We start from the raw sequence: 72,089 nt of genomic DNA on the forward strand, positions 1-72,089 counted from the left end.
TAGTTTCTGGGGACTTAATTAATTAATTGTGTTAATGAAAATTTCCATTTCATTCCTTGTTGTTGTTCTATGCAGTCAGATTGCGTAATAATACTAGTCAGGGCCAACCGTTTACGAGACTTCGTAATCGGACAGACAGCTATTAAATCAAAAAATTAAAATTATTTGCATGTTATTTTAATTAAGCCCCCATGCAGTGTCGCTTCGGCTCTTGGGCGGCAGCCTCAGTGTCAGGGAGAGCGAGGAGTTGAAGGTGTGGTGTCACCGCCAGACACCACACTTGCTAGGTGGTAGCCTTTAAATCGGCCGCGGTCCGCTAGTATACGTCGGACCCGCGTGTCGCCACTATCAGTGATTGCAGACCGAGCGCCGCCACACGGCAGGTCTAGAGAGACTTCCTAGCACTCGCCCCAGTTGTACAGCCGACTTTGCTAGCGATGGTTCACTGACAAATTACGCTCTCATTTGCCGAGACGATAGTTAGCATAGCCTTCAGCTACGTCATTTGCTACGACCTAGCAAGGCGCCATTATCAATTGCTATTTATCTTGTGATGCATGTACCGTCAGGCCGGCCGAAGTGGCCGTGCGGTTAAAGGCGCTGCAGTCTGGAACCGCAAGACCGCTACGGTCGCAGGTTCGAATCCTGCCTCGGGCATGGATGTTTGTGATGTCCTTAGGTTAGTTAGGTTTAACTAGTTCTAAGTTCTAGGGGACTAATGACCTCAGCAGTTGAGTCCCATAGTGCTCAGAGCCATTTGAAGCATGTACCGTCAGACCGATGTTCACCAATTATGGATTAAAGTTAAGTATTCCAACAGCTACGTACTTTATTTGCTAGACTCAAATGCTTTAACTGTTCCAGACCTCACGCCAGCCTGCGTGAGCTTAAACGCGTGCCTTTCGGCTACCCTCACTGTGGATTGGCTGTCTTGCCAGTCCACAACAGAAGGTGGGCAGCCTTCCGGGCCGGAGGATGGCGGTGCGCGACCGGCGTTCAGAATCAGCTTCTTTCTTTGTCTTGGCCCGCATGCTATTACCTGTTTGGGGACAAGTGGTCGGTTAAGCGGCTGCATGCCTTTCGAGCGCTTTCGTGAACTGCTAATGTGACCCGTTCTTGATGGCTTGCTTGTATCGCCGAATGCATGACTTCGGTAGTTAAACCTTGTGGCCGTTTCTTCTGTGGGCCTTTGTGCCGCCTCATAATCGAGTTCGCTCCGGCCTTCTTTGCTCTGAGTGAGCTTACTGCTTCGTTAGTAGTTTACTGTGTAATTTTGCTGTTGTATCATTAATGTGTAATTAATATTTGTAAAGGGTTTTTGTGGACAGCCTAGCTTCAGGGTGTGTTGTGCAAGGGCAAGCTCATCTATCAGATTGGATTAAATACCTAGTTTAAACTGTTCTTTTGGTACTTTTAAAAAGCTACCTTTTTAAAATTTTGTATTTATAACAAGTTTGTTTGTGTGGCCTTCCTCCGCAGCAAGCATATAAATACTTGTTTTGCAAATCAAACTACCTTTTCCTGCTGCTAGTTACTTTATTTATCCCATACGCGTTTCGCCATCTCCTGTTCTAAGGCATCATCAGTAGGCTCTATAAGGATACAGTTTTGTTAGTTATAAATTATCAAACAGTTCACTTCGCGATGTGAATATATGGCAGTGATAAAAGTGGTAGTGTGACCTCCAGACCAGATGTGAGGAAACGCAGATCAGCAAATCGTAAGTACTTCTTTTTTACAAAAAATCGCGAAGTGAACCGTTTCATAATCCACACTCCTGGAAATGGAAAAAAGAACACATTGACACCGGTGTGTCAGACCCACCATACTTGCTCCGGACACTGCGAGAGGGCTGTACAAGCAATGATCACACGCACGGCACAGCGGACACACCAGGAACCGCGGTGTTGGCCGTCGAATGGCGCTAGCTGCGCAGCATTCGTGCACCGCCGCCGTCAGTGTCAGCCAGTTTGCCGTGGCATACGGAGCTCCATCGCAGTCTTTAACACTGGTAGCATGCCGCGACAGCGTGGACGTGAACCGTATGTGCAGTTGACGGACTTTGAGCGAGGGCGTATAGTGGGCATGCGGGAGGCCGGGTGGACTTACCGCCGAATTGCTCAACACGTGGGGCGTCAGGTCTCCACAGTACATCGATGTAGTCGCCAGTGGTCGGCGGAAGGTGCACGTGCCCGTCGACCTGGGACCGGACCGCAGCGACGCACGGATGCACGCCAAGACCGTAGGATCCTACGCAGTGCCGTAGGGGACCGCACCGCCACTTCCCAGCAAATTAGGGACACTGTTGCTCATGGGGTATCGGCGAGGACCATTCGCAACCGTCTCCATGAAGCTGGGCTACGGTCCCGCACACCGTTAGGCCGTCTTCCGCTCACGCCCCAACATCGTGCAGCCCGCCTCCAGTGGTGTCGCGACAGGCGTGAATGAAGGGACGAATGGAGACGTGTCGTCTTCAGCGATGACAGTCGCTTCTGCCTTGGTGCCAATGATGGTCGTATGCGTGTTTGGCGCCGCGCAGGTGAGCGCCACAATCAGGACTGCATACGACCGAGGCACACAGGGCCAACACCCGGCATCATGGTGTGGGGAGCGATCTCCTACACTGGCCGTACACCACTGGTGATCGTCGAGGGGACACTGAATAGTGCACGGTACATCCAAACCGTCATCGAACCCATCGTTCTACCATTTCTAGACCGGCAAGGGAACTTGCTGTTCCAACAGGACAATGCACGTCCGCAGGTATCCCGTGCCACCCAACGTGCTCTAGAAGGTGTAAGTCAACTACCCTGGCCAGCAAGATCTCCGGATCTGTCCCCCATTGAGCATGTTTGGGACTGGATGAAGCGTCGTCTCACGCGGTCTGCACGTCCAGCACGAACGCTGGTCCAACTGAGGCGCCAGGTGGAAATGGCATGGCAAGCCGTTCCACAGGACTACATCCAGCATCTCTACGATCGTCTCCCTGGGAGAATAGCAGCCTGCATTGCTGCGAAAGGTGGATATACACTGTACTAGTGCCGACATTGTGCATGCTCTGTTGCCTGTGTCTATGTGCCTGTGGTTCTGTCAGTGTGATCATGTGATGTATCTGACCCCAGGAATGTGTCAATAAAGTTTCCCCTTCCTGGGTCAATGAATTCACGGTGTTCTTATTTCAATTTCCAGGAGTGTATAAGTAACAAAACTGTATCCTTATAGAGCCTACTGATGATGCCTTAGAACAGGAGAAGGCGAAACGCGTATGGGATAAATAATGTAACTAGCAGCAGGAAAAGGCAGTTTGATTTGCAAACAAATATTTTGTATTTATTGTCGTTATTACCTGTTTTCATTTAAATTTGTTACTGAACTATGTTTTAGATGCTCTGGAGCGCACATGCTATGCGCATTTGTTCATGTGTCAATAAGGTTACTGTACTTGTATTATTACCGAGGGAGGTGGCGCAGTGCTTAGCACACTGGATACGCATTCTGGAGGACAACGGTACAAAACCGCGTCCGGCCATCCTGCTTTAGGTTTTCCCTGATTTCCCTAAATCGCTTCAGGCAAACGCCGTGATGGTTCCTTTGACAGGGCATGGCCAACTTCCTTCCTCATGCTTCCCTAATCCGATGGGGCCGATGACCGCGCTGTTTGATCTCTTTCCTCAAATCAACATACCAACTTGTGTTAGTTAACGTAAGTTCGACCCTTTGGAATTTCTGTCCACGCCGCTGTCCCTCCAGTTTTCTGTTTAATTATTCATACTCGAGTTCAGTACCTTCAGGCACATCTTTATGTAAATTTAATAAGGTGATTACGGCTGTTTATAAAATTGTTTATTTCCCTATACAAGTTCTGGTAATTTGATGGTGCTAGCGGTTGGAGAGAAGTAGTCAGAGCTCTTTTATTGGTTAATTGGGTCGCACCCTCCGATTTCTGAATATCGATACTTTTGGGTCAAGCGGAGTCACTTATGTACCTTTGACATTTACATTTATTCTTCAGAAGGAACTCATTGTGGCTTCCTGTCTTGTGACTGTGCTGGCCGTTGTGTGAGGCAGGTGCCGGGAGAGAACGGTAGTGAAGTGCAACGCCTGTCGACTCGCTGTGGCGGCATGGCGGCGCGTCTTATAGTCGCTGGTGTGGCTGTTTGATCCCATCCTCCATTCCTGTGTCGTGGCCAGTTCTCCACCGAGATATCTAAGACGGGTGTCTTACCTTACTCCAGCCTAAATTGGGGTTAGTTAAATTATTTTGGGGTGCAACTCTTATTTCAGTTAATTCGGGGTGGGGAGTGCTTCTTTGAGCAATTCTGTAAATGTCAGCAGAGCAAAACGTTTTTAATGGAGATTGTTTTATGCTCATGTTACTAAAAGATTATTATTTTATTTAGATTGTGATTGTTCTTTTAATGTGCCCCTGTCGTGTACCTGTTCTGGGGACTTATCCATTTATTGTTAACGAAGTTTGTAAGGGCATTGTACTCGCCTATTGACAAAAGCATTGAGTACTTCAATTGCTGCTAAACAATAAATTTTCTTAAATCTATTCGCTAGTCCTGTTCTCCTGTTCTGGCTGTTCTTCATGTATACCTATATTACCCTGTAGCAACTTTTATTCAACGTTTTTATGATTCTTTAAAGGTTGCTTGTTTACGTTAAAGCAAGCTTGTAGATATGTGTAAGTTGTCGTATCTAGGTATTTAAATTTAATTAAATGTAATATATTAATATAAATTATATATATATATATATATATATATATATATATATATATATATATATATATATATATATATATTCAAATTATCCAAATCGAGATAAATTAATTACAAATAACCAAAATAATACATAAACAAATTTTAAAAAAAATTTTTAATTTGTATATTAAATATAACTGTTAACATTCTAGTAATTCGTAATAAATGGAATTAGTGTTGTTGAAGGACTGGATGATATCAAATTGGGGCCCAGTCCTTTTATGTTTACCTGGTCTTCTTTTGGTTCCTTATGCTGGGGCATTCTAACTTTGTTCTCGATCTTCCACTCTGTTTCCTCTTGGTTCTTCTACATATTGTATATTACTAGTCTTTCCCTACAAATTACCACTATCATTCTCAGAATTTGATCATCTTCCACCATTTTACGTCGTTGAACGCTTTTTCCAGGTCGACAAATCGAAGGAACGTGTCTTGACTTCTCAAAAAATGGTTCAAATGGCTCTGAGCACTATGGGACTTAACATCTGTGGTCATCAGTCCCCTAGAACTTAGAAATACTTAAACCTAACTAACCTAAGGACATCACACACATCCATGCCCGAGGCAGGATTCGAACCTGCGACCGTAGCAGTCGCGCGGTTCCGGACTGAGCGCCTAGAACCGCGAGACCACCGCGGCCGGCTCTTGACTTTTCTTTAGTCTTGCATGCATTACCAACCGCAACGTCACAACTGTCTCTCTCCTGCCTTTAACCATCCTAAGGCCAAACTGATCGCCATCTAACACATCCCCAATTTTCTTTTCCATTCTTCTGTATATTATTGGTTCAAATGGCTCTGAGCACTATGGGACTCAACTGCTGAGGTCATTAGTCCCCTAGAACTTAGAACTAGTTAAACCTAACTAACCTAAGGACATCACAAACATCCATGCCCGAGGCAGGATTCGAACCTGCGACCGTAGCGGTCCTGCGGTTCCAGACTGCAGCGCCTTTAACCGCACGGCCACTTCGGCCGGCCTTGTATATTATTCTTGTCAGCAGTTTGGAATCATGAGCTGTTAGACTGACCGTGCGATAATTATCGCACTTATCAGCTTTTGCTATCTTCGGAATTCTGTGGATGATGTTGTTGATATTTTCCCGAATGTCAGATCGTGTACAGCCAGACTCATACATTCTACACACCAACCAGAATAGTCGTTTTGTTGCCACTTGCTCCAGTGATTTTAGATACTCTGTATGTTACTTGTCTCCTTCACCTTTTTTGATTTTAAGTCTCCAATAGCTATTTTAAATTCTGACTCTAATACTGGATCCTCTATCTCTTCTTCGATCACTTCACCAGACCTCACTCTCATATAGCCCCTCAACATACTGTTTCCACCTATCTGCTCTCTCCTCTACATTTAGCAGTGGTATTGATATTGCACTCTTAATGTTACCACCCTTGCTATTAATTTCGCCGAAGGTTGTTTCGACTTTTCTACATGCTGAGTCCTTGCGACAATCATTTCGTTTTCGATTTTCTCATATATTTCAGGCAGCCATTTCGCCTCAGCTACCCTGCACTTCCTGTTTATTTCATTCCTAAGCGACATGTATCTTAGTATTCCTGAATGCCCCTGAACATTTTTCTGCTTCCTGCTTTCATCGCTCAACTTCTTCTGTTACCTGCGGTCTCTTCACTGTTAACTTCTTTGTATCTATGTTTTTCCTTCCAGCTCCTGTGATTGCGCTTTTTAGAAATATCCATTCCTTTTCAACTGAACTGCCTTATGACAGCCTTACAGAACTTCAACTGTCTCTCTTCATTCCTTAGTACTTCCGTATCCCACTTCTTTGCGCATTGATTCTTCCTGAACATTCTCTTAAACTTCAGACTGCTCTTCATCATTTCGAAATTGCGATCAGATTCGGTATCTGCTGCTGGATACGCCTTACAATCCAGTATCAGATTTCGGGATCTCTGCCTGACCACGATGTAATCTAACTGAAATTTTCCCATACCTTCCGGTCCTCTCCAAGTACACCTCTTCCTCTTGTGGTTCTTGTCAGAGTATTCGCCAGTACTCGCTGAAATTTATTGCAGAACTCAATTACCCTCTCCTCTTTCATTCCTAGTACCGAGTCTATATTCTCCCTTACCCCTTGATTCTACTCCTTCTCCTTCAACCGCATTTCAATCCCTCGTTATTATTAAATTTTCATCTTCCTTTGTGTACTGAATTATCCGTTCAGCATCCTCATATACTTTCTCTCTCTTTCTCTTCATCTTCGGGTTGCGACACCCAGATGTATACCGGAACTCTCGTTGACGGTGTTGATTGCTGACGTTTCTGATGAGAACAACCATATTACAGTTCTGTTCACAGTAACTCATTCTCTGCCCTATCTTCCTATTCATAACGAATCCTACTTCCCTTATACCGTTTTCTGCTGCTGCTGATATTACTCTGTACTCATCTGAGCAGGAATCCTTGTCGTCTTTCCATTTAATTTCACTCACTCCCCCTATTTCTTGATTAAGCCCTAGCCATCGTAATGGAAGCCAAACAAGGAGCGGAGCACAAAGAGTCTTTGACAAAGTGAAAAATACGTGACAGTTTGGAGACCTGATGAACACGATGTGAACCAAATCAGCGTGTGGGGCCTGTGGAAAGGGCCTTTTCTAGAAGGCATTGGAAAGCCGCCTGATGGTTTTGTAGGAGCGCTTGTCATGTAGAGCCCGTTACCCAGTTGTCATCAAGGTAGTTGACGCATCATGGAGTGTCCTAAATCAACTGTTGAAAATATAGTTGGTAAATATGCGGCACAGATGAGATTCCAAAATGCAAGAAATACCTCGAAGCCTGTGTCCTGCGGCAACTGCAGGTATATGTTGCGCACGTTTTTGCATAAAAATTATGAGACCTCTGAAAGTTTCGACAACAACTCCTCAGGCTGCGGTGCTGGATACAAATCCGTGATACATTGCACGTTGAATGAATGTTTAAGATAACCACAAAGACAAACGGCACCGTTTGGTTTGTGACTCACCACCAAAGGCGTGGCCCCCCGACCCGACGAAATAGGAAAAACGGCGCCGACGTCCTACCTGCAACTTGACGTTAGTCTTGTCGGACGTGGAGAAGGGAATGGGGTGGGTTCTACAGACTGTAGACACCGCCGACAGCTCAGGAGAGGCACGTGTCTGCTCGACCTAAGGCGTTCTTCGTTAGCTGAGCGTATGACCTTAGTAAGGAGTCCAGATCCTGAAAGAAGACTGAGTGATATACTAAATGTACTTTGTCAACTATCTGGAAGCCAAAATCCGAAAAGGTGTCTAACCCAAAAGTATTTTGCGCGAATGGTGAATTTACCCCTAAGAATGTAAGTTGCCACTTCATATTCTTATAACATACAGAGATGCAGAATTGCTCCTTCAGAGGAATACTCTATTTGCTATAAGCCACAGCTTGAGATTGTGATCACTGCAATGCAGGGCAGCCCGAAGGCCCAACTACTGCTCATGTGTCTACCTGAAACTCTGTCGGTTTCCTATCAACTGTCGACGACATCAGAATATGCTGGAGTGATGCCTTTGGGGTCCATGCCCAAAGAAGACACTCTGGCTTCCAATGACATCCTCCACCGATTGTCACCAACTGTTGTGTCGGATCCCAAAAAATGGTTCCAATGGCTCTGAGCACTATGGGACTTAACTTCTGAGGTCATCAGCCCCCCAGAACGTAGAACTACTTAAACCTAACCAACCTAAGGACATCACACAAACATCCATGCCCGAGGCAGGATTCGAAGCTGCGACCGTAGCGGTCGCGCGGTTCCAGACCGTAGCGCCTAGAACCGCTCGGTCACTCCGGCCGGCTTCGGATCCCACATATGGCCTATACATGAAGGCAATCGTGTCAGAACTGCACCAAAAGACAATCTGGACAGGACTGCTCGACTGCCCAATGAGCGAAAACAGGTGTGGAAGGAAAGCAACACCCAGAACATGGGGGACGTTGTGACTGAGGATTTTGATGCTTCGGTTGACACTTACCCACTGAGCATGATTTGAGTGGAGGGCAGTGTGGAAACGTTACTGGACTGGGATCGTCAGTGACGCCAGCGTAAGTGGTTCAGCGGAAGACAAGGCCACCTGGCTCACCCCATGGTGGCCTGGGAGATGTTTATCACATTTGTTTATTTTTTCCGTCCTCTAGTTGTCGGAAAGCACAGTGCGTGCAATACTTCATGGACCCTAGCTGTGCAGACGGCGTGGAAGTGGATGGGACAACAGAAATGGTGGGGGGTTCCCTTGCAGGTGGGACAACTTCGGGGGGAAAATGTGTTCTGCAGCTTAAGTCTTCACACAAATGATTATACTGCAAGAGTTGTACAGCTAGCGAGTCTGCAAACGATCATATTACCAGCTTATGCCAATGTGACAAATAATTCTACAAGTGAACTTTTTATTACATAAAAGCACAAGGGGTAGAGGCTTATACAGAAAATCGAAGGCGCTACTTATTTTCTTTCCTTGTTGCCATATTAAAAATTTCATATCACTAATATGCTCATGCAGTTGCAACTGTGACAAAATCGTGAAGCAGCCTGCTCGTAATCAATCATGGTACCACACGTCAGTTCCACCTACTGGAATATAACAGTTGGCAATGGATCTGAAAGTTTCCATTCGACACTGATAGCGATCACAGGGGTTTGGGCGGATCCAATGGCTGTTGCCACTGAACCACACCTCCAGTAGCTCTGTACTTCGAGCGCCCTCTGCCGCAGCAACATAGGAGGGCCGGCGGCAGAAAGACGACCTGCTCGAACTTGGAGCCACTATGCTGCGACACCTTGGTTCGTGTTTGGGACAGTCCGATTCCTCCTTATTGACACTGTGATGGCTGCACTCTAATTCTTTCTGCACCATTTGTCATGAGTCTTCGTAAGCTTAGAGAAATCCATGTTCAGTAAATCTTCTGTTTGTTGTGTTATCTTGTTCGCTACTTACTTCTGGTCCTGTCTAGGTTTCCTATGATGACAATTGCCACACCAGTCTGTAGCCACCTCTCCTTACCGTTTTTATGGTGTCGTATATAACAACAGTTGAGGACAAGTAACGTTAATACCTCATGAAATGTTCGTGCTTGATATACCTAAATTAAAAATGTGATTCCTTCATTTACGTTGTTACGAACTTATACTAATTGACATTTGATCAGCTTTCGAAGGTCCTTCAAACAATTACATCATTTCACTGAAAAAATCTGTAGTCACCCATACATGTTGGTAGATAAGAAAGTTTGGCAAGTTAACAATGTGTCAAAGTACTCGGCGCTTTGAATGCTATCATTTGCCAAAAAATCGTACTGGTATCTCGAACGGTTTCTGAGATATCAATCTGCTTGTGAGATATGATAGACAGTGTGAATATTACAGATTCACTATATCGTTTGCAAAAACCATCAGAACTGCACAACATACAACCAAGTTCGTTGAGACTGGAGAGAGACACATATTTCGTCCCAATTTTATAGACGAATTCAGTATGTTAGCTCTATTTATTATGCAGAAATATCAGATCCAGCGTGCACCAAACGGAAACGCCAAGTGATCCCTATTTTGCCATGCGAGCTATTCGAATTTCACAAGGTACCTTACTAAACTTGGAAATATCACAATAACAGTGACTGTTAACAAAATGAAAGGCAGTTACTTATGAGGCTGACGAATGATACTTTAAGATGTGTGCGTGTCACGTTTTTTTTTGACCAAACAGATTATTAAAATCGTTTGAGAACGCTTGCAGTGTAGCTGGCGGTTGCACGCCTTCATTCTGACAGTGGAGGTGAGGGTGTCAGAGAACGTGTCGTTCGTAACGGACAAAGGTCACAATTCAGTAAAGCAACAGGCAAATGAGGTGGCCGCCCCAACGTAATGTTGCGCGAGCTCTATGCCCCTTGCCACTGCCGTAAGGTCAGCAGTCTCAACGACTTGGGCTAGAGAAGAGTCAAACAAGGCCAGTGTCCTAGTTTGGACCACTGGGTCAAGTGTTACGTCCGTAATTAGCGAATCTGCATACGAGGTAACACATTGGGGACACTCAGAACGGCGCTTTCACTACAGACCTTGCAGATAGGCGATCCACGCTGCATATGACTCCCCGAGGTGCTCGTAGTGCTGGTTAAACTGCAAGTGCGCCCCCACGACATGGGACTGATGACCAAAACAACATGTGAGCAACCAACAAAATTTATCAGTGTTAAGGTTCATACATTCAGTCATATGATCCTGCACAAATGGCCAATAACAAGGGAGCTATGAACTGTGATCGACGATGTGCCTTACTTGGCAAAGCGGCAATAAACTGCGCAGGTAATTCTCCGAAGATTCCGTAGCGTCGTCTAAACCGGCAAATGGCGTCGTGGGCGCCGTGGGAAAAAGCTTCTCAGCTGGCGCCAGATAAGAAGTCGGAGCGGCATGAGCACGCAGCAATTCCGCGTATTGTTCGAGCAGTTCCTGCACCTGCTCCTTCTGCTGCTTTCGTTGCTGCTCCTAAAGGCACAACTGCTCCTTCCAGCCGGATCCATGGTCGCCATGAAGTAACACTGCGAAAAAAGGAGGGACTGAAGCTCAACGTGCTGTCACTCTGCAGGGAAGAAGAGAGACCGAACACCGAGCAGAGGCGAAGCTCGGCAATATCTACAAACCCGACCTGCGAGAACGACTGTCACTAGGACGCGGAAAACAAGGCCCTGTGTGAGACGAGGGTCTGCTCCGCGACAGCTGAAAGCGGGGTAAGGGGCCTGTCACCGCCGACATGTAAATACCTGACTACCTGACTCATTGGCTCTGCCCATGCCACGCTTTGCGTGCACCCAACGCCAGAGCCTTCTCCACTACTCCGCTTCAGTAACCTCGTCAGCTCATCCGAATCCATCTGGATGTCCGGCGGTGGAGGTACTATGAACTGTTGGCCAGCCTACCTCCGTCTCCTCTGCTGTTTTCCTGAATTCCTGGGTCGTCATGACGCACTCTATTGATCCAATATATGCTGAGCTTGGTCATTATGGATATCTAGTGTGAAAATGGGAACTAGACTGAGGTTTAGACAGATCAAAGTATCTTCTACCATGCATCACGACAGTTTCAACGTATAGTTCATTAATATCCAAGATTCTTCCCCTTCTGGTATAGACTATCCCTAATAGTCTGAAAGTCTCATCTTTCTGGAATGTAATACTCGCTTGTACCAACTGAACGCACACTACATATTCCCTGTTGGAAACGTTGTCCTGAGTCGATTTGGATGCCCAGCTCGTACAAGCTTCCTTGGTACTAAAGTGAGAAGACCAGGTTCCTGATGTATGGTTAGTCTGACTACGTCGTTGCAATTATGAAACGTTGCGCCAGGGTTACAAGCATTGTGTGTAACAGAGGGAACGAAAGTCAAATACCATGCCTCGTCTCTTTCTTTTTGAAGATCGAAGACTTTCGTCGCCGGGTGTTCTTCTTTCATTTGTCTTCTTATTTCTTTTGCCTCCTCCGCCGCTGGCATCTCTTCTGTCTTCTCTGCAGTGTAGCACACGTTTGGTTCTTCTGCTACTGGCACGATAGACGCCAACGTTACATATTCTTAACGCGTGGAGTAACTTCCACCAGTATCTCTCAAACATATTACAAGGTGTACAACTTTGCTTCCGCAGTTTGCCGATAGGTGGCGACAACGATAAATAGCGGTCGAAAGAAACAGATCGCATACGTCCGGCAGTTAGCTTGGACCTCGGTCAACATGACCTCATTCAAACATTAGTCGATTTGTGTCTGCATCATATAGTTGTTGTTGATTGAAAATGTCAGTTTTCGAGCCTAGTTCTCGTCATTTGCGGGAGGTGTTACTGTTTTGTTTCAATACGAAGAAAACAGCCGCTGAATCTCATCGAATGCTCTCAAATACGTATTGTAAGGACGCTATTAGTGAAAGATCGTGTTGTGGGTGGTTTCAACGCTTCAAGAACGGTGATTTTAAGGTCGTAGACCGGCATAGTGGTGGAAGAGAGAATGTTTTCGAAGATGCAGAATTGGAGACTTGCTGACTGAAGACTCGCGTCAAACTGAAGAAGAATGGGCACGATTAGTGGAACTGCCACAGCAAGCCATTTCAAAACGTCTCAACGCTATGGGCACGATTCAGAAAGAAGGAACTTGGGTTACGTGTGAGCTGAAACCGAGAGACGTTGAACGTCGTTTGTGTGTTTGTGACCAGTTGCTTCAGAGGCAAAAACGGAAGGGATTTCTGCATCGCATTGTGACCGGGGACGAAAAATGGTTTCATTGAGATAACCCTAAACGCAAGAAATTATGGGTATATCCCCGCCATGCTTCCACGTCGACGGCCAAACCGAATATTCACGGCTCTGCATTTGGTGGGATCAGCTCGGCGTCGTTTACTATGAGGTGTTAAAACCAAGTGAAACAATCACAGGTGCTCGTTATCGATCACAGGTGCTCGTTATCGAACGCAATTAATGCGTTTGAGCAGAACATTAAAAGACAAACGGCCGCAATACAGCGAGAGGCACGATAAAGTGATTTTGCAGCACCATGACGCTCGATCTCACGTTGCAAACGAGTCCAAGACGTACTTGGAAACGTTAAAATGGAAAGTCATACCCCACCCACCGTTTTCTCCACACATTGCTCCATCTGACTATCGCCTATTTAGATCAATGGCGCATGGCCTGGCTGACCAGCACTTCCGATCTCATGAAGACGTCACACATTGGATCGATTCGTGGATCGCTTCAAAAGAGGAACAATTTTTTGGACGCGGGATTCGTAGACTGCCCGAAAGATGGGAGAAAGTAGTCGCCAGTGATGGAAAATACTTTGAATGATACATGTGTGACGAATTTATTTCATTAAAGCCTCAAATATTGGGGAAAAAACGGCGGAAGCAATACTGTACACCATGTAAGTTCATCTAAACGCGCCAAACTGCAGTTAATACATTATACTATTACTTCTGTCTTTACCTTCCTTACCAAACAAGTTTAGTGTGAAGGAAGTACGCACATTTTATCCTGGGCTTGAAGCAAGCGCTCTTTAGAGCAAAACAACTTGATGTTTAAGACTTTGAGCTTAATGGGAAGCACAGATTAAAGTTCTAAAATTTAAAATTTTAAATAGCTCCTGACTCGAGTAATACCTTATGCTTAACGGTCCGCTAATAAGACTTAAAAGGAAAACTTGAAATTTTAACCTTAAAGCGAAAGTTCACAGTAAGAAAAAATTATACCGAGCCACCTTTAAAACATGAATAAAAAAATTTCAGAAGATCGCCTCCAATTAAGGGGCACAATTTTCTGAATTACAGATTCCAACTATCAATTAATAAAAAAGAAATTCCGCAGAGCGTAATACGCTGGAGGAAACTAAAGGAGCCACACAGAGCCCAACCAAACCAAAAAACAAGATACAGAGATGTCATACGGAAGAATACAGTACATTGTGGGCAGAGGATTTTAACGGTAGCCACTAATGGTCAGAAACGTAGGACAAACCTTCGAACCAGCAAGGTTTGAATAAAGCAGTTCACCAATAAATAGTAGTAGCCAGTAGGGTGGCAAACCAAACCGAAGCGAGGCAGAGCGCCACCATAAACGTCCCAATATGGGACTAAACGGTAGCTCACGCGGACTCAACATGAAGGCAGTTCCGAGAGGAACACCTCACGTTCTCAGGACGATACCCATTTCCGCCGTACGACCCGCTGCTCCTACTTTGTCCTCAGACAGCAACTGAGTGACCACTGCAGGCCGGACTCACTGCTTGGCCACGACGCTCCGCCGAAACCCCGTCTGCTCCACATACGAAGCCATTCCTTGAGCAGCCATGCCTGTCCTCTGCGAACTGCCCCCGAACACTGTCTACTATACAGATTGACCTCCAAACTCTACGATGGCTGCCTGTTTCACAGACGTCCTGTGGTGTGGAGCAAAATCTTTGGCCAACGATACTGGTGCCCAAAAACACGGGACGCATGAGTCTCTCCGCAGTGATTTCGTTGTATCGTTCTCTGTAATAACAAGTTATAAATAATGCACTTTTTTCCCAGAGTGCAGCGCTTTCTCTTTCTGCATTTTCAAGGCATACAGACGGATTACACTACTGGCCATTAAAATTGCTACACCACGAAGATGACGTGCTATAGGCGCGAAATTTAACCGACAGGAAGAAGATGCTGTGATATGCAAATGATTAGCTTTTCAGAGCATTAACACAAGGTTTGCGCCTCCTTACACGAGGCGAAATGCGTACCATCACGTTTCGGACTTTGATAAAGGACGGATTGTAGCCTATCGCGACTGCGGTGTACCGTATCGCGACATTGCTGCTCACGTTGGTCGAGATCCAATGACTGTTAGCAGAATATGAAATCGGTGGGTTCAGGAGGCTAATATGGAACGCCGTGCTGGATCCCAACGGCCTCGTATCACTAGCAGTCGAGATGACAGGCATCTTATCCGCATGGCTGTAACGGATCGTGCAACCACGTCTCGGTCCCTGCGTCAACAGATGGGGACGTTTGCAAGACAACAACCATCTGCACGAACAGTTCGACGACGTTTACTGTTGTGGGTTGGCAGGAGCCAACCCACGGAGTTTGGAGGAAGCCGAAAGGCACGCGTTTAAGCTCACGCAGGCTGGCGTGAGGTCTGGAACAGGACAAGGAAATGAGAACGTCGAAAAACGGACGCAGATGGTGGAATACTTAACTTTAATCCATTAATGTTGAACGTAGCTTTTGTCTGTACATTCTTTACAATATCAATAGCAACTGATAATGGCGCCTTGCTAGGTCGTAGCAAATGACGTAGCTGAAGGCTATGCTAACTATCGTCTCGGCAAATGAGAGCGTATTTTGTCAGTGAACCATCGCTAGCAAAGTCGGTTGTACAACTGGGGCGAGTGCTAGGAAGTCTCCCTAGACCTGCCGTGTGGCGGCGCTCGGTCTGCAATCACTGATAGTGGCGACACGCGGGTCCGACGTATACTAACGGACCGCGGCCGATTTAAAGGCTACCACCTAGCAAGTGTGGTGTCTGGCGGTGACACCACATTCCTCCCCCGCAAATCGGCGCACGGTTGTGGCATAAGGCTTCCGACCGCCGTGGGGAGGACCCCATGTTGACGTATGCGACGAGGTGGGGAGCCTAACAACAGGCGAGGCTGTGCCACCCGCACCCTGCCATTCGGTGCGAGGGGAGCTAGGAAACGCCTGAAAACCTGCTCCAGGGTGCACGCCAACATGCGGTGTATGCGCCCGCAGAGAGAGAGGAGGGGCCGAAGGGTCGACCTCCATCGGGCCAGGGCACCCGACGGGCGAAGACGCCATATGGTCCGGAGCGGGCAAGAGTTCCATGGCGGAGGACAACTGAGCACGGGAAGCGATCGGAGGCGCGGGAAGCAATCGGCGGCCCGGCGGTTGCAGTGAAGCGTCCACTGCAGGCGTCGCCGGCCGGAGAACAGGCGGCGGCGGTGGCGCGTCGCCATGGGGCAAAATGGAAGGCAGCGTCGGTAACACCTGGGGCTGAGGCGAGCCAGTAGATGGGTCCTCAGGGCGCTGACCGGACGGCACCGTCGCTGAAAGCAGACAGCGAGCGGCAGATCCCATGCGACGACAGAGGCGCAGCTGATTGAGATGCCGACACACCTCACCAGAGGCCCCCAAAACCAGATACATAGGGCGGCCGGGGCAGCGAAGAATGCGCCCTTCGAGCCAACGCCGTAAACCTCGATAGTTACGATAGTAGACAACGTCACCCGGAGCAAAAGCAAGTGTCTGCCGCTGCACAGGAACCTGATGCGGCGGATGGAGCAAAGACATCAAGGTTCGATGAGGGCGACCGTGGAGCAACTCAGCCGGCTAGCGACCATCTCGGGGCTGAGAGCGATACGAGGACAAAAAGAGCAATAACGCGTCCTCCCGAGAATGCGACTCTTTCAACTTCAACATCTGTGAATTGAAAGTCCTGACCAATCGTTCAGCGGCCATGTTTGACTGAGCAAAAACGGCGCGCATGGCAGATGTTGAATAGCTTTTGCCTTGCAGAATGACTGAAACTCTGCAGACACGAATTGTGGGCCATTGTCGGAAACAATAGTCTGTGGCAGACCTTCAATGCAAAAGATAGCAGATAACGCTTGGATGGTGGCAGATGACGTCGTGGAAGACATCCGGACAACAAAAGGAAAATTACTGAAAGAATCGACAACATCCAGCCATCGAGCATTCCAGAATGGACCAGCAAAATCGATGTGTAAGTGTTGCCAAGGGGAAATGGCTTTTGGCCATGCAAAGAATTTCCGCAGTGGTGCGGATTGTTGTTCGGAACACACCATGCAAGAAGAGCACATATTCGTAATCGCAGCATCGATTCCGAACCAAGTACAGTGCTGACGAGCAAGTTGTTTCGTTTTCACTATACCCCAATGTCCTTGGTGGAGAAGCCGTAAGATAGAGGACTGTAACGAACGTGGGACCATGACCCTGGACTGATCATTATCAGAACGCAACAGCAAAACACCACGTCGTACAAAAAGTCTCTCCTTGTGAGCAAAAAATCGGCGAACCAACGGATCCTCGATCCGTGACTTTGACAAGGGCCATTGCGTAGCAACAAAACGCAGAACGGTAGCAAGGACAGGGTCAGCAGCTGTGGCTGTAGCTACACGACGAAAATCAATCGGAAACGATTCGACCACGTCATCGGTTTCTGCATCAATGAACATGCAAGCAAGTTCGGAGGAATCGAATGCTCTAACCTCAGCAACAGGCAAATGGGACAACGCATCGGCGTTTCCGTGCTTAGCAGTGGACCGATACAAGATATCGTAGCGTTACTGCGAGAGGAAAATAGACCAGCGAATGAATTTCTGCACTGAACATTGAGGTACAGGCTTGTTCGGATGAAAAAGCGAAGTCAAAGGTTTGTGGTCTGTGATGATGGTAAAGTGACGACCATACAAGAAATCATGAAACTTAGTAACACCAAATACGAGAGATAATGCTTCTTTCTCGATCTGTGAATAATTTCTTTGCGCAGACGAGAGCAATTTGGACGCAAAGGCAATAGGGCGATCGTGCGATCCATCTTTGTGCACAAGCACAGCACCTAACCCGAAATCCGATGCATCCACCATCAACAAAAGGGGCTTCTGGGGATCGAATGGCGTAAGGCAAGTATTGGAAAGAAACGCCGATTTAAACTGGCGAAAGGCGCGTTCGCATTCCGTCGTCCAGACGAACGGAACACCTTTACGGCGTAAGCGATGAAGCGGAGCTGAAATGGAAGAGGCGTGCGGCACATATTTCTTATAATAATTAATTTTTCCCAGCACACTCTGTAGCTGCTTCAAATTCTGCGGCGAAGGCAAGTCTTGTATGGCACGGAAGTGCTCGGGACTAGGATGTATGCCTTCGGCATTGAGTACATGTCCCAGGTAGGGAAGTCACGAGCAAAAAACACACATTTGTCCTTCCGCAAGCGAAGACCATTTTGTCGCAAGACCTGAAATAATGTTCTGAGATTAGCTAAATGTTCTTCTTCCGTCTGTCCGGAGATCACAACATCGTCCAGATAGTTTGCTGCAGTAGGGACCGACGCACAAACAGTTTGCAGATATTGCTGAAACAATTCACGGGCGGATGCACACCCGAATGGCAGTCGTTTGAATCGATATAAACCAAGATGCGTGTTAACCACCAAAAAGCGCTGGGATTCTTCGTCCACCGGTATTTGCAAGTACGCATCTGCTTGTTCCAACTTCGAAAAATATTTACCCGGGCACAGTTTGTCGGGGTAAAGGAAAAGTTGCAATCACTAGTTGTGGATTCACTGTTGCCTTGAAGTCCACACCGAGCAAGGTGGCACAGTGGTTAGACACTGGACTCGCATTCGGAAGGAAGACGGTTCAATCCCACGTCCGGCCATTCTGATTTAGATTTTCCGTGATTTCCCTAAATCACTCCAGGCAAATGCGGGCATGGTTCCTCTGAAAGGGCACGGCCGACTTCCTTCCCCATCCTGCCCTATTCCGATGAGACCGATGACCACGCTGTCTGGTCTCCTTCCCCAAACCAACCAACCTTGAAGTCCACATAAAGTCTCAATTTTCCAGAAGGTTTTGGCAAAATTACTAAGGGTGATGCCCAGAGAGAAGCCTGCACACGTTCAATCACACCTTGTGATTCCAAATCGTTTAATGTTCGTGCGACCTCATCACGCAACGCGTGGGGAACATTGCGCGCTCTGAAAAATTTCGGTTGTGTGTTTACTTTCAGTTCCAAATGTGCTTTATAGTTCTTAGCGCAACCAAGGCCCGGTCCAAAAATGTCTGCAAATTCTTCACATAGATGAGAAACACTGTCTGAAGGCACAGTCTGGTTCACTGATAGGACCTGATTCACTATAGACAAGTTAAACAACTGAAATAAATCTAAACCAAACAAGTTCATTGCAGAAGAAGAACGAAGGACATACAATCACACAAGTTTTGTTTGTCCTTTGTATGTTGCAAGAAGGCTGCACTGTCCTAACACAGGGAGCCGGTGAGCTGAATATGCAGTTAGCTTAACATATGCGGCACGCAACGGAGGTGTGCCCAGCTGTTTGTACGTGTCTTGATTGATCAGTGAAACTGCAGCTCCGGTATCGAGCTGGAATGGTATCACTTTGCCGTTAATGTCCAAGTCTACAAAAAGTTTATTGTCCTGCTGATGACAAGAGTGACTGTCTCGTGCAACGTGAACTGACACTGGTACAGAATCACTTGCGACATTACGGGATTTCCAGCGATGTCGACGCACACTATTTGTGGGACGAACACAGTCACTGTGAGAGAGAGTGGCACTGGGCGGAGTGGAATGAACTACATGAATTTCCATGGGCGAAGTTTCACAAGCCTGAGTATCCTTGGTTCGATTCCGATTCCGGCGCGAAGCAAAGGGCCTGGAATGGTTGTGAGTGTCCGATCTGAGTTTTTTCTGGCAAACACTCTGAACATGTCCTTTTTTATTACAGAAAAAGCAAATAGCTTGGCGTGACGGGCAATTCTCACGCGAATGTCTAGTAGCACAACGCGGGCATGATTTTAGCACTGCATTTGCTTGCCTGCGCGGTACACATGGCTGAGAGCCTGGCGGCAGTGGCGCGGCCGGGCGCAAGGACTGTTTACTGTTCCGTGCAGCGCGCCCGGCGGGCCGGTTAACCTGACACACGGCTGGCAAAGTTTCAAATGATTCCTGAGCAAAGTCAAGTGTGTCCTGCCGATCCAATATGTACATCACTTGTTCAAGGGAGGGATTGACTAGTTTCAAAACTTGTTCCCTTATACGAACATCAGAAACGTTCTGTGCAATTGCATCACATACCATAGTATCTGAATAAGGGAGTCCACATTGACACTCAAAAGCACAATCCCTAGTAAGGCCTTGCAAGGTGGCAACCCACTCCCTATTAGTCTGACCTGCCGTACGTTTTGTACGAAAGAAGGAATACCGTTTGGCAACTACATTGACTGATTCTTTGAAATATGCATCTAATGCAGGCAAAATTTCGTCGTTGGACAGAGTTGCTACGTCGCATCGGGGAAATAATTTCGCTATCACACGGTACGTTTGGACGCCTACAGAGGAAAGGAGAAAAGGCTGCCGCTCATTACCTTGAATTCTGTAGGCGGCGAGATGGAATCCAAATTGGCGTGACCACTCCGTCCAGCTTTCCAGTGCAGCATCAAAAGGTCGAAAAGTTGGTGGTGGTGGTGGTGGTGGTTAGTGTGTAACGTCCCGTCGACAACGAGGTCATTAGAGACGGAGCGCAAGCTCGGGTTAGGGAAGGATTGGGAAGGAAATCGGCCGTGCCCTTTCAAAGGAACCATCCCGGCATTTGCCTGAAACGATTTAGGGAAATCACGGAAAAGTTGGTGCAACAGCGTATTGTGGCTGCGGTAGCGGTGGAGCGGCGGCTGCCGCATCGTTTTGCATTGCACGTTGACCCTGGACGAGCTGTCCAAGGGCATCCAGTAAGGCCTGCGTCTGCTGATTCTGTAAGCGATAAAATTCGGACAGTGCATCTGGAGATGGTGGCGAAGCCATTACACAAGTAAATCAGGGCAATATCAATAAGAATGCGGGGGCCTCGTCGCCAAAATGTTGTGGATTGGCAGGAGCCAACCCACAGAGTTTGGAGGAAGCCGAAAGGCACGCGTTTAAGCTCACGCAGGCTGGCATGAGGTCTGGAACAGGACAAGGAAATGAGAACGTAGAAAAACGGACGCAGATGGTGGAATACTTAACTTTAATCCATTAATGTTGAACGTAGCTCTTGTCTGTACATTCTTTACAATATCAATAGCATCTGATAATGGCGCCTTGCTAGGTCGTAGCAAATGATGTAGCTGAAGGCTATGCTAACTATCGTCTCGGCATATGAGAGCGTATTTTGTCAGTGAACCATCGCTAGCAAAGTCGGTTGTACAATTGGGGCGAGTGCTAGGAAGTCTCTCTAGACCTGCCGTGTGGCGGCGCTCGGTCTGCAATGACTGATAGTCGCGACACGCGGGTCCGACGTATACTAGCGGACCGCGGCCGATTTAAAGGCTACCACCTAGTAAGTGTGGTGTCTGGCGGTGACAGCATATTTACAGCAGCTCGAAGACCTTGGCTGCGGTTACCCTTGACGCTGCATCGCAGACAGGAGTGCCTGTGATGGTGTACTCAACGACGAACCTGGGTGCGCGAATGGCAAAACGTCATTCTTTCGAATGAATCGAGGTTCTGTTTACAGCATCATGATGGTTGCATCCGTGTTTGGCGACATCGCGGTGAACACACATTGGAAGCCTGTATTTGTCATCGCCATACTGGCGTATCATCTGGCGTGATGGTATGGGGTGCCTTTGATTACACGTCTCGCTCACCTCTTGTTCGCATTAACGGCACTACGAACGTTACATTTGAGATGTGTTACGACCCGTGGATCTACCCTTCATTCGAACCCTGAGAAACCCTAAATTTCAGCAGGATAATGCACGACCGCATGTTGCAGCTCCTGTACGGGCCTTTTTGGATACAGAAAATGTTCGACTGCTGCCCTGGCCAGCACATTCTCCAGATCTCTCACCAATTGAAAACGTCTGATCAATGGTGGCCGAGCAACTGGCTCGTCACAATACGCCAGTCACTACTCATGGTGAACTGTGGTATCGTGCTGAAGCTGCATGGGCAGCTGTACCTGTACACGCCATCGAAGCTCTGTTTGACTCAATGCCGAGGCGTATCAAGGATTTTATTACGACCAGAGGTGGTTGTTCTGGGTACAGATTTCTCAGGATCTATGCAGCCAAATTGCGTGAAAATGTAATCACATGTGAGTTCTAGTATAATATGCTTGTCCAATGAATAGCTGTTTATCATCTGAATTTCTTCTTGGTGTAGCAATTTTAATGGCCAGTAGTGTAGCAATTAGCATGGGTGCTTGAACCAAGCACCTGTTGTGGATGTCCACACTCAGCAACATTCGCTGAACGGTCCTTGAGGAGGCACTGTTAGTGGCCCTTTTGTTCACTCAGGTGGTCAGTTGCCTGTATATATCTCTGCAGCCCTCGTCCACTCCTGTCATCTGTGGCCTGTGGGGCACCACGGTTAGCGTCAGTTTTGGATAGCGTCATTTTGCCAGGCACGGTATACTCTAACCACAGAGGCATGCGAATACTATACGAACCTAGCCGTTTCAAAATGTTTTTCCTCGTCGCGAAAGACAATGACCGTGCTTATTTGGAGTGGGATTAATAGCCGCGTAACGACAACGAATGCTCTGTTTTCCGCGTCCTCCCCCCCCCCCCCCCCTCCGACACACACACACACACACACGCATCTCCAACACACGCTTTGTGTACCCTCCATTTCTAGTGTTGGCAGCTGCCGTCTGTGATTGGTTATTGCATGTTGACGTCGAACACAGACGGTGGTCATCGTTAATTTGATTGAACTGTGTACAAAATCTGTGGGAACTACATTTTTCTAGGGTATTTTGATCAGTTTTTTGCCGGTGTTAGCAGCTACTGTTGCACCCAGCACATGCGACGTGATCAGTGCTGGCTCTTTGTGCAACCGTTCATTCGCTTTTTGTAACTCCAGATATTGTCCTGAGCATGGGCTAATGTCAACTTACTGTTACCTCTTTCACTGCCATGACTTGCACATCATTGATTTTGTCATGTTTGACGCTGCATTTTCCAGTTATGACTTTCACTGAATAGACTTTCACATTATTGATTTTTCCATGCTTGACGCTGCTGTCAAGAAGCAGTATGAAGTCGATATGCTGCTCTACCACACTCATTCCGGGTCAGTTGGAGCACTAAATGTTGAAGGCGCATTCTCTATATTTTCAGTCATCATAGATCTGGAGCGTGGCAAAATTTGGGGCCCCTCTCTTTCTGTGGACCGCCCCCGGGAATTTCATTTCCCGTCTTGGATAGGCACTTTTTTGTTTGACTAGGATTGTGCAACCCCACCGTGTTATCGCCAAACAAATCGAGCTTAACACCAGTACCGCGCCAAGGTGGACAGAGTTGAAACAAAGCGGTTATCTGAGAGGTTGAAAAATCAGCCAACCAGTTGCAAAAAAAAAAAAAAAAAAAAAAAATGGTTCAAATGGCTCTGAGCACTATGGGACTCAACTGCTGTGGTCATAAGTCCCCTAGAACTTAGAACTACTTAAGCCTAACTAACCTAAGGACAGCACACAACACCCAGCCATCGCGAGGCAGAGAAAATCCCTGACCCCGCCGGGAATCGAACCCGGGAACCCGGGCGTGGGAAGCGAGAACGCTACCGCACGACCACGAGATGCGGGCGGGTTGCAAAAAAAAGGTTTATTATCCCTTCACCTAGGTTTCGATATTTGTAAAAATATTTTCTTCAGAAGTAGTGGGCCTTGTTACACTACATGATGTAAACTACTTCTGAAGAAGATATTTTTACAGATCGTGAAATCTAGGTCAAGGGAGAATAAACCTTTGTTTGCAACTGGTTCGATGAGTTTTCAGGATCTTCAGATTTGCACAGTGGCTGTTTCGCAATAACGTTTGAGATTTCCGTTATCTGCGATGTATCCTTACCATGCCATCCAGTAACAATTAATGAACTCCCTGCGATGTTTTGCGTCTTTCCACACTATAGATCGGAGACTAGCGTTGGCTGGATAGGGAACTGCTTCCCCTTGTGTATGCCGCCATTAACACCGCAAGACAAACACCCGTGTTTTAGAGGTGCCGTACCAGGAAAAGTGGACTGATGACGAATGGTGTCGCATTGCGTTCAGCTATGAATTGCGATTCTGTACTATCTCCGACGACCATCGTCGGCGAGTATGACTGCGACCTGGAATAAGGTTCCGGTCTTCCAATATTTTGGAGAGGCACAACGGTGATACAGCTGGCTTCTGATCACGGCTGGTAGCGAATGAGGCAACAGTGACGGCACATAGCTACATCACGGACATCCTCCATGCGTTACCTCTCATGCGACAGTACCGTGGTGTCATTTGCAATAGGACAATACTCGTACATACGTGGAACGTGTGTCTATGAACTGTCTGCGAGGTATTGATGTCCTTCCGTTGCAAGAAAGATCCCCAGAGATGTCCTCGACAGCATGTTTTGTGCGACTAGTTAGGATCTCAGCTCTTTCAAGTACCAGTATTCAGGATATCAAGGATCAGTTTGGGCCAGCTTGACTCAGCAGAGGGCACAACGTCTTCGTGACGCTGGTATGGTAGGAGCTACAGGGCAGTAAGGCACCGAGCTAAAATTAAAACAAATTTATTAACAAACAATTCTTACGCAACAGTTATTAAAATATATTGTCCTACCGCTTTTATATTTTTCTTCTTTTAAAGGGTAGCCATTACAAGGCATATGAAGAGCCAAGGAAACTGGTACACCTGCCTAATACCGTGTAAGCCCCCCGCGAGCACGCAAAAGTGCCCCAACAGACTTGGCATGGACTCGACTAATGCTTGATGTAGTGCTGGAGGAAACTGACACCATGAATCCTGCAGGGCTGCCCACAAATCCGTAATAGTAGGAGGGGATGGAGATCTCTTATGAACAGCACTTTGCAAGGCATCCCAGATATGCTCAATAATGTTCATTTCTGGGGAGTTTGGTGGCCGGCGGAAGTTTTTAAACTTCGAAGACTGTTCCTGGAGCAGGTCCGTAGCAACTGTGGACGCGTGGAGTGTCACATTGTCGTGCTGGAATTTCCCAAGTCCATCGGAATGCGCAATGGACATAAACGGATGCAGCTGATCAGACAGGATCTTACTTACGTGTCATCCGCCCCACATCACTGAACAGGGTCCATGGACATGAGGTTGTCTCCATAGCCATACATGTCCATCCGCTCGATACAACTTGAAACGCGACCCGTCCGACCAGGCAAATTGTTCCCAGTCATCAACAGTCCAATGTCTGTGTTGACGGGCCCAGGTGAGGGTAAGGTTTTGTGTCGTCCAGTCATCAAGGGTACACGATTGGGCCTTCGGCTCCGAAAGTCCATATCAATTATTTCCCGTTGAGTAGTTCGCACGGTCATACTTGTCGATGGCGCAGCACTGAATTCTGCAGCAATTTGCGAAAGGACTGCATTTCTTTCACGTTGAACGATTCTCTTTAGTCGTCGTTGCAGCCGTTCTTGCAGGATCTTTTTCGGGCCGTAGCGGGGTCGGAGATCTGATGTTTTACCTGATTGCTGATATTCACGGTACACTATAAAATGGTCGTACGGGAAAATTCCCTCTTCATCATTGCCTCGGAGATGCTGTGTCCCATTGCTCGTGCGCCGATGAACACCACGTCCAAACTCACTTAAATCTTGTAAATAGTATTCACGGGTTTGCCGCCGGATCACATTGTGCAAATTCTACAATATTTCCTCGGAGCTACTTTCCTCGGACCACTTAAATCTTGATATCCTGCCAGTTTAGCAGCAGTAACCGATCTAACAACTGCGCCAGACACTTGTTGTCTCATACAGGCGTTGCCGACCGCATCGCCGTATTCCGCCCGTTTCCATATCTCTGTACTTGAATACGCATGCCTGTACCAGTTCCTTTGGCGCTTCAGTATATTTACACTGATCTAATATAATTGCAAAATACCGGCACTACAGTATTGTCAAATTTGGGCCCACAGCAATTATAACAGCAATTACAACTCGATAACTAATTGTAATAAAAAATTTAAAATCCCCATTGCCATATTAAAAATGCATGTAGTAACCCTGAAACAAACAATAACAAACTGACAGCAATTCAAACCTAAAAACAATATTCAGATAAATACAATTTAGCAAAAGTACTTGAAATACACAACAAATTACAACGGGACTCCCTTATCACAATTTTTTGTACACCTCACTTTTTCTCGTGCGGCAACTTAAAATTTGCCCATTTACTGTACGGGAGTACCGAACTATTTCAAAACAAGTTTAGGTGAAAAACTCGTTCAGATGAACGCCAAATTAAAAGACATGAACTGTTCAATTATAGAAGGTAATTACTGAACTCAAGGGAAATCTGCAGCATTAGAATTCCTCTGCTGCTACCTCATTGGGTTTACAGAGCCGTAATCTTGCAATCTTGTTTCATTTCACTAGCCAGTCTTACGTACACTTCCTGGCAATTACACATCTCATTAAATGGGCGTGAGAAGACTTGAAACATAAATCAGTTACCACTGGCCCCACACATGCATACAAACTAATGGACCCCAGCAGAGCAAACTGAATGGCAACCTCATAACATGAACACTTAAAACAAACAAATGACCTTTTACGATGTAGTGGAATTAACGGCGACCCAAAAGGGCACACTCGATTAAAATTTTGCAAGGCGAAAAACTAAAACACACAGATGAGCAGGTGCTCAATAATACAGTTGCTCAGCTTCACGTGGTGTTCTCCAGCACTCCTGTGATAAACGCAACCAGGGAGCAGCGACAGCATAGTGGCGGCTGTACAGATCTCCAACCGTCGTTTTAAGCGTCGATTTCCTCCGGGCAACGCCAGCGTTGTGCAACCGAAGCGCTCTTGCATGCAAAAGGGGAGCTCCTTTCCAAATTACAGCTTTCCTAATAACGACTCTCAACTGCAATTAGGCTGCGCTATCACAGCAAGTGCGGCCAAGTCGTTTCGCGGTACATATATGGTGCTGCTGCCAGCACAGGGTTCCCGCTCGCCACTTCCTTTGTGCTGCTGCTAACTCCGCACTCCTAGGTTACCCGAGTCACTCCGTCTCGTGGACCACTTTCGCACCACAAGCCTCTCTGCTAAAGAGGCTCCACACGACCAGCGAGTCCACCAGAGAGGCACAGAGTTCTACAACACCAAAACTTTGCGTAAGGGTTCGACACACGACACAGACACCCTTCTCAATTGCATCAGTGAATGCAAACAGGTCAGAGTGGGTACAAAGTAACACTGATAAGTCGGCTCATACTTTCAACTTGTTTGTGTCGATTTAGTGATCACTGAAATATCACATACCATCTCAACTCGTGAGGTTTCATTTCGTTGTGTCCTTCTGGATACTTTATAGTTTTTGTCAGGCAGTGTATTTAGACGTAAGTGGCTCCAGCAGGACGGATTCGCAGCGCACTGCTTGCTTGCAACTGGGAATGCGATTAGCCAGCTCTTTCTTGGTCCCTAGATAGGACGTGTGCGTTGCATCACTCGCTGAACACGTTCACCCGATTGGAATATTATTTTGTTAGATTAGTTCGTCGATTAAGTTCATTCACACATTCCGTCTGCCCTTGATGATTTCAAACACCATAGAGATGCCGCAAAGCAAGCGACTATATCAAAGCAATCCTTTCAAGATATCCTTGCAAGAGCAACTGCAATGTATATGTGTATGTCTTCAAAACGGATCAAATGGCTCTGAGCACTATAGGACTTAACTTCTGAGGTCATCAGTCCCCTAGAACTCAGAACTACTCAAACCTAACTAACCTAAGGACATCACACACATCCATGCCCGAGGCAGGATTCGAACCTGCTACTGTAGCGGTTGCGCGGTTCCAAACTGCAGCGCGTAGAACCGCTCGGCCACTCCGGCCGGCAATGTCTATCTCTAAAGTGCACCCATATCAAATTTTGTGTTCATGAATATTGTCATCTGATCATATTTATACCTCAGTTCCCTGTTTCACAAACCCCTTCAATTTGTGACATTTCCCGATTCTTTCGAGAGTCCACCAGTAACAAGAGCAGAATTATTATCTTCCTGTAACGTCCCATCAGGCGCACGAAATGAGACTGCATTTTTCTCAGTTCTGATGCTCAGACCCAAAACTACCATAGTTCCAATTTCATAAGTTAATGTTCGTATTTAGGTGATTAATGAAGCTGCACAAAGGATCAATTGTCTCAGTTTTTTCAGTTCCGTGTCACTATTCGTCTTCATGAAAAGAAATTACAAATATCGTTAACGAGTCGAAAATTATTCGAGATAAACAAGTAACCAGTAGTAGGCCGTCACTAGCAGACCCGGATTAGAGGAAGCGTTACCCTAACTGTTATACTGAGAATTGTGCCTTATATCAATTGCTTACGTGAACATTGTATATTGTGAAGGATACTGACTGTTGGCATGTCGCCAATCGCTTGCGACACGTTCTTATAAACCAAAGTTAAGTAATGTCAGTCTATTGTAATAAAAACCATTAATGTGATTTGCTTGAACTGTTGTACAGATATCCGAGAAAGCAGCATCTTTTAGGCACCCTATATGAGACGAGTGGCAGGACCCCGCACTTACAAATTGTAATATTAACGTTTGCGTAAATTTTAACCTCAAAATTTTGTAAAAACTAATAGCACAAAATTAACAAATCGTTTTGTTTCTCTGGCACTCTTACTACGAGACTACTGTGCCTGTAAATGTTTAAGTGTAGACAGAATTGTATATGTAATTACTTTTTGTGTAGCAGTTATAAAATCTTTTATTTCATTACCGTTATGGAAAAATTTAAATTACTAAAGTAAACGAAATAATACATTTCAAAAATATGACACTTATTCACTTCATAAACTGCACATTCTTGTAATGGAATAACAACTAACACTTTGTAAACAAACAATAGAAATAACTGAACAAATTACTTATTCTCCTTGGTGTAGCTAATACAAAAACAACAACATAAATGTCAGTATTTTGACTGTTGACAGTAACTAACACAGTTTTACAGAAAGTCTTCAAAGTTATCCCTGTTTACTTTAGTGTGTGTTGCACCACTACGTCGTCACCTCACGCATACGGGACTTGTTTATTTTTATTGACTAACAGAGCGGCGGCTGTTCGAACAAAAAATGGTTCAAATGGCTCTACGCACTATGGGACTTAACATCTGAGGTCATCATTCCCCTAGACTGAGAACTACTTAAACCTAACTAACCTAAGGACATCACACACATCCATGCCCGAGGCGGGATTCGAAACTGCGCCCATAGCAGCAGCGTGGTTCCGGACTGAAGGGCCTAAACCGCTCGGCCACAGTGGACGGCCTAGTTCGAACAAGTAGATCTTCGACAGGTATACTGCAAGTAAGCTCTTTCACGTAACTAAATATAAAAAATTAAAGTGAATATAAGTTCGACGATTTTACAGGTCAAGAAAATGGACCAAAAAGGCCCGTCCATAGTTGTGGGTAAATATTACACTATGTGATCAAAAGTATCCGGACACCTGGCTGAAAATGACTTAAAGTTCCTGGTGCCCTCCATTGGCCTTGATGACAGCTTCCATTCAGGCAGGCATACGTTCAGTCAGGTGCTGGAAGGTTTCTTGGGGAATGGCAGCGGGGAATGGCAGCCCAATCTTCACGGAGTGCTGCACTGAGGAGAGGTACCAATGTCAGTCGGTGAGGCCCGGCACGAAGTCGGCTTCCAGGACATCCTAAAGGTGTTCTATAAAGTTCAGGTCAGCACTCTGTGCAGGCCAGTCCACTACAGGAATGTTATTGTCGTATAGCCATTCTCCCACAGGCCGTGAATTGTGGGCAGGTACTCGATCGTGCTGAAAGATGCAATCGCCATCCCTGAACAGCAATTCAACAGTGGGAGGCAAGAAGGTGCTTAAAACATGAATGTAGGGCTGTGATCTGATAGTTCCACGCAACACAAAAGGGGTAAAACACGACCACACCATAACACCACCGCCTCCGAGTGTAGCTGTTGGTACTACACACGCTGGCAGATGACGTTCACACAGCATTCGCCGTACTCACACTCTGCCATCCAATCGCCACATTGTGTACCGTGATTCGTCACTCCACATAGCGTTTTTTCACTGTTCAACCGTCCAATGTTTACGCTCCTTACACCAAGCGAGGCATCTTTTGGCATGTACCGGCGTGATGTGTAGTTTACGCGCTGTCGCTCGACCATGAAATCCTGGTTTCCTTACCTCCCGCCTAACTGTCATAATACTTGCAGCGGATCCTGATCCAGTTTGGAATTCCTGTGTGATGGTTTGGAGAGATGTCTGCCTATTACACATTACGACCCTCTTCAACTATCGGCGGTCTCTGTCAGTAAAGAGACGAGGTCGGCCTGTACACATTTGTGCTGTACGCATCCCTTCACGTTTCCGCCTAGGGATGTTTAGGAAAGTGGAAGTCTCGCGTACGGACGTATGACACAAGTGACATCCAATCACCTGACAAGTTTCGAAGTCCGTGAGTTCCGCGGAGCGGCTTATTCTGTTCTCTCGCGATGTCCAATGACTACTGAGATCGCTGATATGGATTACCTGGCAGTAGATGGCAGCACAGCGCACGAAATATGAAAAAAGTATGCTTCTCGGGGTGTCCGGATACTTCTGATCACATGGTGTATTTAGGTGATTTCTTAGCAGAGCGTCGCTGCTAACTATGCGCCGGAGTCCCGTCTTGCTAAATCCAATTATTTTGAGGCACGTGGAGTGGAAATTATTCGTGTTTCCGGTAAAACATTTATCAAAAACACGTGTTCATTATGGGCATTTTAACGTAAAATGTGGCGCTCTATGAGATAACCACCGATAATGCCTGAGTATACTTTGAATTTAAATTTTGTCTGGCGTCCATGTTCATGTGGGTTTGAGGATTTTCGTCAAAACCAGAGGATAATGTTTTCGGAAGTTGCTCCATAAGTACAAATGAGACAAAATCGGGATTGCGCTGAAATTCCTCGTCCCAATGGCGTCTAAACGCTACCTGTAACAGTTAAATATACTGGCTGAGTTTTTGAAGTTTTCATTGATTGTTTTGTATGTACTTTCTTTACAAATTTTGAGCAGTATGGGATGCTAGATGCGAATCTGTGCTGGAGTCTCGGTGGGTAATGGTGCTAGGGCTTTCTTCAATTCATAACAACAAATTTTCTTCTAAGCGTTTCGAACAATGCGGTGCACCGCGCCTTCATCACGTACCTAACGTAATTTCATTAAAGTTATTTTAATCTTTGAGGTCAAAAGTTGTGTTTTAAATTAACGTCCAAGATTTCAAAGTACTTCACGGCTCAACAAAAAAGTTTTGTCTCAAGTACAGATAGCGTTGAGGGTCAGTGGACAAAGTTCAAAACCATCGTACAATGTGCATTACATGAGTATGTGCCAAACAAGATCGTAAGAGATGGAAAACAGCCACCGTGGTACAACAACCGATTTAGAAAACTGCTACGGAAGCAAAGGGAACTTCACAGCAAACATAAACATAAACAAAACCTTGGAGATAAACAAAAATTACGCGAAGCGAAAAGTAGTGTGAGGAGGGCTATGCGAGAGGCGTTCAATGAATTCGAAAGTAAAGTTCTGTATACTGACTTGGGAGAAAATCATAAGAAATTATGGTCTTACGTCAAAGCGGTAGGTGGATCAAAACAAAATGTCCAGAAACTCTGTGACCAAAATGGTACTGAAACACAGGATAACAGACTAAAGGCGGAAATACTAAATGTCTTTTTCCAAAGCATTTTCACAGAGGAAGAATTTACTATAGTTACTTCTCTAGATTGTCGCACAGGTGACAAAATAGTAGATATCAAAATAGACGATAGAGGGATAGAGAAACAATTGTAATCGCTCAAAAGAGGAAAGGCCGTTGGACCTGATGGGATACCAGTTCGATTTTACACAGAGTACGCGAAGGAACTTGCGCCCCGTCTTGGCAGCGGTGTACCGTAGGTCTCTAGAAGAGCGTAGCGTTCCAAATGATTGGTAAAGGGCACAGGGCATCCCCGTTTTCAAGAAGGGACGTCGAACAGATGTGCAGAACTATAGACCTATATCTCTAACGTCGATCAGTTGTAGAATTTTGGAACACGTATTATCTTCGAGTATAATGACTCTTCTGGAGACTAGAAATCTACTCTGTAGGGATCAGCATGGGTTTCGAAAAAGACGATCATGTGAAACCCACCTCGCGCTATTCGTCCATGAGACTCAGAGGGCCATAGACACGGGTTTCCAGGTAGATGCCGCGTTTCTTGACTTCCGCAATGCGTTCGATAGAGTTCCCCACAGTCGTTTAATGAACAAAGTAAGAGCATATGGACTATCAGACCAATTGTGTTTTTGGATTGAAGAGTTCCTAGATAACAGAACGCTGCATGTCATTCTCAATGGAGAGATGTTTTCCGAAGTAAGAGAGATTTCATGTGCGCCGCAGGGGAGTGTCGTAGGACCGTTGCTGTTCACAGTATACATAAATGACCTTGTGAATAACATCAGAAGTTCACTGAGGCCTTTTGCGGATGATGCTGTGGTATATCGAGAGGTTGTAACAATGGAAAATTGTACTGAAATGCAGGAGGATCTGCAACGAATTGACGCATAGTGCAGGGAGTGGAAATTGAATCTGAATGGAGACAAGTGTAATGTGCTGCGAATACATAGAAAGAAAGATCCTTTATCATTTAGCTACAATATAGTAGGTCAGTAACTGGAAGCAGTTAATTCCATAAATTATCTGGGTGTATGCATTAGGAGTGATTTAAAATGGAATGATCATACAAAGTTGATTGTCGGTAAAGCAGATGTCAGACTGAGATTCATTGGAACAATCCTAGGGAAATGCAATCCGAAAACAAAGGAAACGGGTTACAGTACACTTGTTCGCCCACTGCTTGAATATTGCTCAGCAGTGTGGGATCCGTACCAGATAGGGTTGATAGAAGAGATAGAGAAGATCCAACGGAGAGCAGCGCGCTTCGTTACAGGATCATTTAGTAACCGCGAAAGCGCTACGGAGATGACAGATAAACTCCAGTGAAAGAATCTGAAAGAGAGACGCTCAGTAGCTCGGTACGGGCTTTTGTTGAAGTTTCGAGAACATACCTTCGCCGAAGAGTCAAGCAGTATATTGCTCCCTCCTACGTATATCTCGCGAAGAGACCATGAGGATAAAATCAGAGAGATTAGAGCCCATACAGAAGCATACCAACAATCTTTCTTTCTACGAAGAATACGAGACTGGAATACAAGGGAGAACTGACAAGATACTCAAAGTAACCCCCGCCACGCACCGTCAGGTGGCTTGCGGAGTATGGATGTACATGTAGCTGTGTTGTAACACCCCACCCGTCACTAAGCTGGTTTTGCGTATGTTCACCCCAACTAATTGACTAACAGATCAACATAGAGTGCAAAACTGCCGCAATATCGGACAACGCAAAAAAGTAATATGGCCCTGTTACTCCTGATTGAACTGCGGTGGCAGTGTTGACATTAATTGATTCAGAATTGATCACTTTTAATTAAAAAGGGGTGCACATTGATGTTATATTCAGCTATTGAGCACAGATGCAAATGTTGAACATAAAATTATTTAAGGAAGTGACTTGGGATTTCAACTACTTCATTGAAAACAGATGCAGTCGATTAGCACAGATTTATTTTAACTCACGACCTTCAAAAATGGTTTAAATGGCTCTGAGCACTATGGGACTCAACTGCTGAGGTCATTAGTCCCCTAGAACTTAGAACTAGTTAAACCTAACTAACCTAAGGACATCACACACATCCATGCCCGAGGCAGGATTCGAACCTGGGACCGTAGCGGTCTCGCGGTTCCACGACCTTCAATCATCACATTACATGACTCTCCTATCAGGCAGTGGTAATAAATTGCGTTTGCGTGGAGTAAAGCGCGATAACTCAAAAGTAATTATTATCGACTGACCCAGGCGTAATGCGAAGTGCGAGAAGAATTCTACAATAAACGGCTCATAAAACCCTCGTGGAAACTTTGCCGACGTGATCCAACAAATTAATCAGTGGCTGGAGCAGGCACAATATCACCGAATACAGCGTGACGGAGCGGCATCGTTGTGTGGATGTCGGCCGACCTCATGGTGCCGCAAGGCTGCGCTCGTCTATTCACTCCTAGCTATCTTGCTCAGTACATAGCTGAACCAAAACTTTCTATCTCCAAGCTCAATCGTTCCATTTGCTAAGTCCTAAACTACAGAGATGCTCACTCTTTCTCAGGCAAGCTGAGTAAAGTACGCCATGTCCGCACTCTAGGCAAACTGGGAATGGAAGACCCCTACCGAGACTTCTCACAGTCCGCTCTTCGCCTCGGTTTCCCCTCCAGCAAAATCACTTACGCCATTTGCAGCGCAAGTCGCGTTAATTATGCGTTGCTTCCCAGCGCCGACCAATGCCTGCTCTTGGAAGTGAACAAATTCTCACAAAATTTCCCTTCTTCTCAACTTCTGCTATATAGCTCCTCCCAGGCCACCCATCAAGGTTAGCGTCTGTACAAACACCAATTTTTCCGGAATTCTGACTCCCAGGAGAGTACTTGAAATTCCTTGGTCCTACGTTCCCATCGGAGGCCGACGTATTTCACGCTGTCGCTCTTCACGTGATTTACTTCAGGCTCTGCGGACCCTGAATTCACCGTGAAGTTGCTATAGTCACGAACACGCATATTTTGACCTCTGTTGACCGCTCCACCGTAGCTTTGCGCGGCTTTCTCGCATGATTCGCAGAAAACAGGCGTAAAGTTCTCCATCTGTTTCCCGGCACATCAGCATGGGGTCAGGGTCAACCACCCATGCTGTCACTCATCTTAAGGCGGCTGGAGGCCGGGCTGCGTTACCGCTTTCTCAGAGCTTGAGCCACCCTAAGCTGCCTATTGTCGCTTCCCTTCGCCATTCCCCATCCAGCCATGGTCAATTCTAAATACTTCCCTGGGGTAAACTAGCGTCCAGTAATCGACTCGTTTCCACAAAGTTTTCATGTCGTGTGAATTACTTTAAAACCATCACCCGACATTAATTATTCCACTATGTCCGTAATATACCCTCTACAAGATGCATTGTGCCTTGTTAGTCATTTTGTTCAGCCCTACTGTTCGCTCAACGTGAATTAGGTGATCTTTAATGACTTTATGTAAGGGGCATACTTCTTGCCATCTTACAGTGTACTTACTTGCAGAGAATCAGTTTCTCGAATTGTACGATCGATGGCAGAACAGAGAGCATGAGTGGAGAAGGAACCGGTCTGCGTAGTACCACCTGGTTGCTTGTCACTCCCTCACCACTCTCTCTCTCTATATATCTATCTATCTATCTATGTCCTCCGAGGTTTCTTGCTCTTTGTAATGGAGTCAGCGACACAGAAGGCGAGACGCTACATCGTTGTGTAGGTGAATACTGTGAACTAATTTTGTGTTGTTTCCTTGTTTGATAGACAGTAAATATCCCGTGTCAAACGGTTCGTCCTGCTTTCTTATACAGCACTTTGGTAAGCTGTAACCTGATGTCGTTCGCACCGTGTGTTAAGAACATTAAAAAAAGAGCATCCTTTCAAATCGTATTATATCCACCAAATGATAAAATTGAGCTTTATCCATTTCCGTATAGTTTTCAAAGTGATCTTTCATACTGTGAATCAGACTGTAACAAATCGTATTCATTAACAGTGGAAACAGCTACTGAAAACTAGCTGTTGTTTCAAACTTTACTCGGCCGTCTATAGTGTGTGTCTAAAATACGAGTAGTAATGTGTCCAACATTAATATTACGTGAAGTTGATTAGTTACTTTGATGTCTTGGTTATACTGAAGACCATAGCACTTTCCTTGGCAATGCTTCGTGATCAATAATGACAGTTATTTTTCAGTTGTGAAGTGTGTATTAGGGAACAGCATTTTTGGTTATGTACGTAGGTACCGCAGTAGATGATAATACAAGAGGAAGCCGAAAGAGGGGAAAGAAAACAAAACATTCTCATCAGCTTAAAACTGAGGCAAGGTGTGTAAAAATAAACTTGAAAAAAGAACACTGGGATTCTTAATCTCACTACAAACGTTAATCAGACCCTGCAAAACTTTTAGTGACTATTGATATCGTATAATTTAATACAGTACCAAGTCAACATTCAGGTCTATAGTTATCTTCCAGTTTTTTTTTTTTTTTTTTTTTTTTTTTTTTTTAAGGAAATCCGATAAAGGTTCTGATGTGACCATGTTCACACTATCATGCCAACACAGAGATCGTTTCCATTACAATAGTGCATCTACATTTAGAGAAATTATATGTTAAATACGAGCGCGTGCTGAAAAGTAATGTGTACGAATTTCTTATGTGAGAACTCTTACAACTTCGTAAATAAAACAAACAATTTTAGCATTCTACAAATTGTTTCTGCACGTCCACACATTTATTTCTCAACGTAGTCACCATGGTGACGAACACATTTTTCCTAATGAGACCAATTTGTTGATACCGACACTGTAGAATGATCGACATTGTTGACGGAGCCACAACCTCATCTCTGCTTCCACCGCCTCATCACTATCAAAGTGAAGTAGACGATGGTATTCTTTAACGTTTAGATACAGATGAAAATCTGATGGGGCCAAACCGAGACTTGATGCAGAATGATCGATGACAGTGAACCCAAGGCGTCGAAGTGTTGCACATGTCGCAGCGTTCGTGTGTGGTCCGGAAATCTCATGCCGAAGGAGAAGTTGCTCGATACGTGGACGAACACTTGGAATTCGAAACTCGATTACAGCACGCTGTTTCTCAGGCACTGGTATAGTTGTGTTACACACCGCCATGTTACACACTACATTTCGGAGTCCTCTAGCGGGAGAGGGTTGCAACGTACATCAGCAAGCGGGAAACTCGACCAAGTAATATGGATGACATATAATACCTCGACCGATATTCAGAATAGAATAAACATTCCGAGATATTACTTTTCAGCAGGTCCTCCTATAATTTTCATAGTGTTTTCTAAATTTAGTTTTTTCTAAGCACACTGGTGCACAGAGCACGCGAAATCTCGGACTGTGACAGCCTAGCGACTGAATTGCAGCACTTGCAGGCCGTGTTACGCACGAACGGTAACAACAACCGGCAGATAAAATGCGCCTTAAGACCGAAGAAACCGAGACCGCAGCCTTCCGAGCACTATGGGACTAAACATCTATGGTCATCAGTCCCCTAGAACTTAGAACTACTTAAACCTAACTAACCTATGGACATCACAAAACACCCAGTCATCACGAGGCAGAGAAAATCCCTGAACCCGCCGGGAATCGAACCTGGGAACCCGGGCGTGGGAAGCGAGAACGCTACCGCACGACCACGAGCTGCGGACGAAGACGAAGACAAACCGGTTGTGACAGCGATCATACCATATGCCGGGAACACATCCGCAAAGATCGGCAGAATGCTCAGAAAATATAATGTCAAGTGCGTGTTTCGCCCGCCATCCAAAACTAAAACATTATTAGGATCAGTCAAGGACGACTTAGGACTCCGTAAACCGAGAGTTTACAGCATCCCTTGCCAGTTCGGGAAAATGTACGAGTATATAGGTCAGACCATCCGGAAGGTACAGGAGAGATGTAGTGAACATAAAGGCCACACAGACAACGCACAGCCGAGCAAGTTCGCCGTGGCAGAACACGGCATCTCACATGCACAAGACATGAACTACGATGGCACAAAGGTGTTACAGCAATCGAACACCTTCTGGGACTGTATCCTCAAAGAGGCAGTGGAGATCCGGCTGCATGACGAACTAATACATAAAGACAGCGGTTTCCAGTTAAGCAAAGCCTGGGATCTACATCTACATCTACATTTATACTCCGCAAGCCACCTAACGATGTGTGGCGGAGGGCACTTTACGTGCCACTGTCATTACCTCCCTTTCCTGTTCCATTTCGCGGGAAGAACGACTGCCGGAAAGCCTCCGTGCGCGCTCGAATCTCTCTAATTTTACATTCGTGATCTCCTCGGGAGGTATAAGTAGGGGGAAGCAATATATTCGATACCTCATCCAGAAACGCACCCTCTCGAAACCTGGCGAGCAAGCTACACCGCGATGCAGAGCGCCTCTCCTGCAGAGTCTGCCACCTGAGTTTGCTAAACATCTCCGTAACGCTATCACGCTTACCAAATAACCCTGTGACGAAACGCGCCGCTCTTCATTGGATCTTCTCTATCTCCTCTGTCAACCAGACCTGATACGGATCACACACTGATGAGCAATACTCAAGTATAGGTCGAACGAGTGTTTTGTAAGCCACCTCCTTTGTTGATGGACTACATTTTCTAAGCACTCTCCCAATGAATCTCAACCTGGTACCCGCCTTACCAACAATTCATTTTATATGATCATTCCACTTCAAATCGTTCCGCACGCATACTCCCAGATATTTTACAGAAGTAACTGCTACCAGTGTTCGTTCCGCTATCATATAATCATACAATAAAGGATCCTTCTTTCTATGTATTGGCAATACATTACATTTGTGTATGTTAAGGGTTAGTTGCCACTCCCTGCTCCAAGTGCCTATCCGCTTCAGATCTTCCTGCATTTCGCTGCAATTTTCTAATGCTGCAACTTCTCTGTATACTACAGCATCATCCGCGAAAAGCCGCATGGAACTTCCGACACTATCTACTAGGCAATTTATGTATGTTGTGAAAAGCAATGGTCCCATAACACTCCCCTGTGGCACGCCAGAGGTTACTTTAACGTCTGTAGACGCCTCTCCATTGAGAACAACATGCTGTGTTCTGTTTGCTAAAAACTCTTCAATCCAGCCACACAGCTGGTCTGATATTCCGTTGGGTCTTACTTTGTTTATCAGGCGACAGTGCGGAATTGTATCGAACGCCTTCCAGAAGTCAAGGAGAATGGCATCTACCTGGGTGCCTGTATCTAATATTCTCTGGGTCTCATGAACAAATAAAGCGACTTGTGTCTCACACGATCGCTGTTTCCGGAATCCATGTTGATTCCTAGAGAGTAGATTCTGGGTTTCAAGAAATGACATGATACACGAGCAAAAAACATGTTGTAAAATTCTACAACAGATCTATGTCATAGATATAGGCCTATAGTTTTGCGCATCTGCTCGACGACCCTTCTTGAAAACTGGAACTACCTGTGTTCTTTTCCAATCATTTGGAACCTTCCGTTCCTCTAGAGACTTGCGTTACACGGCTTTTAGAAGAGAGGCAAGTTCTTTCGCGTACTCTGTGTAGAATCGAATTGATATTCCGTCAGGTCCCGTGGACTTCCTCTGTTGAGTGATTTCAGTTGCTTTTCTATTCCTTGGACACTTATTTCGATGTCAGCCATTTTTTCGTTCGTGCGAGGATTTATAGAAGGAACTGCAGTGCGGTCTTCCTCTGTGAAACAGCTTTGGAAGAAGGTGTTTAGTATTTCAGCTTTACGCGTGTCGTCCTCTGTTTCAATGCCATCGTCATCCCAGAGTGTCTGGATATGCTGTTTCGATCCACTTACTGATTTAACGTAAGACCGGAACTTCCTACGATTTTCTGTCAAGTCGGTACATAGAATTTTACTTTCGAATTCACTAAACGCTTCACGCATAGCCCTCCTTACGCTAACTTTGACATCGTTTAGCTTCTGTTTGTCTGAGAGGTTTTGACTGCGTTTAAACTTGCAGTGATGCTCTATTTGCTTTCGCAGTAGTTTCCTAACTTTGTTTTTTTCTCCCGTCCCTCACAGTTTTACTCGGCACGTCCCTGTCTAAAACGCATTTTACGATTGCCGTGAACTTTTTCATTAAACACTCAACACTATCAGTGTCGGAACAGAAATTTTCGTTTTGATCTGTTAGGTAGTCCTGCTTTAAGCATGATTGAAACACAACGACTGTCTACACGGAAAGCCGCTCCTGTCAGGACACCTCAAGAAGAAGGAGAAGAAGAAGCAGCAGCATTGTTGCCACGACGGCAGAGTTCCGCAAGCGACCGTAGCCGCGGAAGTACTGTGGCCCATGATGTGTCGCGGGGCTCCGCGCTTCCCCCACCACCCAGCGCCGTCCTTCCCCCACCACCGGCCGCGGCCCGCTCGGAAGCGCCCAGACGGAGGCTGTGGGAAAGGAGTGGAGATTTAAAGTCGGCATCCATCAGAGATCAATCAGACACCAACAACGCCTGAAGATGGCAAGAAGTCGGCTTGCCGAAATATCGCGCCTTTTGGACGACGCTACCTTGCTGAATACCCGAGAAATTTTCAAGATATTTGTAGGCCGGGAAAACCTCAGATCACACAAATTTTTTTTTGTTTTCTAAATTCTGTAAATGGTGGTTAATGTGAATACTATTATTGTCTAATTACAAGGTTTTCAGTAGTAACATGTTAGTCTGACAGACGAGGGTGTACTCAAAAATAATACCTCCGAATTTTTTTATTTGAAACTCTGGAAGATTGTTTCATAAACAAAGCTTTATTAACATTGTACAACTTTATTCTTCATACGTACATACCTGCAGACCTTTGCTGTCAGGCCGTATGGCGGGTAACATTGAAGCTGTTATCCCACCGCTGTATGGGGAGTCCCCAGCCACGTCCGAGGCCTGCAATTTCACTGACTGCTGTAGATCTGTCTTCAGCGATGCGTCCCGCTTCGAACTGAGCCCCTATATCCAGTGAAGATCTTTCTGGGTACACCCTCGACAGCAGTGCAATATCACCCAGACTCTCACCCGCGTTACGGTCCATCAACCAGGAGTGCTAGTCTGGAATACCACGTCATTTCATAGCAGGACCACTTCGGTTATCATCCGTACGCTCGTAAAGCACAGCGGTTCGTCGACGGCACCCTCTATTGCCCTTTACGGCAAGCCATCCAAGGCCTAAATGTTTCTACTGCTTGTCTTCATGCTTGCCAATCCCTACTCTGACCAGCGAGGTTGCCGGATCTGTCCCCATTTGGGAAAGTGTGAGCTTTATGCGCAGGCCCCTCCAACCGTCTCTGGATTTTGACGATGTAAATGTAAGCCCAGGATGGCTTGCCATGGAGGATAAGTAAACGGGGCATGGAATGTAGTCAACGTTCCGCTGTGCTCTATCGGTACTGTGGATGAGAAGCAAAGAGGTCCTGCCATTAAGAGAAACGGCGCTGCACACCATCAATGTTGGTTGTCTGGCCGTGTGGTGGCCGACAGTCAGGCTGGTATGCCACCGCTCTTCGGGGAATCTGCAGATAAGTTTTTGTTGGTTAAAGGGACTCAGCTTGAAGTACGAATCATCACTTAAGACAATTCTACTCCAGTGAATAAAATTACAGGCCGGAGACTTGCCTGGAGGTGTCCCAAACGGCCGGCAAGTGTGGCCGAGCGCTTCTAGGCGCTTCAGTCTGGAACCGTGCGTCCGCTACCGTCGCAGGTTTGAATCCTGCCTCGGGGATGGGTGCGTGTGATGTCCTTAGGTTAGTTAGGTTTAAGTAGTTCTAAGTTCTAGGGGACTGATGACAGATGTTAAGTCCCATATTACTCAGCCATTTGAACCATTTGTCCCAAACGGAGGTTGGACGCCTGTCTGTCTGTCGCCCACCATACTGCCTGACTATTGGGCCACCGATTCACAGCAGGACCCCTTTCGCTGTCGTCCGCGACGCCGTTACAGCACAGCGGTACGTCGACGTTTAATTGCCATTCCTGACAATATATTCTGGGCTTATATTTCAGCAAGATAAAGCCTGCGCATGTATAGCCAGGTTCCTACTGCTTGTCTTCGAACTTGCCAAACGCCACCTTGCTCAGAAAGGTCGCTGAATCTCGCCCTAACTGAGAAAATCTGAAGCATTACGGGAAGGGACTCCAGGCAGCTCTGTATTTTGAAGATCTGACGCGCCCATTGCACATAATTTGGCACATTATCCCTCAAGAGGACATCCAACATCTCTATGAATCAATGACAAGCCTAATAACTGCTTGCATAAAGGACAGTGGTGAACCAACGCATTGATGACTTGCTCAATTTGTGAAGCTCTTTTTCTTGAATAAATCATCACATTTTTCTGAAATTGTAATCATTTACGAGTATTTGTTTGTACACCTTCATCGCATCTATCGATTTCCGTCAGATCGGGATAAGTTCTTCGTGGTGCGTCGCTATTTTTCCCACTTAGATTGTACATTTGGCAATGGGCTTGTTCATGGAACTAAGAGCTACTCCAAGAGAAAAATAGTGCCTGATTTTTAAAATGCTGTACAGTGTAATTGTTCTTCGATGATGATTTTTATCACATTCTATGAATAAATGTAGAATGTCCTAGTCAGGATCACAGCCAGATGGAGACGGAATTAAGTTTAACAAATGTGTCAATTGAAGATGAATTCATTGACACAGATCATGTGCTCGATTGAGACTTCGTAGTATATGTGGTGCCAAAGGATTAGCAATTCTTCCCTCGACTTGTCTCGTAAGAGACTGTAGGGCACACATCATGCCAGTACATACTGGATACTTGTTAACTTGTAAACTGATTACATCAAGTACAGCCTGACGTATATAACTTACACACGTTGTTGGGGCGATCTTATATACACTCCTGGAAATTGAAATAAGAACACCGTGAATTCATTGTCCCAGGAAGGGGAAACTTTATTGACACATTCCTGGGGTCAGATACATCGCATGATCACACTGACAGAACCACAGGCACATAGACACAGGCAACAGAGCATGCACAATGTCGGCACTAGTACAGTGTATATCCACCTTTCGCAGCAATGCAGGCTGCTATTCTCCCATGGAGACGATCGTAGAGATGCTGGATGTAGTCCTGTGGAACGGCTTGCCATGCCATTTCCACCTGGCGCCTCAGTTGGACCAGCGTTCGTGCTGGACGTGCAGACCGCGTGAGACGACGCTTCATCCAGTCCCAAACATGCTCAATGGGGGACAGATCCGGAGATCTTGCTGGCCAGGGTAGTTGACTTACACCTTCTAGAGCACGTTGGGTGGCACGGGATACATGCGGACGTGCATTGTCCTGTTGGAACAGCAAGTTCCCTTGCCGGTCTAGGAATGGTAGAACGATGGGTTCGATGACGGTTTGGATGTACCGTGCACTATTCAGTGTCCCCTCGACGATCACCAGTGGTGTACGGCCAGTGTAGGAGATCGCTCCCCACACCATGATGCCGGGTGTTGGCCCTGTGTGCCTCGGTCGTATGCAGTCCTGATTGTGGCGCACACCTACACGGCGCCAAACACGCATACGACCATCATTGGCACCAAGGCAGAAGCGACTCTCATCGCTAAAGACGACACGTCTCCATTCGTCCCTCCATTCACGGCTGTCGCGACACCACTGGAGGCGGACTGCACGATGTTGGGGCGTGAGCGGAAGACGGCCTAACGGTGTGCGGGACCGTAGCCCAGCTTCATGGAGACGGTTGCGAATGGTCCTCGCCGATACCCCAGGAGCAACAGTGTCCCTAATTTGCTGGGAAGTGGCGGTGTGGTCCCCTACGACACTGCGTAGGATCCTACGGTCTTGGCATGCATCCGTGCGTCGCTGCGGTCCGGTCCCAGGTCGACGGGCACGTGCACCTTCCGCCGACCACTGGCGACAACATCGATGTACTGTGGAGACCTCACGCCCCACGTGTTGAGCAATTCGGCGGTACGTCCACCCGGCCTCCCGCATGCCCACTATACGCCCTCGCTCAAAGTCCGTCAACTGCACATACGGTTCACGTCCACGCTGTCGCGGCATGCTACCAGTGTTAAAGACTGCGATGGAGCTCCGTATGCCACGGCAAATTGGCTGACACTGACGGCGGCGGTGCACAAATGCTGCGCAGCTAGCGCCATTCGACGGCCAACACCGCGGGTCCTAGTGTGTCCGCTGTGCCGTGCGTGTGATCATTGCTTGTACAGCCCTCTCGCAGTGTCCGGAGCAAGTATGGTGGGTCTGACACACCGGTGTCAATGTGTTCTTTTTTCCATTTCCAGGAGTATATATATATATATATATATATATATATATATATATATATATATATATATATATATATATATATTGTGTGTGTGTGAAAGCCAAGCTCACTTGATTTTAAGACCTTTATTTCAACTACTGGTTTCGATAGAATCGTGCTGTCATCTTCAGATTGGTGTTACACTTTGGATATATTTTCACATGCCGCTTATGTGTCGTCGACATTTTGAGAACAAAGTGTAAATACATTAAACAAAACTCCACATGGTTTGTCATTTATAAAACAGAATGCTCCCAGATGGATTGTCAAACAAAGAAAAGGTAAAAGTGCAACACCTTGGGGACTAACAGAGATGAAACTACACGCCATGTGGACGTGTGTCCACATGAGGTCGTCGACAAGGCGTCTAGTTTCATCTCTGTTGGTGCTACGGATGTGCCGTGGCCCGCCTCGTGTTTGAGCCGTCGACAGGTTGGCGTCGTGTATTCGGATTGTGACCTCTGGTTTTCTTAGTGCGTTCACTGCCGCCACTACGTTTGCTCGCTTTGTCTGTCCGTGAGTGGCACCAGCAGCATTTATCGATAGCGAGTACTGTGGTACTATCTTTGGAGCGACCGGTAGTACTTCCGGGCCGTCGTGTGTCGGAGTTCAGTTGGGACGGAGCAGCGGTGAGTCCCGACAACGCCAGTACTCGCCGATTCTTTTTTCTTCTCTTTTTCTTTACCGGACATTCACCCCCAACATGTCATTCTTGGAACTATTTATTATAATTATTGCTATGATAAAATGTCAAGTAATGATTTATCGACGATCAGTGCCTTCATATAAGAGTGCTCTCTTAGGAGTGAGTTATTATCGTCGATAATTCAGAAATTAAAACTGAAACACACTTGTTTTATAATTTGCAGTATGCAGTTTCAATGCAACGGGAAGTTCAAAATTTATCACTAACACATCACCATAATCATTAAATATCACTTAATAATGTATCAACGATGCAAGTTTTCTAGATAGAATATGATAACAAAACAGGGGTTAAACCTCTCATGGTTAAGTTGAGGCGTAGCGCCGTATACCGATCCTGCCTTGGAGGCGGTTAAGTGGGAGATGTGTCTCAGAACTGGATAGTGAGAGATAGTGGCGTGAGAATAGAAGCGCGTGGTTTATGTATCAGCCAATAGAGGACAATATTGGATAGGGGACTGATTTAGTTTCGATTGTGCCCACTAGAGTGCACTAAAGTAATAGAATGTTTTTCATAAACTGTTCTAGTATTTTCGTAAAGTGTCATTATGTCTTTTTGTGTATGTAAAATGTTATAAATGTGTTCTAGCAGTATGAATGATGCGTGAGTGTGGTTTAAGGTTAATGTGAAGATAATTATTTAACGAGTTATGTAGTGGGATTTAGTGTGGGAAAATTTCGAAGAAGTATGGATGTGGACAAAGGGGATTTTTGTAGAATAGATTTGTAAAGTAAGTTTATGGTGAAGGGAAAGTTAATTAAGGGATAAATAACAATAGTAACTAACTTTCTGCATAAACAAAACTTCAGTATATTAGATAATTACGTCGGTAAAAAGTTCAGTCGTTAGGTTTACTATTTTGCGATTGGTTATTGATGAAAAGCGCGGACTAACGCGGGAGAATGTTGTTTTGCTATTGGCTGTTGAGTAAACTGAGCAATGGTAGAGCAATATTCTTCGCGCGCCTTTCTCTGCTGGTAGAGAAGACAGAGAATTCTAGAGAAGAGTCGGAGCCTAGCCATGAAACAGATCGGACGTGTGTAGTAGTAGTTCCGATGGAAATGATAAGTTGCCGGATCTAGCAGTGTTTCATACATCAAAACTGTTGGAAAGTGACGGCATAATTATTCCGATGGGCGTGTAGAAATTTCGGAATTTTTAAGTGAATTTTGTGACGAGAAAAGACATAAATTCCGTGTGGCGTATTGAGCAGGTCTGTGGCTAAAAACTGTGACTGCATTTGATACCGACAGACTTAATAATTGTCGAGCATTATCAATGAAAAACAATCAGTATTTTTGTAGCTATTACGTTTTCGGGAACTGCAACACCATAAACTTGCTAAAGTGAGTGAAAGGGATTCTAAGTGACTGTGTTGAGACTACCAAGGGGTTGGCAGTGATACTTGTTCACCTAAGTTTCAGAATATATTAAATAAGCAAAAAATTTCCAACCTTTCATTTCGTGTGAAAATTTTCTCGCGAAACGTAGATTTAGTGACTTTAATTGCAGCCTGGTTCACATCGAAGTACAGTAGGTTTATCTCGGCTTCCCTACTGATGATCTGCTGAGACAATGTTCGCAGGTAGGTCCAGGTTCGTCGTAAAGGGACGGAAAGAACCGCGCCCCCGCAAAGTGCTGCGTAATGAATAATGTCGTGGTTTCGGGAGTCAAATGTTGTTTGTTCGTATTCCGATACAAGCAGTTTCTTTCATGTTACCGTCGTTAACACGTTCTTTTACTTTCTTACGAATGTAATACAAGCATGTTCTGCAATATTGCATGTTACTTACATTCAGTCTGATCGGAGAACGAAGAATGAAATAAATATTTGGCGATTTACGACTGTGTGGTTAGGCAGCAACCAAAGAGGACAGTTTATCCACATTCTGCCTTCTCACTAATATTTGGCTCTTTATCTCTGAATATGTGCCGATTTCCGAGTGTATAGTTAGGCTGGAACCTAAGAGTAAGGCTTTAAATGCTGCGACCCAAAACGAGCAACAATTAAATTTGTATTTTTTCTTCTCACAATTACTTATCTATTTATCTCCGAATATGTAGCGACTCCGGAGTGTGGATAGGAGGGAACCTAAGAGGAAAGCTTAAATTGCTGCGACTGAATCGAGGAGCTACAATATTCATATTCTCGCTTGTCACAAAGTTGACAGCCGATCATGCGGTAGTCGATATTGTGCGTGACGTCAACATGACGTCACGTTCGCGGGGATTGTGAAACGAGCATTGCCCTCCTGAAACACGCGGAAAACTCGAAGAATACGCAAAGCAAATCATTGCTCATCTTTCTGTAACCCCAATCTGCTTCTCGTAACTGAGCTAGATCAGCGCAAATTCTAAAGCTGAAGCACGGCTGCGGCAAAAAATTGAATTAATGATATTCAGCTGCTGAAACGATTTAAAAAAAAATATGATTGTTAAACGTCTGGCAAAAGGGTAAATAATAAGAGTGATGTTTCCCCCAAAATCCTAAGTCTATCAAAAACACACGGATGAGCCTAAATATTATGACTACCTTCTTAATAGTCATCATTGAGCCCGATTATCAGCGATCTGACTGTTTGTTTGTAGGTTTGTGGAGGTACGTGGCGTTAGATGACTACACATAGGTCACGAAATTCGCGTAACTAACAGGCCAGTGATTTGCGCGCACGGTGATGGTGCTAGGTAGCGACCCAGATGGGTTTCATAGGACTTACATCAGACAAATTTGGTCGCCGAGACATCGTCAGTTCCCTATAATGCTCCTGACACCACTGCAGCATGGTTCTGACTCCGAGACTCGGACCATTACACTACTGGCCATTAAAATTGCTACACTACGAAGATGACTTGCTACAGACGCGAAATTTAACCGACAGGAAGAAGATGCTGTGATTTGCAAATGATTAGCTTTTCAGATCATTCACTCAAGTTTGGCTCCGGTGGCGACACCTACAACGTGCTGACAGGACGAAAGTTTCCAACCGATTTCTCACACACAAACAGCAGTTGACCAGCGTTACCTGGTGAAACGTTGCTGTGATGCCTCGTGTAAGGAGGAGAAATGCGTACCATCGCGTTTCCGACTTTGATAAAGGTCGGATTGTAGCCTATCGCTATTGCTATTTATCGTATTGTGACATTGCTGCTGCCGTTGGTTGAGATCCAATGACTGTTAGCAGAATATGGAATCGGTGGGTTCAGGAGGGTAATACGGAACGCCGTGCTGGATCCCAACTGCCTCGTATCACTAGGAGTTGAGATGACAGGCATCTTATCTGCATGGCTGTAACGAATCGTGTAGCCACGTCTCGATCCCTGAGTCAACAGATGGGGACGTTTGAAAGACAACAATCATCTGCACGAACAGTTCGACAACGTTTGCAACAGCATGGACTATCAGCTCGGAGACCATAGCTGCGGTTACCCTTGAATCTGCATCACAGACAGGAGCGCCTGCGATGGTGTACTCAACAACGAACCTGGGTGCACGAATGGCAAAGCGTCATTTTTTTCGGATGAAACCAGGTTCTGTTTACAGCATCATGATGGTCTCATCCATGTTTGGCGACATCGCAGTGAACGCATATTGGAAGCGTGTATTCGTCATCGCCTTACTGGCGTTATCACCTGGCGTGATGGTTTGGGGTGCCATTGGTTACACGTCTCGGTCACCTCTTGTTCCCATTGACGGCACTTTGAACAGTGGACGTTACATTTTAGATGTGTTACGATCCGTGCCCATACCCTTCATTCGATCCCTGCCAAACCCTACACTTCAGCAGGATAATGCACGACCGCATCTTACAGGTCCTGTACGGGCCGTTCTGCAGACAGAAAATGTTCGACTGCTGCCCTGGCCAGCACATTCTCCAGATCTCTCGCCAGTTGAAAACGTCTGGTCAATGGTGGCCGAGCAACTGGCTCGTCACAATACGCCAGTCACTACTCTTGATGAACTGTGGTATCGTGTTGAAGCTGCATGGGCAGCTGTCCCTGTACACGCCATCCAAGCTCTGTTTGACTCAATGCCCAGGCGTATCAAGGCCGTTATTACGGCCGGAGGTGGTTGTTCTGGGTACTGATTTATCAGGATCTATGCACCCAAATTGCGTGAAAATGTAATCTCATGACAGTTCTAGTATAATATATTAGTCCAATGAATAGCCGTTTATCATCTGCATTTCTTCTTGGTGTACCAATTTTAATGGCCAGTAGTGTATATTGCTGAAAGATGACATTGCCGTCGGGGGAGATATGAGACGTGAAGGGATCCATGTGGTTCACAGTTGGCAGTCTTCTATTACTACCTCAGGTCCCATGCAAGCGCAAGAGAATGTCTCCCATAGCGTACCACTGCTCGCACCAGCCTGGATCCGCGGCACGCTGCGCGTTTCGAGCCGCCGTTCACCTCGATGACGGCGTCTCTGGAGGCGATGGCGACCTAATGCGGCCAACATGTGACTCACCCGAAGAGCCGCCACGTTTCCATTGATCGACGGTCGACTCCCGATGGCCCCGTGCCCACTACAGTCGTAATTGACTATGTGATACGAATAGTTCGTTGCGGAGCTCCATGTACGATGTACGGTGTGCTCCGAAACACTTGTGCGTGCACCAGCATTGTTTTCTTGCGGCAGAGATGCAACAGAACACCATCTGTTCTATTTAACAGAACAGACTAGCCTCCGAAAACCATATTCTGTGAAGAGGCGTGGACGTCCAAGCATTTGGCGCCTAGTAGTATTTTCACTGTGCTTCTGTCTCCTTCCATAGATGCTCACGACAGTAGTACGTGATCATTCGACCAGCTTCGGCGTTTTTGAGATATTTATTCACAGACTCGGCATAACAATAATCTGCCCTTTGTCAAAGTCGCTTAGCTGAGCGGTTCTAGGCGCTTCAGTCCGGAACCACGCGGCTGCTACGGTCGCAGGTTCGAATCCTGCCTCGGGCATGGATGTGTGTGATGTCCTTAGGTTAGTTGGGTTTAAATAGTTCTAAGTCTAGGGCACTGATGACCTCAGTTGTTAAGTCTCATAGTGCTCAGAGCCATTTGAACCATTCTAGGCGCTTCAGTCCGGAATTACGCGGCTGCTACGGTCGCAGGTTCGAATCCTGCCTCGGGCATGGATGTGTGTGATGTCCTTAGGTTAGTTGGGTTTAAGTAGTTCTAAGTCTAGGGCACTGATGACCTCAGATGTCAAGTCTCATAGTGCTTACAGCCATTTGAACCATCAAAGTCGCTTATCTCAATGGATTTCCCCATTTGCAGCCCATATCTTCGCTAGGGTGATCCCCCGTCCCTGTCTGCTTACATACTTTTTTATTTACAAGGTCACAACGTCACATAAAACTTCGCGGTGGGGAGCGGACATAATGTTTTGGCTTATCGGTCTACAGTGTGTCTTCATTTTACCTCAGTATTTATGCTTGACAAACGCGAGGCAGAATATTTCCGCAGTTCGGAGCTGGTGCGGGCAACAATGTTAAACTTTGCCTTTGCCTAATGAGTAATGTGACTGACGACAAGAGATGGCACGAGCATAAATCACGCTATAAAACAAATAGAGACTTGTTCAGGGCTCACTAGCTTCTAACTGGTGTCTGGAAAAAAAAAAAAAAAGAAAATGGTTCATATGGCTCTGACTATTATGGGACTTAACTTCTGTGGTCATCAGTCCCCTAGAACTTAGAGCTACTTAAACCTAACTAACCTAAAGACATCACGCACATCCATGCCAGAGGCAGGTTTCGAACCTGCGACCGTAGCGGTCGCGCGGTACCAGACTGTAGCGGCTGGTGTCTGACAACAGAGACCTTCAAATAAATAGCCTCTTCCTTGCTAATAATTCTTTTTCTACCGGCGAAGGTCGCAATTATATCCACAACAACCCATTTGAATTCTAAAGCATTCTGCCGATAACAAATGCACATGGCCAAATGCCTCCCTAAATTCCTATTAAAACGCGACTTAGATCCCACGTCTCCCACAATAGAAAAATTCCGCGGTTTCACGATAAAAAATGATAAGAAGATTTCAGGACGTGACAGTCATACGCGAAGGTGAGACACCATATTAAGAGTAAATAGGGACAATTTTAAAAAGAGAATGGAAAGCTAAATGACATTATGTCATTACTTGATGGAGAAAGTCTGCCTGAGGAATCAAGTGCTCTAGTTGACTCTGAAGGTAGAACACTTTCTAAATGATAATGGCTTTTATCATTTATACACTATGTGATAAAAAGTATCCGGACACCCCCAAAACATAAGTTTTCCATATTAGGTGGATTGTGCTGCTCCCTACGGCCAGGTATTCCATATCAACGATCTCAGTAGTCATTAGACATCATGAGATAGCAGGATGTGGCGCTCCACGGAACTCACGGACTTTGAACGTGGTCAGGTGATTGGGTCACCTGCGTCATACGTCTGCACGCGAAATTTCCACACTCCTGAACATAAAAAATGGTTCAAATGGCTCTGAGCACTATGGGACTTAACATCTTGGGTCATCAGTCCCCTAGAACTTAGAACTACTTAAACCTAACTAACCTAAGAACATCACACACATCCATGCCCGAGGCAGGATTCGAACCTGCGACCGTAGCAGTCCCGCGGTTCCGGACTGCAGCGCCTAGAACCGCAGGACCACCGCAGCCGGCTCCTGAACATCCCTAGATCCACTGTTTTCGATGTGATAGTGAAGTGGCAATGCGAAGGGACAAGTACAGCACAAAAGCGTACTGTCCGACCTCGTCTGTTGACTGACAGAGACCGCCGACAGTTGAAGAGGGTCATAATACGCAATAGGCAGACATCTATCCAGACCATCACACAGGAATTCCAAACTGCATCATGATCCACTGCAAGTACTATAACAGTTAGGCGGAAGGTGATAAACCTTGGATTCCATGGCCGCGCGGCTGCTCATAAGCCACACGTTAGGCCGGTAAATGTCAAACGATGCCTCGCTTGGTGTAAGGAGCGTAAACAATGAACGGTTGAACAGTGGAATAACGTTTTGTGGAGTGACGAATCACGGTACACAATGTGGCGATCCGATGGCGGAGTGTGGGTACGGCGAATTCCCCGTGAACGTCATCTGCCAGCGTTTGTAGTGCCAACAGCTAAGCTCAGAGGCGATGGTGTTATGGTGTGGTCGTGTTCTTCATGGAGGGGGCTTGCACCCCTTTTTGTGTTGCGTGACATTATCACAGCACAGCCCCACATTGATGTTTTAAGCACCTTCTTGCCTCCCACTGTTGAATTGCTATTCGGGAATGGCCATTGCATCTTTCAACATGATCGAGCACCTGTCCATAATTCACGGCCTGTGCGAGAATGGCTACACGACAATAACATCCCTGTAATGGACTGGCCTGCACAGAGTCCTGACCTGAATCCTGTGGGATGTTTTTGAACGCTGACTTCGTGCCAGGCCTCACCAACCGACATCGATACCTCTCCTCAGCGCAGCACTCCGAGAAGAATGGGCTGCCCTTCCCCAAGAAACCTTCCAGCACCTGACTGAACTTATGCCCGCGAGAATGGAAGGTGACATCAAGGCTAAGGGTGGGCCAACACCATATTTAATTCCAGCATTACCGATGGAGGGCGCCACGAACGATTGAGTCATTTTCAGCCAGGTGTCCCGATACTTTTGATCATATAGTGTACATCATGAAGCTTACTTTTGACAGGAGCCACTTGAGGCCTATGTATTATCGTAAGAAAATTTGCTTAACTTAATTTTTGCATAGTTGGCGTAACATGCATTCAGTCTGAAGATGAAGTTTTGAAACACGTAATGCTCAATGAAGAATTGTGCGAACGAGACCTTTCTATATTTCAAATTTGTGCCAAATCTGTATGGTCGCCTGCCTCTACCATGAATGTTTTTCCCCATCAAGTAGTGGAATTTATGCCTCATCAGGCTGTAAATGAGTGTTACACCTAACTAACAAGCTAATACACAGATCTGAAGTGGGGCTTGTCAAAAGCGAGCTTCGTGATGGATACAGGATAAAAGCCATTATGATCGAGAAATGGATCCTAATGGGTTTTATCCTAGATGGAATTTTGTGCCTAATCGCACTATAAACGAGTGTTACAACTAACTATGAAAAAATTAAGTGTAAAAGCCGTTCAGTAAATTTTCGTAAGATAATACACATATTTCAAGTGGTGCTGGTGAAAACCGAGCTTCGTGATGGATATAGGATAAAAACCAGAAAGCGTTAGATCTTCATTGTTGTCTAGAGCAGTTGATTCCTCAAGCAGATTTCTCTAAGCTTCGGTGTGATTATAAAATTTTGAAACGTTCAACGCTTAATAAATAATTATGTGATTAAGATGTTTCTATATTTCGAAGTTGTGCCATGTGACAATGCGTTACCTTTCGCTGTGGTTTCTAGTACATCTGAAATAAAAAAAAAAACCATAAAATTCCATCAGCAGAACTCTGTAAACTTGTCGGTCATTCTCACAGCGTGCTGCTCCAGATTTAGATCTACAACAGCCGACAATTGGTAGTAAACATTCAGTAGAAAATACGAGTTCCACAACACTGGCGTAACAGAAAGAACAAAACATCATGTGTGTACGCGGACACAAGGACCTCAGATATATGCAAAATATACAGAAACTCCCACGAAAATTAAATAAACGTATGTACATACAAGAGAACATCCCACAAAGACTAAAAACACTGCAAAACTGGACACTATCACCCCAGAATTAAAATAGCAAGGCAGGGTAAAGAACATTTTACTGTAGAACTAAGACAATGTGTGGGCTTCGGTATGGAGGAGTGTTCTGTATTTCATCTGTTTCCTGGGAGCCATTCTCCCGGTGCGTTGGTTGTGTCAATATTTCAGTATTTTCGTTCATCTTCTTCTCAAACAAACGAGACTTTATATAATGCCAGTCGGGTTTCGAATTGTGGTTCCTATAGCCATTGCCATTCTCAGCTGTTTTGTATTTGCGTGCTCGCAGTAATCTTCATCCTTGAGTTGTTTTCTTTCGTAATCAACATTTGCATTACGTTTCTCTCTCTCATATTCGTCGAGGTCAATCACAATCAGCCTACATGGTTCTAGACCCTTCTTTCCTGACCCGAAGAGTGACCACTTGTGTTTGGTAGGACCGAATTGATGGACAGTTATGTCAGCTTCCCACTCGTGCATGGGCTATTCAAATGTCGGTTTCGCTTTACAGTCTCGTCGAAGTACATCGCGTGTGACGTGAAATGCGTCGCTGCAAAGAGCTCAGACGAACTCTATTTTACTCAGCCACCGACTAGTACATCTCCATTATTTCGGATACAAAATGCATGACGGACGTGCCATTCCAACCTTAGAAAATGCTCCACCGCTGAGGTGACTTGTCATGAATTCGATCTGCCGATGGACGAAAGCTCGGCCTGGTCTAGAGGCTGGCGCACAAGCTACGGATTCCTTCCTAACGATGTCCGGCGGAGTGGGGCCGTTCGACCTTAGGCTGCTGCTTGCAGTACAGCTTTCGTTTTTCACTTCTAACTCGGCTCTCTCCTTGCGGTTAGAGTAGTTCCGTCACTAGCAGTAGCCTCATTTCTTTCTTTATCAGTTCCGAGTCTCGTTTAAGTGAGACAGAATCTTCCGATTCTGTAATTTGAATTGATCTATCGCTTTCGACCCCTGACGCTTCTCTTAACATTACACTCTCTGTGCAAGTTTTGAATAAGTTCTCAGTATTTTTAACTTTGTCAGCGAGGGAAGAGTTAACTTCCCGTTTTGTTTATTTATTTCGGCCTGGCAATCTACTCCATTATGAAACGCTTTACTGACGTTCTCTATACATTTATTGATAGTTTTGAATGTGAGATTAAGCTCAGCCATCTTCTTCAAAAAATCCTGTTTATCTTTCTCAATTTCGATCCTATCTGCTTTTGCTTCCTTCTATCGCCTTCTCCATTTTGCAACATCATCTTCGTTCCGGCCTTTGCTTTTTTCCTGTCGGCTTCCGCATTTTGAGGCATCAGCGTAATCCTCGGTGGCATAGTACCCAACCACATCTTCCAACATGGACTGACTAGATGCCACTTTCTCATTCGTTTGCTGATTGTCCTTATTTTCTTCAGGACCCATGTTGTCCTCCTGTGCAACAGGCGCTGTTTCTTCTTCAGTTGATTTCTCCATGAGAGGTTCTGCAAAATTATTCCCAGATGCGAATGGAGTCTCATCCCGTGTGATGTTTCTCGCTTCATCAGACCGGGTTCCGCTGGTGCTTTCTATGATTTACTGAACGCTACACTGGCCTAACTTTCACTAAATAACTACGGGCAGACAATGTAGTCGCCAAACAAAATAATCTAAACATATATAAAGTCCTCACACATTGTACATTTATTCGTCTCATGTGGCATAAAGCGAAATAGCGTATTATAACACACCCAAAATACACAACTATAAGTAATAAAGCTGCCACTGCTGAAGGAAAAAGATTAAAAAAAATGATTCAAATGGCTCTGAGCACTATGGGACTCAACTGCTGAGGTCATAAGTCCCCTAGAACTTAGAACTACTTAAACCTAACTAACCTAAGGACAACACACACATCCATGCCTGAGGCAGGATTCGAACCTGCGACCGTAGCGGTCGCGCGGTTCCAGACTGTAGCGCCAGAACCGCTCGGCCACCAACGGCCGGCGAAAAAGATTAAGCAAAGGGGTTAGCGTCAGCTTATTTCTACATGGTGAACTGCATTTCATCGCACGTTTCTGATTCTGTCTAGAAAGACAAACGAAAGGTATGAATCCTGGATCAGGGTATACGTATAATGCGGTACTTACGGGTGTGGGCAACTGTGTTTCGTGCGATTTCACTGGGGTTCGGCTGAAGTGAGTGCAAACTGCCTGTCACACTTCTGAACTCAAAACGCAATTAACTCTACAACCTGTTCTACACTTCACAGGTTTACAGCAACACAATGTAACTCATGTTGCTCAATACAGACGCAGGTGACGTTTAAAAAATCATAAAAAATAAATTAAACAATTAACATTCCTGGTTAATCAAAAATCTTGCTAGTAACGACATAGTCATGATATTTATTAAGAGGAATACATCGTCTCATCGGATATTTATAAGACAAAAAAAAAAGGAAAAAGGAAAAGTATTCGTTAAAATTAAACATCAGTTTATTGATTCTTAAGAAAATTATTTGCAGATCAAGGGAAACTACAATGACAATTCACTATGTCAAGGATAAAAGTTATGAACATGCAGTTACAGAGTTACGTTGTTCTAATAATTTTCTGGTATGCAGCCGGATCCCGTCGACATTCTGCCACGATATTTCGGCCCAGAGACGTCCGGCCATCATCAGGTGAGTACACAACTACTGAAGAGCCCAGGTGCAGTCGCAGTATTTATGCCGAATCTCGCGCATGCGGTCTCTGGGCCGAAATATCCGGTTTCCAGATTTTGGAATTCTGTAATCAAAGAATCAGTGGAAATACGTCTTGCCGATAATCTTATAAATCGTGACAACGGCTTTCAGCTGGATAAAAATTGGAATCCTGTTATTAAAATTATGCAGTCACAGCGGAATCGACGGCGTCATTCGATACTGAATGACTAGATGGTCTTTTACTTTCACCACCGAGGGCAGCACGTACAACTCGGCTATGCCGCGCATGTCAACACCTGACGCATGCGCTGTAGGATGCCAGTACATTTCGCATGCGCGAGATTCGGCATAAATGCCGCGACTGCACCTGGGCTCTTCAGTAGTTGTGTACTCACGGGGGTGACAGCTATATGGGCGAAGAGGCAACAAGCCACGTAGTTCCATTCCAGACCACTAGAGGCGCTAGGGGTCAAACGAAGCTGGAATTGACCAATGAGAGCTGTCTGAACTCCAATGGTGGTTGTTTTGAAATATTCTATCGTCTTGCTGTGCACTGAAGTCTGTGGTCCTCGGTTACAGTCGTCTTTGTATTTGTTTAATATTTACATGCTACTCATTTCATTATAAACAGATTTTTTACATTAAATTCCCTAAAGCTCACCGTGGAATTGAAGAAATTTCCTTCTGAAAAATGTCCACAATGAATTGTAAGGTAAGACATTTAATTTTTCATTAAATAATCTCGTAGCTTATAAATGAAATGTATTCTCTTCTATCGTGAATTAAGCCGTGTGGTTTCCGTTTGTTTATTTAAATAACTTTGATATGTCTGTAGTTGTTTTATTTATTGAAGACGTTTCTGTTTTTTTTTTCAGAATATTCAACGCAAAAGATTGACGTTGAAATACTCCTGTAAGTTCCCGGCTGTTAATCTGGGTTCAATGGAGGAAATTTGCAACAAGCATTTCTACAGGTTTCCAAAACAACCTCAAGAGTTGCTTCTAAAGTGGAAGAGTGTTTGTAAACTGACAAAAGATGTGAACTGTGCTTCTTATTTAGTATGTGAAGATCATTTTTTCGAAAAAGATTTTATGAATAAAAGTAGGCATAGGCTAAACAGGGGTGTGTTTCCAAAACATGTAACAGGTGTTCCTTGTGAAATTGCCAAAATCGGTAGTGAATCAGGTGACACTGTTGTTAACAGCGAATTGGGCCTACCAAGCACTAGAGGTGCTATGGCAACAGTTCATTTTACAGCTGCTAATACCAGAAGTGAAACTGGTGTTAATGACCTACAAAGCCTTAGTTGTGCTGTGGCAAGTAGTTCTCATGTAGGTGTTTGTACCAGAAGTGGATCAGGTGAAACTGGAGTTAATAGTGAATTAGACTTGCCAAGCACTAGTGGTACCATGGAAAATCTTTATTATACAGGTGCCAATAGCAGAGGTGAGACCGGTGTTAGTGAATTACCTAGCACTAGTTGTGATGAGCAGAGTAATTCATCGAGTGATGCACCTCTTAAATTTTTTATCTCCCCTCAAAATGAATCTGCAGATAGTGAGTACACATTCTTATCTGAAACATTTTGTAATGAGGAAAGTGGTGTTTTAGGTACAGGGGTTTCAAAAGCAGACTTAACTCCAACAAAATCAAAAATGTACAAGATTCATAGGCATACTCTAACAACGCTATCAATACTGAAAGCAAAGCTACATCATGAAAAATCAGAACTGAAAGCACTTAAAGATTTATATGACAGCCATACTTTCTCTGTCATAGAATCTAATTTAAACTCTGTTGCCAAAGATTTCATAAACAGCCAATTACGAAATGCACATCGATCAGCAAATGCAAGGCGATGGACAACTGAGGACAGAGTATTTGCTTTATCCTTAGACAAACGAAGTCCCCGCCTATACAATTATTTGTCTGTTCATTTTTTTCTTCCTTCTGTGAGGTATCTGAAATGTCTGTTGTCTTCTATACTTTTTGAACCAGGATTGTATACTTCGGTTGTGAATGTAATGAAAGTAGAAGTTGAAGTAATGAACAACAGTGATAAATATTGTGCTTTGTTGTTTGATGAAATGTCTTTAGAAAGAGGGTTGTATTATAATGCAAGCAAACAAGCAATTCCAGGGTTTCAAGATTTAGGGCATTTAGGGAGATCAAATGTTCATGCAAATCATGCATTAGTTTTCATGGTTAGAGGCATACATAAAAGCTGGAAGCAGGTTGTTGCTTATTATTTCACTCACAACTCAGTTTCAAGTATCACTTTAAAAAGTCTTATTACCTGTCATAACGCAATTGCAAGAAATAGGGCTAAACGTAGTTTGTACAGTTTGTGACCAGGGTGCAACCAACCAGAGAGCAGCAAAGGAACTCTGCTGTGAGAAATCTGCTGAGTCCAGTCCATTTCATTTTGTAGTCAGAGATGAACCTATTGCAGTCATTTATGATGTACCACATGTATTAAAAATACTAGAAATGCTCTGCTAGGAAATAAAATACAGTTTGGGTTTAAAAAAGAGGCCAGTTTTGAATATATTCACAGGGCTTTTCTTCTGGATCACCAGAAGATGTTTGAGACATTGCCAAAACTACATAGGAATCATTTTGAATTAAAGGATTCTTTTACTAAAATGAAAGTCCAGGTAGCTGCAGCCCAGCTTAGTCATACAATTGCTGTAATTATTGAAACTTATGTGGCATTTAATATCTTACCTGCTGAGGCAATATACACTGCAGAATTCGTTGAAAAGATGGACTGTTTATTTGATTCACTGAACAGTTCCTGTTGTTATCCACAAGATGGCAAGTCTTATTAGTGTGCCCTCGCTGCAGAGTCCCCACATATTGAAATGTGGTACAGTCTGTTAAAGGAAATGGAAAACTGGAAAGTGTTGGAGCTAGGCACAGGGAGAGATGAGACAAATATGTTCCGTTTCGTAAGTGGGTGGCAAACTACAATAAGATCACTGATGTTCATTTGGAACAGATTAAAAAAAATAGCTTTAATTTTTTAAGCATGATGGCTTTCAGTCAAGACCCAGCGGAGAATGTATTTTGTTGTTGTGAGGCAGCATGGTGTTGCAAACACCAACCCAACTTGCTTTCAGTTCAAAGCAGCATTGAAAACAGTTATAATCAATAACATGTCCTTACCTACAAAGCCACTAGCTAATTGTGAGGATGATAGATGCATGCCATTAAGCAATTTAAGGCAATTTTTGGGAGCTAATGATGACAACTTTCTTGACTCCACAACAGACCATTCCATTATGGATCAAAACGCTTTATATTGTGCCCTTGCTGATAATGTAGCTGCTGCTGGTAGTGGTGGGGCTGATGTAAGAAATGACAGACAAGCACTAGCATATGTAGCTGGTTACATTCCACGAAAGATGGGTGTAACACCTGAAACCAACCGTAGTGACTGTAAAACAACTCGTTCTCACCAACACCCACACAGCATCATTTACTTACAAGTTTCAAAGAATATGATTATTTAAACCCAAAATTATTGTATGCTAGTGACAGCTTAAGGTCCTTTGTAGCAAATGTTCATAGTCAGTTGTATGCATTATTAGATAAATGTGGACACCAGGAACAACTGGAAAATACATTCTATTCACCGTTTAAGTTTCCAGAGGAAATAACATTTTGCAAGGCCCATTTTTCTGAACAGTATACTTTAAGACAATGTGTACCTCTATTGATTTAGAATTATGTGAAAGATTCGAAACACACCATCAGTAATAAAAGACTTGATACTGTTAAAGACAAATTCAGTAAACGGTTTAAAGCTTTATAGCAGTTAAAAGAAAATTTTTCTTGGGTGCTTGAGAAATAAAAAAGTAAGTTTTGTTTTCACTTCACTGTTTTCATTTCACTGTTTTTATCCACCTGTTCTACTTTCGGTACTTGGTATTGATGTTTTCTTTTTAGTGTTGAAGCATTTACAGTAGTAAGATGTAGGAAACTTTTTAAGAAATTAATGGTCAGTAGTGCAAGTTTGCTGGGCAGTTACTCAGAACTTATACTCCTGAAACATAGTTGTAACAAATTTTAGAATTCTTCATTAATTAATACTGGTTAATATTTCTTGATTGAACCTCTTTAACTGCTGCTTATTCTCTTAATAATAGGATTTTTTTTCTCCATTGATCCAGCAGCTTGTATGACGTAAAAATTATGACATTATTCAGGAATATTTGTAGTCCAGTTTAGCTGCTACAGTGTTATTTTTCTTTTGCTTCAATTATTTACAGCACAAGCTTGTTTCGTCTTACTCTCAGTTTCAAGTTTTGCATCTACTTCTTATGAGCCATAAAACACGCTGGAGCTTTTACATGTTGATGGATAACAATATAAGCATGTCAATTTAAAAGTCTATTTTTGACGTTTGCGCCTGACAGTCGCTGCTCTTATCAGGTTTTCTTGCCTGTCAGATGCAAACGTCAAAAATTTCCTGCTGTAGTACAGTGTGCTATAGCTGTGTTTCAATTATTTTATTATGATGCCAGCCAAAATAATTACATTGCACGCCCAGAAAAATAAGGTAATAGAATTAAAATAAAAATAAGAACCTACAACGTAAGTAAACTATGGGGGGGGGGGGGGGGGGATGCAACCGGGAATGTTTTCATATTTAGTTCATCTCCATACCACTTGAGGCGCTGCTGTCGGTCTGTGTTTCCCACTTTTAACACGGGAGTTGCGTTTCTATTTTTTCTTGTTCTGTGTGTGTACTCACCTGATGATGGCCGGACGTCTCTGGGCATCCGGCTGCATACCCGGAAATTATTAGAAGAAGAAATACGCCGGGAAAATTTCAGAAGTCACAGACTTACGTTAATCTGTAGTGAGAGAAACTTACTGTCTACTTTGAAAGCACTTTACAAATGCTCCTTAACAAGCAAATGACGTTTCCAACCCTGGGCAGCTCGAAAATGCAAAAACACTGTAGCAGATCAACTCACGATCACAGTACAAAAACGTTTACTATAACAAGCAAACTCACGTTGCAAAATAAGCTCGCAAATTATGAGCTGCGTGGAGGAAAATCATCCAAATTACTAAACTCGACACTAACTATATATATATATATATATATATATATATATATATATATATATATATGCGACAAAAGATCGCCGCTTCAGTTCCGAACAATGAATACTGAGTCTGTCCTTCTGTCTATCTCTTATCCCGTTCCTAAACGCCACCAGTTGGAACGATGGTCCGCAAATTTTTTACCATGACAACCGTGAATTTCTCTGCACCCCCTAAAATGCAGGGTTAGCCCTCAGAACTGACTATACATTGGCATTGGACGGGGTCTCGTGCATCTCGTTTCCCACTCCATGTATGGTAAAATGGAGGTGGCTCGTTACCTGTATATGCTCCAAGGTAAGTCCGTGGACACTTGTGGCTACCGCTCAAGGACCACTAGCAGATCGCACAGCCCTGAAAAGGCGCTTTGTAGTACTCCGGTCTGGCAGCATCATTTACCTGCTGCGGCCTTCTAAGGTGTCTCTATTGTCCTTGGGGGGATAAGGGTGGAGGGGTGACGGGGGGGGGGGGGAATTTGGACAAATCTTCCGAAAATCCCCTCCTCGACCACCCAATACCTAAAGCTTGCCGGTGGCTTCCTCACCCCTTTTGAGCAAAGCGAAATTTAACAAGCTCTTGAGCCTGTGGATTTCTGGCGCCAGGCGATATCGATTCTTACTTCCATCTTTGATCGTTGTCCCTGTGCCTTGTTCTCTTTGCGTCTTTGAGGCAGGTTATTTATGGTGGAGCGCGCGCGCACGTCCAGGAGAGTGGGTCCGCGCACGAGTCGAGTCAGTCTGTGACGTGGCGCGCTTTCGATGTTGTCGTTGTGGGGATTTGGCGACACCACGTCACGTGGCACGGCCGTATGCCGTGAGGACCAGTTGAGTTGGGGAGCAACGAAGAAGCACGGGCCGCTGCCGGAAAGTATTAAAGTAGTACTGACATGGCTGGCCAGTGGCGACCAGGATTTGCTAATACCTCGAGAACTACGTGGATGGATGGCGTGTGAATTTCACATGAAGAAGAAAAAATTAATCGCCAAGCTTTCGTGGTGGTTTCCTCCTTCTATATATAGTGAATATTATTGTATACTTAAGGACTGTTGACTGTTGCAGTTGCTCGTGCTAGTGGCCAGCAAAACATTCACTGCAGTGGTGGTGAGGCGAGTTATGTTCTGGAACAGCCATGAAATTATGTTACTAAAGTGGCTAGAAATAGCGCCTCGCATTTGTAAGTTTGGATTTGGTGCTTAGTGGCACACTGAAGGTAGCTGGTTCAGTTGAACGTCATATAGAATTTTCTGGTTTTACGAATTAGTGGTAGTTGTCGTTTCTTAATAATTTCTTGTGTGTATGGAAGGCAAGTGGCCATGATAAATGTAGGTCACATTGTGTTTTATGGTCGGATAGAGGCCGCGTGTATTTTTGTCTGTGGCCATAGGGGCCGTGCTTATTGCATTAGTGACCTATTGAAGTGACATTAGTTTCCTACTGCAATTTCAAATAACTATCTGAAGGTTGATTGTCGCATCAGGTACTGGACGTTTGATTTATGTGGTGTCAGCCATGTAGCAAAGACAGATTACCTTGTAAGGTGGACCTCAAGTCATTGGGTGTGGACTGACACTTGTTTTCACGTAGTATCTAGATTTTTTTTTTTTGATCAAAGCAGACTAGGCTCCTTAATTCTGTTCATTGGTTAACTTGTAATATATATAGGGTGTTTCAAAAATGACCGGTATATTTGAAACGGCAATAAAAACTAAACGAGCAGCGATAGAAATACACCGTTTGTTGCAATATGCTTGGGACAACAGTACATTTTCAGGCGGACAAACTTTCGAAATTACAGTAGTTACAACTTTCAACAACAGATGGCGCTGCAAGTGATGTGAACGATATAGAAGACAACGCAGTCTGTGGGTGCGCCATTCTGTACGTCGTCTTTCTGCTGTAAGCGTGTGCTGTTCACAACGTGCAAGTGTGCTGTAGACAACATGGTTTATTCCTTAGAACAGAGGATTTTTCTGGTGTTGGAATTCCACCGCCTAGAACACAGTGTTGTTGCAACAAGACGAAGTTTTCAACGGAGGTTTAATGTAACCAAAGGACCGAAAAGCGATACAATAAAGGATCTGTTTGAAAAATTTCAACTGACTGGGAACGTGACGGATGAACGTGCTGGAAAGGTAGGGCGACCGCGTACGGCAACCACAGAGGGCAACGCGCAGCTAGTGCAGCAGGTGATGCAACAGCGGCCTCGGGTTTCCGTTCGCCGTGTTGCAGCTGCGGTCCAAATGACGCCAACGTCCACGTATCGTCTCATGCGCCAGAGTTTACACCTCTATCCATACAAAATTCAAACGCGGCAACCCCTCAGCGCCGCTACCATTGCTGCACGAGAGACATTCGCTAACGATATAGTGCACAGGATTGATGACGGCGATATGCATATGGGCAGCATTTGGATTACTGACGAAGCTTATTTTTACCTGGACGGCTTCGTCAATAAACAGAACTGGCGCATATGGGGAACCGAAAAGCCCCATGTTGCAGTCCCATCGTCCCTGCAACATAAAAAAGTACTGGTCTGGGCCGCCATTTCTTCCAAAGGAATCATTGGCCCATTTTTCAGATCCGAAACGATTACTGCATCACGCTATCTGGACATTCTTCGTGAATTTGTGGCGGTACAAACTGCCTTAGACGACACTGCGAACACCTCGTGGTTTATGCAAGATGGTGCCCGGCCACATCGCACGGCCGACGCCTTTAATTTCCTGAATGAATATTTCGATGATCGTGTGATTGCTTTGGGCTATCCGAAACATACAGGAGGCGGTGTGGATTGGCCTCCCTATTCGCCAGACATGAACCCCTGTGACTTCTCTCTGTGGGGACACTTGAAAGACCAGGTGTACCGCCAGAATCCAGAAACAATTGAACAGCTGAAGCAGTACATCTCATCTGCATGTGAAGCCATTCCGCCAGACACGTTGTCAAAGGTTTCGGGTAATTTCATTCAGAGACTACGCCATATTATTGCTACGCATGGTGGATATGTGGAAAATATCGTACTATAGAGTTTCCCAGACCGCAGCGCCATCTGTTGTTGAAAATTGTAACAACTGTAATTTCGAAAGTTTGTCTGCCTGAAAATGTACTGTTGTCAAACGCATATTGCAACAAACAGTGTATTTCTATCGCTGCTCGTTTAGTTTTTATTGCCGTTTCAAATATACCGGTCATTTTTGAATCACCCTATATATATATATATATATATATATATATATATATATATATATATATATATATATATAACTTGCATATACTACAGTGTGTCTGCCGCTCATGTTTTTCTGTTTTCAGAAACGTGTGTAGTGGTCGACGCGATCAAACCTCGCCCCGCGAGCTACCAGTGTGACGGAAATGTCAGAATTTGAACTCAGGGCCGACCGGGCCCCGTTAACGCGTGATTTCTTTACTCCATTCTACGAGAGGCTTGTTTTACGCAGAAGATTTCCTACGGCCCAAAGTTGAGTGTAAGTTCACCCTTTGGCTAGTGTGTTCGTGAAATCGTAATAGATTAACGTTTGCTCGCGTCCATCACATCGTCATCAAATTGATGTTTTGCCTTAAGTTTGCATAAAGTCTCCAATCTTCCGGACGTTGAGTGTAGTAGAATGCCAAGTGTACACAGAACAATTAATAGTACCCTTCAGGTCAGATAGCATCAAATTAATTTTACCTTTTCAGTAAGTGGAAAACTGAGTGAGAAGGACGATAGCCGACATTGTAAACACTTGGTTATTTTGGTTGTTGTTACTGGCACGTAAAAGGGGCCGTTGTCACAAGTACGACGGTTAATATTGTAAAAATAATTGTGGATCGGACCTTGATAAGCAAATGTTGTTAATTGATTGTTACTGCTGATGAATTCATGTGTATGTGTAATCAATAAAGAAGCGTTGCAACTACAAACTGGTTGTGTTACTGGTATACAAGATTACAGTGTGCAATCGCCCCACCAGCTTGTACTGCAGACTACACACGCCCTGTTGCTCCATCCAGAAAATTTAGGATAATGCAACGTATATAAATTAATTTATCACCACTTACCAACATCTAACCAGTTGCGTCACACATTGTATTCATAATGTTGCAGATCCAAGATATTAAGGTCTGACGTTGTATGTTTTTCCACATTGTGAACTGTTGTTGTTGTTGTTGTTGTTGTGGTCTTCAGTCCTGAGACTGGTTTGATGCAGCTCTCCATGCTACTCTATCCTGTGCAAGCTTCTTCATCTCCCAGTACCTACTGCAGCCCACAGCCTTCTGAATCTGCTTAGTGAATTCATCTCTTGGTCTCCCTCCACGATTTTTACCCTCCACGCTGCCCTCCAATACTAAATTGGTGATCCCTTGATGCCTCAGAACATGTCCTAACAACCGGTCCCTTCTTTTAGTCAAGTTGTGCCACAAACTTCTCTTCTCCCCAATCCTATTCAATACCTCCTCATTAGTTATGTGATCTACCCACCTAATCTTCAGCATTCTTCTGTAGCACCACATTTCGAAAGCTTCTATTCCCTTCTTGTCCAACCTATTTATCGTCCATGTTTCACTTCCATACATGGCTACACTCCACACAAAGACTTTCAAAAATTACTTCCTGACACTTAAATCTATACTCGATGTTAACAAATTTCTCTTCATCAGAAACGCTCTCCTTGCCATTGCCAGTCTACCTTTTATATCCTCTCTGCTTCGACCATCATCAGTTATTTTGCTCCCCAAATAGCAAAACTCCTTTACTACTTTAAGTGTCTCATTTCCTGATTCCCTCAGCATCACCCGACCTTATTCGACTACATTCCATTATCCTCGTATTGCTTTTGTTGATGTTCATCTTATATCCTCCTTTCAATATACTGTCCATTCCGTTCAACTGCTCTTCCAAGTCCTTTGCTGTCTCTGACAGAATTACAATGTCATCGGCGAACCTCAAAGTTTTTATTTCTTCTCCATGTATTTTAATACCTACTCCGAATTTTTCTTTTGTTTCCTTTACTGCTTGCTCAATATACAGATTGAATAACATTGGGGAGAGGCTACAACCCTGTCTCACTCCCTTCCCAACCACTGCTGCCCTTTCGTGCACCTCGGCTCTTATAACTGCCATCTGCTTTCTGTACAAATTGTAAATAGCCTTTCGCTCCCTGTATTTTACCTATGCCACCTTTAGAATTTGAAAGAGAGTATTCCAGTCAACATTGTCAAAAGATTTCTCTAAGTCTACAAATGCTAGAAACGTAGGTTTGCCTTTCCTTAGCCTTTCTTCTAAGATAAGTCGTAACGTCAGTATTGCCTCACGTGTTCCAAAAGTTCTATGGAATCCAAACTGATCTTCCCCGAGGTCCGCTTCTACCAGTTTTTCCATTCGTCTGTAAAGAATTCGTGTCAGTATTTTGCAGCTGTGACCAATTAAACTGATACTTCGGTAATTTTCACAACTGTCAACACGTGCTTCCTTTGGGACTGGAATTATTATATTCTTCTTGGAGTCTGAGGGTATTTCGCCTGTTTCATACATCTTGCTCACCAGATGGTAGAGTTTTGTCAGGACTGGCTCTCCCAAGGCCGTCAGTAGTTCTAATGGAATGTTGTCTACTCCCGGGGGCAATAGCTTATCTCCCATTTCATCTTCATCTACATCCTCTTCCATTTCCATATTATTGTCCTCAAGTACATCGCCGTTGTATAGACCCTTTATATACTGCTTCCACTTTTCCATCTGAGCTCTTGATGTTCATACAAGTGGTTCTCTTCTCTCCAAAGGTCTCTTTAACTTTCCTGTAGGCAGTATCTATCTTACCCCTAGTGAGATTAGCCTCTACATCCTTACATTTGTCCTCTAGCCATCCCTGCTAAGCCATTTTGCACTTCCTGTCGATCTCATTTTTGAGACGTTTGTATTCCTTTTTGCCTGCTTCATTTACTGCATTTTTATATTTTATCCTTTTATCAATTAAATTCAATATATCTTCTGTTACCCAAGGATTTCTACTAGCCCTCGTCATTTTACCTACCTGATCCTCTGCTGCCTTCACTACTTCATCCCTCAGAGCTACGCATTCTTCTTCTACTGTATTTCTTTCCCCCATTGCTGTCAATTGTTCCCTTATGCTCTCCCTGAAACTCTGTACAACCTCTGGTGTAGTCAGTTTATCCAGGTCCCATCTCCTTAAATTCCCACCTTTTTGCAGTTTCTTCAGTTTTAATCTACAGATCATAACCAATAGATTGTGGTCAGAGTCCACATCTGCCCGTGGAAACGTCTTACAATTTAAAACCTGGTTCCAAAATCTCTGTCTTACCATTATATAATCTATCTGAAACCTGTCAGTATCTCCAGGCTTCTTCCATGTACACATCCTTCTTTTATGATTCTTGAACCAGGTGTTGGCTATGATTAAGTTGTGCTCTGTGCAAAATTCAACCAGGCGGCTTCTTCTTTCTTTCCTTAGCCCCAATCCATATTCACCTACTACGTTTCCTTCTCTCCCTTTTCCTACTACCGAATTCCAGTCACATATGACTATTAAATTTTTGTTACCCTTCACTATCTGAATAATTTCTTTTATTTCATCATACATTTCTTCAATTTCTTCCTCATCTGCAAAGCTAGTTGGCATATAACCTTGTACTACTGTAGTAGGCGTGGGCTTCGTATCTATCTTTGCCACAATAATGCGTTCACTATGCTGTTTGTAGTAGCTTACCCGCATTCCTATTTTCCTATTCATTATAAAACCTACTCCTGCATTACCCCTGTTTGATTTTGTGTTTATAACCCTGTAGCCACCTGACCAGAAGTCTTGTTCCTCCTGCCACCGAACTTCACTGATTCCCACTATATCTAACTTCGACCTACCCATTTCCCTTTTTAAATTTTCTAACCTACCTGCCCGATTAAGGGATCTGACATTCCACGCTCCGATCCGTAGAACGCCAGTTTTCTTTCTCCTGATAACGACGTCCTCTTGAGTAGTCCCCGCCCGGAGATCCGAATGGGACACTATTTTACCTCCGGAATATTTTACCCAAGAGGACGCCATCATCATTTAACCATACAGTAAAGCTGCATGCCTTCGGGAAAAATTACGGCCTTAGTTTCCTCTTGCTTTCAGCCATTCGCAGTACCAGCACAGCAAGGCCGTTTTGGTTAGTGTTACAAGGCCAGACCAGTCAATCATCCAGACTGTTGCCCTTGCAACTACTGAGAAGGCGATACATATTGCCGTACCGTAGGTGCAAACAAAACAGAGGGGTATCTGTTGAGAGGTCAGACAAACGTGTTGTTACTGAAGAGGGGCAGCAGCCTTTTCAGTAGTTGCAGGGGCAACGGTCTGGATGATTGGCTGATCTGGCCCTGTAACATTAACCAAAACGGCCTTGCTGTGCTGATACTGCGAACTGCTGAAAGCAAGGGGAAACTACAGGCGTAATTTTTCCCGAGGGCATGCAGCTTTAGTGTATGGTTAAATGATGATGGCGTCCTCGTGGGTAAAATATTCCGGGGGTAAAATAGTCTGCCATTCGGATCTCCGGGCGGGGACTACTCAAGAGGACGTCGTTATCAGGAGAAAGAAAACTGGTGTTCTACGGATCGGATCGGAGCGTGGAATGTCAGATCCCTTAATCGAGCAGGTAGGTTAGAAAATTTAAAAAGGGAAATGGATAGGTTAAAGTTAGATATAGAGGGAATTAGTGAAGTTCGGTGGCAGGAGGCACAAGACTTTTGGTCAGGTGAATACAGGGATATAAATACAAAATCAAATAGCGGTAATGCAGGAGTAGGTTTAATAAAGAATAAAAAAATAGGAGTGCGGGTAAGCTACTACAAACAGCTTAGTGAACGCATTATTGTGGCTAAGATAGACATGAAGCCCACGCCTACTGCAGTAGTACAAGTTTATATGCCAACTAGCTCTATAGATGATGAAGAAGTTCATGAAATACATGATGAGATAATTTAAATTACTCAGGTAGTGAAGGGGGACGAAAATTTAAGAGTCATGGGTGACTGGAATTCGAGAGTAGGTCAAGGGAGAGAAGGAAACCTAGTAGGTGAATATGGATCGGGGGGAAGAAATTAAAGAGGAAGCCGTCTGGTAGAACTTTGCACAGAGCATAACTTAATCATAGCTAACATTTGGTTCAAGAATTATAAAAGAAGGTTGTATACATGGAAGAATCCCGGAGATACTAAAAGGTATCATAGAGATTATATAATGGTAAGACAGAGATTTAGAAACCAGGTTTTAAATTGTGAGACATTTCCAGGGGCAGATGTGGACTCTGACCACAATCTATTGGTTATGAACTGTAGATTAAAACTGAAGAAACTGATAAAGGTGTGAATTTAAGGAGATTGGACCTGGATAAACTGACTAAACGAGAGGTGTCCAGAGTTTCAGGGAGAGGATAAGGGAACAATTGACAGCAATGGGTGAAAGAAATAAAGTAGAAGAAGAATAGGTAGCTTTGAGGAATGAAATAGTGAAGGCAGCAGAGGATCAAGTAGGTAAAAAGACGAGGGCTGGTAGAAATTCTTGGGTAACAGAACAGATACTGAATTTAACTGATGAAAGGAGAAAATATAAAATTGCAGCAAGTGAAGCAGGCAAAAAGGAATACAAACGTCTCAAAAATGAGATCGACAGGAAGTGCAAAATGACTAAGCAGGAATGGCTAGAGGACAAATGTAACGATGTAGAGGTTTATCTCACTAGGGGTAAGATAGATACTGCCTACAGGAAAATTAAAGAGACCTTTGGAAAAAAGAGAATCACTTGTATGATTATGAAGAGCTCAGATGGAAACTCAGTTCTAAGCAAAGAAGGGAAACAAGAAAGGTGGAAGGAGTATGTAGAGGGTCTATACAAGGGCGATGTACTTGAGGAAAATATTATGGAAATGGAAGAGAATGTAGATGAAGATGAAATGGGAGATACGATACTGCATGAAGATTGTGACACAGCAGTGAAAGACGTGAGCCGAAACAAGGCCCCGGAAGTAGACAACATTCCATTAGAACTACTGACAGCCTTGGGAGAGCCAGTCCTGACAAAACTCTACCATCTGGTGAGCAAGATGTCTGAGACAGGCGAAATACCCTCAGACTTCAAGAAGAGTATAATAATTCCAATCCCAAAGAAAGCACGTGTTGACAGATGTGAAAATTACCGCAGTATCAGTTTAATTGGTCACAGCTGCAAAATACTAACACGAATTCTTTACAGACGAATGGAAAAACTGGTAGAAGCCGACCTCGGCGAAGATCAGTTTGCATTCCATAGGAATGTTGGAACACTGACTAACTGACGTTACGACTTATCTAGAAAGACTAGGGAGAGGCAAACCTACGTTTCTAGCATTTGTAGACTTAGAGAAATCTTTTGACAATGTTGACTGGAATACTCTCTTTCAAATTCTAAAGGTAGCATAGGAAAAACACAGGGAGCGAAAGGCTATTTACAATTTGTACAGAAAGTAGGTGGCAGTAATAAGAGCCGAGGTGCACGAAAGGGCAGCAGTGGTTGGGAAGGGAGTGAGACAGGGTTGTAGCCTCTCCCCAACGTTATTCAATCTGTATATTGAGCAAGCAGTAAAGGAAACAAAAGAAAAATTCGGAGTAGGTATTAAAATACATGGAGAAGAAATAAAAACTTTGAGGTTCGCCGATGACATTGTAATTCTGTCAGAGACAGCAAAGGACTTGGAAGAGCAGTTGAACGGAATGGACAGTATATTGAAAGGAGGATATAAGATGAACATCAACAAAAGCAAAACGAGGATAATGGAATGTAGTCGAATTAAGTCGGGTGATGCTGAGGGAATCAGGAAATGAGACACTTAAAGTAGTAAAGGAGTTTTGCTATTTGGGGAGCAAAATAACTGATGATGGTCGAAGTAGCAGGATATAAAATGTAGACTGGCAATGACAAGGAAAGCGTTTCTGAAGAAGAGAAATTTGTTAACATCGAGTATCGATTTAAGTGTCAGGAAGTCGTTTCTGAAAGTATTTGTATGGAGTGTAGCCATGTATGAAAGTGATACATGGACGATAAATACACTCCTGGAAATGGAAAAAAGAACACATTGACACCGGTGTGTCAGACCCACCATACTTGCTCCGGACACTGCGAGAGGGCTGTACAAGCAATGATCACACGCACGGCACAGCGGACACACCAGGAACCGCGGTGTTGGCCGTCGAATGGCGCTAGCTGCGCAGCATTTGTGCACCGCCGCCGTCAGTGTCAGCCAGTTTGCCGTGGCATACGGAGCTCCATCGCAGTCTTTAACACTGGTAGCATGCCGCGACAGCGTGGACGTGAACCGTATGTGCAGTTGACGGACTTTGAGCGAGGGCGTATAGTGGGCATGCGGGAGGCCGGGTGGACGTACCGCCAAAATGCTCAACACGTGGGGCGTGAGGTCTCCACAGTACATCGATGTTGTCGCCAGTGGTCGGCGGAAGGTGCACGTGCCCGTCGACCTGGGACCGGACCGCAGCGACGCACGGATGCACGCCAAGACCGTAGGATCCTACGCAGTGCCGTAGGGGACCGCACCGCCACTTCCCAGAAAATTAGGGACACTGTTGCTCCTGGGGTATCGGCGAGGACCATTCGCAACCGTCTCCATGAAGCTGGGCTACGGTCCCACACACCGTTAGGCCGTCTTCCGCTCACGCCCCAACATCGTGCAGCCCGCCTCCAGTGGTGTCGCGACAGGCGTGAATGGAGGGACGAAT

This window comes from Schistocerca nitens, chromosome 7, assembly GCF_023898315.1.
Source record: "Schistocerca nitens isolate TAMUIC-IGC-003100 chromosome 7, iqSchNite1.1, whole genome shotgun sequence".
Classification (NCBI taxonomy): Eukaryota; Metazoa; Arthropoda; class Insecta; order Orthoptera; family Acrididae; genus Schistocerca; species Schistocerca nitens.